General features: G+C 39.7%; 1 long non-coding RNA gene and 1 other non-coding gene across 4 annotated transcripts; both read right to left on the bottom strand.

Annotated features, from left to right (window-relative positions):
• Positions 1–16,940: 16,940 nt before the first annotated feature.
• LOC134761980 (U4 spliceosomal RNA) lies at positions 16,941–17,080 on the bottom strand. The gene has a single exon (XR_010141376.1). It is a non-coding gene; the product is annotated as a U4 spliceosomal RNA (small nuclear RNA).
• Positions 17,081–37,533: 20,453 nt separating this feature from the next.
• On the bottom strand, positions 37,534–52,774 carry LOC129061002 (uncharacterized). Of its 3 annotated transcripts, XR_008527922.2 has the most exons (7): positions 52,661–52,774; positions 50,338–50,497; positions 47,590–47,754; positions 45,032–45,189; positions 43,046–43,201; positions 37,995–38,080; positions 37,534–37,770 (listed from the first exon to the last, which is right to left on the bottom strand). It is a non-coding gene; the product is annotated as an uncharacterized LOC129061002 (long non-coding RNA). The 3 variants fall into 3 exon arrangements; XR_008527923.2 differs by lacking the exon at positions 43,046–43,201 and having other exon boundaries at positions 52,661–52,759; XR_008527924.2 differs by lacking the exons at positions 37,534–37,770; positions 37,995–38,080; positions 43,046–43,201 and adding an exon at positions 44,437–44,921 and having other exon boundaries at positions 52,661–52,753.
• Positions 52,775–72,089: the final 19,315 nt, after the last annotated feature.

Here is a 72,089-nt window from a genome sequence, read left to right as displayed (position 1 = left end):
GTAAGAACCATATGATATCTGATGACTGACACTCATTATTAGTAAGCCTTAAATCCACTTTCTGCATTTGCTATGGAGACATTGAACCAATAGGTTGCTGAATGCAGGTGCTGACATGAATTTGTATTTGGTTGGATTTGAGTCAGCAAAGAGTGACATTTTATTAATATTTTACATTTTTTTCTGATTGGGCAGGAATTTTATAATGTCCCTTGCTTTCCCTTGCTGATTTTCTTTCTTCCTGCTTCCTTCTTTACAATAAGCCCTCTATATGATTTATTTTAGTTACTTAAAAGGGGTGCATAAAGTTATTTTGTATGCATAAACATAACACCAAATTATATTAATGACAAATTATATTAATGACAAAAACTGTCATAGGTGCTAATTTGAGTTAAAAAATAATTTTAAAAAGGTACAAACCATCACAGTGAGTAAAATATTCAGCTGGAAAATATGGGGAAGAGGAAATAAGGGCAGGGGAGTTTTATGATTCTAGGATGTTTATCTAAGGGTCGCTTCTAGTGGTGCACTAGAAATTTGGCTCTGAGCTCCCTTGCAACAAACTAAGATGGCATGACTGTAAAAGTCATGCCATCCATGTATAAATATGCTGGTCACTCAGGGTAAGTAAAGCTTTTCCTGATACTGAAAACAATGAAATGGATACTTCTCATTCTTATATAATGAGGACATGGAATGATATTGGACTATGGTATTAGCAACATCTTTTAATATTTACAATATTGAATTTCATACACATTTCTTATAATGTCCTTCAGTGCCCTGTAGAGCATCATGTCAGTTCTAGGAAGAATCCAACAATATTGTATCTACTATTTTGATACAAATGTCTTTAGATCCATGACAGTCTGGCTGGATCCAAGTATAAATGTATCTTTCAATGAATGGGTCACTTTTTTTTCCCCTAGCAGCAGCAGGGGAAAAAAAGTCACTTTATTGTTAGTAAAATATTTGCATACTTTGAATTTCAACTGATGAAGAGGTGAGACTTCTCTTTGCAGAGTGAGGTGCCCGGAGCAGGTACACGTCAGAATCAACATCCTCTCTGTGCAGATGGCTAAAGGAAGATGCTTTGGGCAGGGCCAAAGTTGTTTTAGAAAACATTTCTGTATTTAATACAAGGATTTGAGGCCTTAATAATGTGGAACATGACCACAAAAGTTTTATTATACTTCGTCATTGAGGTCCTTAGATTTTGTTTAGCACACATACATGTATGCGTACCTGTGTAGAACTACACACATATAGATGCATAAATCTCTGCAAAAATATGTGCTTCATAAAGATATATAATATTTTTATTTTGAAAAGGTTCAAGGATGTGACAAAGTTGACAAAACTTCACAGTAAATATCCATATATTCACACCTGAAATTCTACCATCAACACTTTAGTATACTTGTTTTATCACATGTATCCATCTCTTGTTCCTTCTATCCATCAGAGTAAATTGCAGACATTTGATTAATTATTAACACCCATTAATTAGAGTTCGATATTTGCGTATAATTTTTGTTTTAGACAAGTATTATAATTTATGTAACTACATATCAAATATAACACGTGTTCTCATGTATCTCACAGATCTGGGCTTTAGATGTTCACCTAAACTTAAGAACCTCATGGAACAAATACTGTGTTGTCTGCTTTGCAAATCTTTCTTCCTCTCCAAACTATCTTGAAATAATGTTGTATTTCACATTATATTAGTAATAACACATATTAAATAATATAAAGTATTGCTTGTCTTAGCCTTTTTAGTGTTACTATAAAGGAATACCTGAGGCTCGATAATTTATAAAGAGAAAAGGTTTTGGCTGATGATTCTGATACCTGGAAAAGTTCAAGTTTGGGCATCTGCATCTGGGGAGGGCCTCAGGCTGCTTCTACTCATGGCAGAAGGTGAATGGACCTGTGCAGAGATCACATGAAGGAAGAGGAAGTGAGAGGGAGGGGAACTGCCAGGCTCCTTTTACCAATGAGCTCTCTCGGGAACAAATAGAGTGACAACTTTCTCACCCTCCCACCTCAAGGAAGGGGATTCATATACTCAGAAATCTGCCCCCATGACCCAATACCTCCCATTAGGCCCCACCTCTAAAGGTGAGGACCAAATTTCAACATGAGGTTTGTGGGAATAAATATCCAAACTATATTATAATATACATCATGTTATGTAATAATATTTATATAATTTTAATGTATAATTTACAGATACATTTACAAATCTTAAGTGCACACTAGTTGACTTTTGGAAAATGTACACCTCAATTTAGCTAAAGAAAACACTGTTTTTACCAGAGGAATTTTCTCCTACTTCTTCCCAGTTAATCCCCATATTTAACACTCAGAGGTAATCACTGTGGTGATTCTTTTCTACCATAGAGTAGGCTTGCTGTTCTAGAAATTCATATGAATGGAATCAAACACGTTGTATTCTTTTGCATAGGCTTCTTTTCACTCAGCATTGTTTTTGAGATTCATCCAAATTGGTGTATGTGTCAGCTGTCTTTTATAAAAAAACTGCATAGCATTCTATTGCATGAATTTGCCACCATTTGTTTATTCATTGAGATGTTGAGTATTTCCAGATTTGGGCTATTATGAATAAAACTGCTTTTAGCATGCTTGCTTTCATTTCTTTTGGATATATACCTAAGGGTGAAATTGTTGGATCATAGGATAGGTGTATGTTTAGTTTTATCAGTAACTGCCAGTCCATTTTGCAAGGTGGTTATTCTAGTTAACACTCCCATCATCCATATATAAGAAGTCCAGTTGCTCCTTATCTTCACCAGTATTTGGTGTTATTGATCTTTTTAATTTTAGCAATCCTTGTGGCCATGTAGTGCTATCTTATTTGGTTTTACTTTGGATTTTGCTGACCACTGATGATTTTAGGCACTTTTTCATGAACTTACTGGTTACTTCTACATCTTTTCTGAAGTATCTGTTTTAAATTTGCCCATTTCCATAATTGAAATATTTGTCTTATTCTTTGGTAGTAACAATTCTTGATATATGTCAGATGCAAGCAATTTGTCAGATAAAAGTTTTTTGAATATGTTCTTTATGTCTGTGAATGTCATTCATGTTCTTAGTGGTATCTTTTCAAGAGGGTAAAGTTTTAATTTCGATGAAGTCTAATTCACTAACATTTTTCTTCCATGATTATTTGTTTCTATAACTTTAGAAAACTTTGCATACATACTCCCAAATATGAAAGCTATTATGTATTTTCTTATGGCCTTAGACTTTACATTTAGGTCTATGGTCCATCTTGAATCAATTTTTGTGTATGGTGTGAGGTACTGAATGTCATTTTTTTTCCTCATAAGGCCATCTAGCTACTCCAGTTCCATTTGTCAAAAAGGCTATATCTTTTCTCCAATGGATTACTTTCGTGAGTTTTTCAAAAATCTGATAGTCTTTAAATATATGTGTCTATTGCCAGGCTCTCCATTCTTTTCCTTTGATTTGTTTGTTGATCCTTAAAATTGACACTATCCTGAGATTGGAACTTGGCAGTAATTCCTGAAGTCAGATAGCCGTACATCCTCCAAACTGGATATTCTTTTTCAAGATCACTTGAGGCTGTCTTGGTCCTCTATCCTTTCTGTAAAAACTTTACAATCAGTTTGTCAAAATCTATTTAAAAACCCTGTTGGGATTACAAATATGATTCTTTTGAATCTATAGATAATTTTGGGGAGGAACTGATGTCATAACAATATTGAGTTTTACAATCTCTGAACATGGAACATCTCTTCATTTCTTTAGGTTATTAATTTTTCTCAACAATGTTCTGTAGTTTTAAATCTAGAGATCTTGTTTCCATTTTCTGTTAAATCTGTTCATTGATATTTCATACTTTTCAGTGGTATTGTAATTGGATTTAAAAATTTTTAGTTTTCAATTGTTTTATGTTAGTATATAAAAGACATTATACATACAAATATCAATTAAAGAAAGATGGTTGGTATCTATCTCAACCTTTTATCCTGCAACTTTAATATAACTTATTAGTTCAGTAATTGTTAGAATTTTTTGTACTGATAATTATATTTTATGCAAATAAAAACAATTTTACTTCTTTCTGTCAGTCTTTTTACCTATTTCTTTTTCTTGGCCCTTTAAAATGGCTAGAACCTCCATATGTTGAATAGAAGTAAAAAGACTGGGTATTCTTCCCTCGGTCTTGTAAGGAAGAAAGTGGCAAATATTTTACCATTAAATATAATATCAGCTGTAGGCTTTTCTTAGATGCCCTTTATTAGACTGAGAAAGTTTTCTTCTATTCCTGGTTTTCTGGGTGTTTTCTAAAATCAAAAAATGATTTTTTTTTGTTAAATGCCTTTCTGTCTATTAAAATGATCATGTAGTTTTAATTTTTATTCTATTAATGGGATGGATTACGTTGATTCTCAAATATTAAACCAGCCTTGCAATATTGGGGTTAGCCCTATTTGGTAATAATTGCCAGGTCTAATTTGCTAATTTTGTTAAGTATATTTGCATCCATTTTCATAAAAGGTATTGGTCTGCAATTTCTTTTTTTCTTTTGTAATCTTTGCCAGAGTTTGGAATGACCTTATTGAATGAGTTGGAAAGTGTCCCCTCTTCTCTATTTTCAGAAATAAAGTTTATATAAGATTGGTTTAGAATTTGCCAGTGAAATCATCTGAACCTGGAGTTCTTATAGAAAGCGTTTTGATAACAAATTCATTTTTAAAAATAGTTATAGGGTTGTTCATATTTCCTGTTTCATTGCCTCAATTTTTGAAGGATGGATTTTTCAAGGAAATGTTCTATTTCATCAAAGTTTTCATATTTGGTGGTATAAAGTTGTTTTTGGTAGTATCATTTATTATCTTTTAATGTTTATAGGATCTGTATTGATAACCTCTTTTTCATTATTGATGTTGATATTTTGTGTCTTTTCTCTTGATCAATCTGGTGTATCAATTTTGTTGATCTTTTCATAAAAACATATTTTGCCTTTGTTAATTTTTTTATTTTTTCTATCTTTATAATTATTTCATTAACCTCTGCACTTATTTTCATTATTTCTTTTTTCCTACTTACACTGGATTTACTTTTCTCTTCTTTTTATAATTAATGAAGTGGAAACAGTCATTAATTTTGGAACTCTCTTTTTAATATAGTCATTTAAAGCTATAAATTGCTTTCTAAATATTCCTTTGGCTGCATCTCCCAAGTTTTGTTATGCCATATTTTAATTTTGAATCACAATTTTCTTTGTGGTTTGTTCTTTGATATTTGGATTATTTAGAAGTGTGCTATTTAATTTTCACATATATAAGGATTTCCTGATTATCTGTTTGGTTTCTAATTATATTCTGTTGTGGTCAGAAAATATTCTCTCTGTGACTTCAAACCTTTTAAATCGATTTAGACTTATTTTATGGACCTATAATTTTTTTTTGTTTTAATAAACTGTATGTGCTTGAAAAGAATTTGTATTCTGCAATTGTGCTATAAATATCAATTAAAGAAAGATGGTTGATAATCTTCAGATAATCTGGATGATTATGTTTTGTCTAGTTATTCTATTAATTGGCAGGGGAAGAGTTTTATAATCTTTACTGTTTCTTGTGGAATTGTCTATTTCTTCTTTTACTTCTATTACTTTTTGCTTCATGCATTTTTAACTTTGTGCTAAGCACATACATATTTTTGATTGTGATATCTTGCTAATGAATTAAACTTTTTTCATAATGAAATGTCCCTTTTTATCTCTGTTACTACTTTTTGTCTTGAAGCATATTTTATCTGATGTTAATATAGTTACTCCAGCCTTCATATAACTGTTTTCATAATATATCATTTTTCTATCTGTACTAGAGTTCCTCAGCAAAATAGAACCAATAGGAGATAGTTGGATAGGTAGGTAGGTAGGTAGATAGATAAAAGAGGATTTAGTATGGAAATTAGCTCATGTGATTATGGAGGCTGAGAAGTCCCACTGTCTGATATCTGCAAGCTGGTGATCCAGGAAAGCAGGGGGTGTGGTTCAGTCTGAGTCTGAAGACATGAGCCTGGGGATGGGTTGTGCTGGTGTGGAGTGGAGATGGGGGAAGGTATTCAGGCCCTCACAGATTGGCTGATGCCCACCTACTGTGGGGAGGGCAGATCTTCATTGCTTAATGTACTGATTCAAATGCTAATCTCTCCGGAAACATCCTCACAGACACATCCAGAAATAATGTTTAGCCAGCTATCTGAGTATCCCTTAACCCAGACAAGCTGATACATAAACTGAAGTATCACACTCTCCATTTACATTTAACCTATCTGGATCTTTATTTTTATAGCATGCTTCTTGAGACAGTATATAGTTGGGTCTTGCTTTTGTTGTCTCTCTGCCTTTTAATTGAAGTACTTAATCCAACAACTTGAAAAATAATTATAATTGTGTCATCATTGATATGTATGTATTTATTTATTTTTGAGACAGGGTCTTGCTCTGTCACTCAGGCTTGAGTGCAGTGGCATGATCGTGGCTTATTGCAGCCTTGACTTCCTGGGCTCAAACAATCCTCCCACCTCAGCCTCCTGAGTGACTGAGACTACTGGAATGCACCACCATGCCTGGCTAATTTTTGAATTTTTTGTAGAGACAGGGTTTGACATTTTGCCCAGGCTGATCTTGAAACTCTGGGCTAAAGCGATCTACCAGCCCTGGCTTCCCAAAGTGCCAGGATTACAGGCATGAGCTGCCATGCCCGGCTGATATGTTACTATTTATAGTTTATGATTTTTAATTCCTTTGTTTCTCCTTTCTTACCTTTTTATGAACTTTTGAGTATTTTTTAGAACGCCATTTTAATTTATCTATTAAGCTTTTTGATCTCTGTCTATTGATGTTTTCTTAAAGTGGTTGTTCTAGGGATATATCTTCTTAACTTTTTGCAATCTACTTAGAAATAGGATTGCATACTTTGTGAAATGTAGAAACCTGGTAGCCATGTAGGACTGTTTATCATCCCCATGCCATTATTTATGCTAGAGTTGTCATACACATTTCGTTTACATACATTGTAAATCTCACTAAATGATGTTGTATTTTTTGCTTTAGTCATATGTACTTTTAAAAAATTAAGAATTATAATAGTCTTCCTATATTTACCTAGATTTTTACCATTTCTGATGGTCTTCATTCTTTCCTGAAAATCTGAGTTTCCCTCTAGTGTCATTTTACTTCAGCCCGAATAACTTTTTAAATAGGTTTTTTATAACATGTTTTCTGTCAACAAATGCTTGGCTTTTATATTCTTTGGTAGTGTATTTCCTTTAATCTCATTCTTGAAGGATATTTTCACTGGCTTGACTATTTCTTTTCTCACATTAAAGATGCGATTCCACTTTTATTTTTCTTTGGCTTCATTAGTTTCTGGTGAGATGTCAGTGATCACTCAAATATTGTTCCCTTGTATGTAATGTGTTGTTTTCCCTCTGGCAGTTTTCAAGATTTTCTGTCTTTAGTTTTCAACAGTTTGTCTCTATGTAGCTAGGCATGGTTTTATTTGTTTTTATCCTACCTGGGATACACTGAACTTGAGCCTGTAAATTTATATCTTTCATCAAATTGGGACTTCTTTTGGCCATTATTTCTTCAAATATTGTTCTGTCTCATTCGCTCTCTTCTAAAATGATTTAATATGCAGCTACAGTATATTAAACATTTGAATATTATCCCACTGGTTTTTGAGACTCAGTTATAATTTTTATTTTTTTCCTTTTTTTCAGATTGGATAATTTTCTATGGCTTCATTTTCAAGTTAATTGACTTTTTCCTCTGTCATTTCTGTTCTGCTGTTAGATTTATTCAGTGATGTCTTTTTTTTTAAATTCACAACTGAAAATAGTTTTACAATTTCTATTTCATTTTTTTTTTTTTTTCTGAGTCAGAGTTTCACTCTTGTTGTCCAGGCCGGAGTGCAATGGTGCAATCTCGCCTCACGGCAGCCTCCGCCTCCTGGGTTCAAGTGATTCTCCTGCCTCAGCCTCTCAAGTAGCTGGAATTACAGGCATGTGCCACCACGCCCAGCTAATTTTTGTACTTTTAGTAGAGACAGGGTTTTGCCATGTTGGCCAGGCTGGTCTCGAACTCCTGACCTCAGGTCATCTGCCTGCCTTGGCCTCCCAAAGTGCTGGGATTACAGGCGTGAGCCACCATGCCAGGCCTGATTTTTTAAATATATGTTTTTATCTCACCACTGAGCCTTCCTGTCTTTCCGTCCTACTAGGACGAATAGGCACTGAAGCATCATTTCTTTGTGGAACTGTGGTTTATTATCCTGCTAGTGCCACTGTGCTTGTGGGCACCTTCCTACTCATCCGTTTTCCTGTTCTCTACCGCATACTGTTTATCACAGAGACGCCATTGACATTTATGTTAATGAAAAAATTTTCAACATTCATTAGTGTTATCTGATCCATCAACAGACATTCTCACAGATTCCGATGCTTGTCGTGGGGCTGAGAGGCAGATTATACCTAAAGCATGTGGAGAAGGTGTCAGTGGGGGAGATCAGAGGAGGAAGTCTTGTGCGTATGCAGGCTGCTCATTACAGCTTTATCTCAAAGCGTAGGCATGATCTTGTCCTGTTTTTTACTCTTTAATAACTATCCTTTTAATATTATGTTAATATTATATTTTTTATATTATATAAAACATAATATATCAAATAATATAATTTTTATAATTATATAAATAATATCTTAATATTATGAAATATTTAATATTATGAAATTTCTTTGATTTGTATCTTAATTGACTGGAATATATTTTCAAATATTTTCTTCTCAAGAATATATCAGGGATATATATTTTTAAAGCCCACCTCCCTTTTAAATTGACATATAATTAACATGCCATAAAATTCATTGTTAAAAAGTGTACAATTCTGTGTTTTTGTTATATTCACAAAGTTGTGCAACTATCACAACTATCTAATCCATGTAATTTCAGAACATTTCTAATACCTCCAAAGACATCCTGTACCTACTTGTAGTCACTTTTCATTTTCCCTTCCCCTTATCTCCTGGCAACCTCTAATCTACTTTTGGTCTTTACAGATTTGCCTATTTTGAACATTGCATATAAATGGAATTTTACAATATTTGTCCTTTTATATATCTGTATTTGAGTTATTTCTATTTTGTGGCTATGAACATTCGTGTGCAAGTTTTTGTGTGGACATATGTTTCCATTTCTCTTGTGTATTTACCTAGGAGTATTGTGGATTTACCTAGGACTGAAGTTGCTGGGTTCTAAGCCCTGTCATAGAAATGGATTCTGTTAGTGTCACACATGAGAGATAATACCACTAATGAAAGTATCTTCCTTTAAAAACTAAGTAAATATTTCTTTGTAATCATTTTTCTCTACATAGATGTATACGGAGTTTATTTCACCAATCCAGGTAGCCACAGTAGTGTGGTTTGGGAGGAACAGATCTCACTTTTTTTTTTTTTTTTTGAGACGGAGTTCCACTCTTGTTGCTCAGGATGGAGTGCAATGGCACAATCTCTGCTCACTGTAACCTCTGCCTCCTGGGTTCAAGCATTCTCTTGGCTCAGCCTCCTGAGTAGCTGAGATTACAGGCACTCACCACCATGCCTGGCTAATTTTTGTATTTTAGTAGAGATGGGGTTTCACCACGTTGGTCAGGCTGGTCTCAAACTTCTGACCTTAGGTGATCTACCCATCTCGGCCTCCCAAAGTGCTGGGATTACAGGTGTGAGCAACTGCGCCGGGCTTCATTGTTTTTTTATTGCTCCGTCCAGCAGCCTTTGTTTGTGTTGTGCTGTGTGCATAGCTGTGTATGTGTGTGTGTGTTTTCAGCTCATTTTCATTAACCTTACTTTTAGTGGAAAAGAAATTCTTTAGTGGAAAGTCTTTTTAGTGAATAGAGTTCTAAGATTCTGGCATCAGGCTTTGGAGGTTGTGTGCATTTCATCTTTTCTGTTTTCTTTTTTTCATAGTTGCTTTAGTGGGAAACTGAGAAACACATCTTCGTTGACAGATGTTAACAAAACCAACTGTTGGAGTTCCTTTTTCCTCAGAGGTTAGCCTGTATCTTGGGTCTGACAGTGGATCTATTGTTACAGGGTTAAAAAAGGTCCTAACAAATTGTCAAGAAGCCGAGCCAATACCTTCAGAGTAGAGATGGGACAATGGTGGTGGTATGAAATTTTCACAGGGTATTTTGTTTAGCACTTTTTCAGGGCATTTTACTGGGATTGCTTTCAGGTGTAGTTGACCTTAGTTTTAAAAACGCATCAGAAATAAAGCTCAGCCAGCTGTCTTCCCGGAACAGACGATGACACAAGCCGCGATGTGAATCCAGAAGCGCAGCGAGAGCGCGGAGGCCCCGGGGAGGAAGGAGACAGAGACGGTCATGGTGGCCCCCTGGAAGGAGAGGGCGTTTTACCCTCAGAGCAAGGCCAGGACTGGGTGTGATGTGATCCGTCTTGCGTCTTAAGAAGTAGAACAGTCTGGTTGTAGGGTGGGCATTGGATTGGCGGGGGCAGGAAAGGATGCTGAGTAACCCTTTGCTATTGTTGGTGGTTTAACTCTGGTGAGAGCAGCAGACATGGAGAAAATTGGATGGACAGGTCAAGATTTCGAGACATTCCGGTTAGAAATAGCAGGGTGAAGACAGTTATTTCCTTGAAACTGATAAAAGCAAGAAAAAAAGGTAAAGAAGAAAAACTTACTTTTCATAATCCTAAATCGTGTGATAAAAATACTTGCCAAATACAATACAGTTTGAGCGGAATGAATGGAGAGCGCAGAGAGTGGAAACATATTTCTGAAATTTCATGTTGGGCCACATTTTCCAGTAGTGGGTGGCACAATTCTAATGGGGCCAACCCACGCTCCTTTACATGAACCGGTGTGGTCTGGGGTCACAGGGTACCTGCAGGGTTCCTGACCTCACTGCATCTCACAGAGTGGAAGGGTGCCTAGTGGAGGCAGAAGCTCTAGAGACATCTTTGTAAGGAACAACTGCCAGGTGTCAGTTGCTCTGAGGCTGCTATTCACAAGCACACACATACATACATTTACACACATACAGTCTCAACCACGACACAAGCCCTCATGACATACACGGGGTGTGATGAGCAGTCATACACATCACTATTACTCATCTAGAGAAATGATGAAAATAAATTATCAATTAAAATAACAATAAAACTACAGAGTTTCTAGAAAATTACCTGGCAAAGAATGGATGATATCTTTAGGGTGAAAAATTAGAAACAATTTAAAAACATTTTAGAAACACCAGATAGTGATGAAAATGTAAATTTTTCCCAAATAGTTTATACATTCAATTCAGTTTGAATTAAAATCCTAGCAGATGTTTGTGGGTGCTTGGGGGAACTGATTCTGAAATTTGTATGAAAGAATAAGGCTCCACAAAAAGGTTAGGCAATTTTGAAAAAGCAGGGCAAAGAACTGGCATGCATCCCATTTTACAAGGCCATCCTCAAGGAATGTGTGATTGTCTGTGGGAGCCAACCAAGAACCTAGCAAACAGAGAAGAAAACCCATGTTCATCAAGCTTGATATGTGATAGCAGAAGCAGAGTGAATTAATGGGAAGCACGTATTGTTTGTTGATGAGATTTGAAAAATTCGCCCACTATTGTATTTGGAAGAAAACATTAAACCCTTTTAACTTTGGACATAGAGGTGAGCTCCAGATTAATTTGTACTCTAAATGTGAAAAATAAAATTACAAATTAAATAGAAGAAAATGTAGGAAAATATCCTTGTGACTTTTAAGTGGGAATAATTTATTTAAAATTTGCTAAAGTAAAAACCATAAGTGAAAAATAGATGGATTTTATTATGTCAAAACTAAATATTTCTATTCTGTGAAGGACAACAAAGACAAAATTAATAACTGGTTGATGGACTAGATGAAGATATTTGCAGTGTCCAATGCCAACAAGAATCAATATCTAGACTGCTAGAAGTCAGAAAGGGAAATACAGTAAACCTGATAGAAAATGGACAAAGGGTGTAAATAGACATTTTGCAGAAGAAGAAAACTGAATGTTTAATAAAGCATGTGAAGAGATGTTTAGCTATCTTAGTAAATGAGAAATGAAATTAAAACAACAGTAAGAGATGACTTTGAGTCCATATGGATAGGAAAAATTAGAAAACTGATTCACATTAAGTGCTGGTGAAGATATGAGTAATAGGGAATCTTTGAACACTGTTAGTTGCAGCTTCAACTTGTCACTCAACATCTAAATAATATTAAGAATATATGTTTCTATAACCCAGGAAGCCAATTCCTGGTTACTCCTCCTAAGAAAAATTTTGTACAAGTCCATGAAGAGATATGTACAGAAATGTTTAATAAATCATAGTTTTGTTAAGGAATTGGAGGTAAGCTGGGTGGCCATAGGTAGCGGAATTGAGGAATAAACCCTGAGCCTCATATGTAGGGTATTGGACAGCAACCAGAAATAACAACCTAGGATTTATCTAGAGTCATGGTTAGATATCAGAACGTACAGTGAGTGTAAAATAGGAAAAATAGTTCAGAATATTATTTATGTAGGTTAAAAAATGCACACAGTAAAATACTATATATTTTTACAAATACACACATGTATTAATAAATAAGCATATAGAGAATTTATTAGAAGTATATATAAATTAAATAGAATAGGTGGCTGTGGAGAAAAGTAGTAATAATAAAGGACAAAATATAGAAAATAATAAAATAAAATAAGAGAGACCTTGTATAAATAAAGATTTATGAAGGGAACTAGGAAATATTATTTTCCAGTTAATGCACCTGGGGTCTCAATAGAGACACAAAGTGACATAAAGACAAAGCAGAAACATTTCAAAGACATAAAGAAGAAGAAAACTTTTTTAAAGATAAAGGAGTGTCCAAGTCTTCCAATTAAAATGGCACTCTTTGTCCCAGAAGAAAAGAGACAAAATGATCCTTATGATATTCTGGTAATGTTACAGGCTAGATAGAGGCAGAACACTATGAATCAAAACAAACAAAACACAGAAGGAAATCTGTGTTTTGGTTTCAGACTCAGCAGCACCTTTTAATGTGAGGAGATAGTGGAGAAATGAGAATTTTATATAGCGCTTACTTAGTTCAACTCTAATGGCAACAGATATTTTCAGTTATTCAAAATTCAGGAAATACTGTGAGCCTTTTTGAAGAAACTGATGAAGATATTTAGCCAAACAAGAGATAAAAAGAGAAACAATTGAAAATAGAATCAAGGATAAATGCTACCCACAGGAATTCTAGTTACAGGATTGGATATAAGCTTCTCGATCTCAATGATGTAGAAGTAGTAATAGAATGCAGGAGAGCAGGAGTGGGATGGAAGGGCCAGAACATGGAAGGGCTTTCTTTATGCTGCATTGTGAGCACACGGAAGATTACATAAAGCACATAAATCAAATACATATACAATTTACATATACGATTATTTAAAAACAAGAACATAAGATAATGGTTTATTGAATTAGAAAGGGAGGGGAGGCAGATGAGGTGGGGGAATTGTAATATACAAACATTAATCTTTCATGGATGAGAGCCAATAAAAATAGTCTAACACTGGAAAATCAATAAATGGAGCTGAAACATGTATTAAGGAAAGTTAAGGAGTGGCCACTGGAGAAACTAAAATCCAAGTAGGTGAGTGAGCATTGTAGAAGAAAAGGAAGTTTTGGTTAGATGGCGGAATTTCAGAAACAGTGATCACAGGAGTGGTGCCAACTGTTCTGGTCTGTAGAATGGGGATCATAGGATATTTGACCTCCTCAAAACCTATGTGGAAATGGTGATTCTTTCTTTCTTTTTTTCTTTTTTTGAAATGAAAAGTCTCACATATTTATTACTGAACCCAGCTGACCAACGTGTTCATAACAGATTCAGAGAGAAAAAATATATTCCCAGTAAAATATGTCCAACTCTTCAGATAGTGGTGACATTTTCCGCTTGATATGGTAACGTGATTGTGACCTTCAGACAGCATAAATATGTGTGCCATTTCATGTGCAATTCCTTAGAGACCCAGCTTGGTTCCTCTCCAATGTCTCCAATGGCCGGGCGCAGTGGCTCACGCCAGTAATCCCAGCACTTTGGGAGGCCGAGGTCGGCGGAGTTGTACCTGATTTTATTACCAGTTTTCATCCCAATCCACTGGGGAATGGGATGATTTTGCCTTTGTTTCTTGGCCAGGAATCGTTTAATCCTAAAAGCCTTGTGAGAGGACATGGTGAGAAGCAGAGTCAAGCACACACCATGATGGCAGAGAGAGGAAGAGAAGGGGCTTGACATCTTTTGTTTTTTTGTTTTTTTTTAGACGGAGTTTGACTCTTGTCACCCAGGCTGGAGTGCAGTGTCGTGATCTCGGCTCACTGCAACCTCCACTTCCCGGATTCAAGCGATTCTTCTGCCTCAGCCTCCCAAGCAGCTGGGATTACAGGTGCCCGCCACACCACACCCAGCTAATTTTTGTATTTTAGTAAAGATGGGGTTTCACCATGTTAACCAGGCTATTCTCAAACTCCTGCCTATTGTTTGTGCTGTTAGCTGTCAGTCCTCTTTATTGTGGCATGAACAAGATTAATTTTTTTCTGTAAAACTGACGTGGATAGTCTTCCTGCCACTCCATGCGTCACTTTCAGCATTGTCTTGTCCCAACTCCAAATGAGTTAACCATTTATAAACTGGTGATTTATTTTGGGCATAATTCCCATAACCTTTTCATAAAGCATCAATGATTGCATTATTCCTCTACCCAAACTTTACCATAAGTATTGCTTTTTTGAGACAGTGTCTCGCTCCATCACTCATGCTGAAGTGCAGTGGCATGATAACAGCTCACTGCAGCCTCGACCTCCCAGGCTCAAGACATCCTCCCACTGTAGACTCAACAGTAGCTGAGCCTGCAGGCCATGTGCCACCATGTCCAGATAATTTTTGCATTTTTTGTAAAGAAGGGGGTGTAGAGAAAAAAGTTTCACCATGTTGCCCAGGTCGGTCTTGAATACCTGGGCTCACATGACCCACCTGTCTTGGCCTCCAATAGTGCTGGGATTACAGGCCTGAGCCACTGCGCCTAGGCTCATCATAAATTTGATGTTTCTTCTTGTTTCAATTTTAGCAGAATTTATATTGCTTTGATAGAGTCTCTTGTATTTTCCTTCTGAGTGCCTCAAACTAGAGCCTGTTCAGACATGTTATAACAGACATGATCCAGTGTATTTTGGTGCAAAAAGTGTGAAATTCATGCACAATTTTCTCATAATACGTGTTTTTCCATGAATTTCTTGAAGATACCTTGTACTGGCAACCTGTATTCAAGAGGATATAAAAATGATTGTAGATATCCCAATGCCACGTATTTCTGGGATGCAAGGATGGTTCAACATATTCAAGCAAATCAGTGTGATATACCACTTGAACAGAATGAATGATGAAAACCACATCATCTCAATATATGGAGAAAAAGCATTTCACAAAATTCAACATCTAGTTGAAATCCTAAACAAAATAGAGAAGGAAATTTACCTCAACGATAGAAAGACCATTCATGACATAACCACAGCTGAAATAACCAAGCAGGGAAAATGGAATGCTTTTCCTGTAAGATCTCACATGACGCAAGAATGCTCTCACCCCTTCTATTCAATAAATACTGGCTGTCCCAGCCAGAGCAATTAAATAGCAAAAGAAATAAAACTCATCTAAATCAGAAAGAAAGAAGTAAAATTATATTTTTATGTAGATGACATGATCTTCTGTGTAGAAAATCACAAACAGCCAAAATACTACTGGAACTAATAAACACATTCAGTGTATTTGCAGAATATAGTATCAGCACCAAAAATTAATTGAATTTTCAGACATTAAGAATAAACAATTTTAAAAGAAAATTTAAAAACACTTCCATTTGCTAGAGAACTTAAAGTAAGAAATACTCAGGAATAAATGTTAAAAGGTGAGAAGTTTGTACCTTGAAATCTATAAACATTGATCAAAATGATTAAAAACATATATAGAGATATAATCCATATTGATGGATCGGAAAAATTAATATTGTTATATGATTATATAACCCAATTTGATTTAGAGCCAACACAATACCCACAAAAATTCCTATCAGTTTTTGTTAAAGAAAGAAAAAACAGGCTGGGAAAAGTGGCTCACGTCTGTTGACCATGCTGGTCTCAAACTCCTGACCTTAAGTGATCTACCCATCTTGGCCTCCCAAGATGCTGGGATTACAGGCGTGACCCAGAAGTGGTGATTATTTCTAAGGTGAGTCCTTCTGAGTCTGCCTATAAAATGGAACATCCCTGTTGATACTGGGGCTTTTTGGTGTGTAGCAGACAGAACAGGTCCCAGTCACTAAAGCAGTTTCTACCTCAAAAATCTCAAAACACAGTAATATCGGGAGGCAGGTGTTTTAAGGACCAAAGTAGCTACATTTTCTTTTGGGACACCAGGAGGAGGTAAAAGGAGAGGTCTGTAGGAGATAACAAGAAAGAAAGCTCCTTTGATGCTTCTAGATTTGGCCATTTCTAATTAATTACAGGATTTCTCAGATAAGCTCCTCAGATAGAATGCCAGACTGATGAGGTTTTTCATGGTGCATTCAGTGAGTCAGGGGAATGAAAATCCCTGCACGAGATTCTTTTTTAGTTACTTTGGGATTAAGTTTCCCAGATCAAATACAAGACATCCAGTTAAATTTGAATTTCAGATAAACAAGTAATTTTTAAAGTTTATGTTCTATGTGATATTTGGGATATACTTATACTAAAAATTATTGTTTTTCTGAAATTCAAATTTAACTGATGTCTTGTGTTATTTGTTAAATATACAACATTATTTGTGATAAATGGGAAGTTGCCTGAGGAGACAAAAAGAAAGGAATCCTCTTCTAGAAAAGTTGTCAATTAGCAATAGTCGCACCTCAGATAAACCTCACTGGCTATGACATGACCAGTGTGCAAAACAAATCCTCTTTTAGAAATGTAAGGTAATATTTTCTTAAGTTGATCAAAATCACCAAGTGATTTGGGAACGTATTTTCCTGGAAACAAAAGAGATTTGAACTACATAAACATGAAACCATCCTGTTTGACCTTGGGTACTTTCCGATACCTTCATCTCGTCAGTTGGGTGAGGCTGTCATACACAGTGATGGAGTGAGTGTTTTTCACAGTTTCACAAGTTGACTTTTTCCTCTGCAATGTGAATCCAGTTGCATCTTTAATTTCTGCTCTGCTCTTCGGCCCTTCGGCTGTCTGTGCTCTTTAATCTTTAATCAATGAAACAAGTGGATCAGGCCAGGTTCTTTCTTCTCTTTAACAAACTGAAATCTCGGCTGGGTGTAGTAGCTCATGCCTGTAATCCCAGCACTTTGGGAGGCTGAGGCAGGCGGACCACGAGGTCAGGAGATTGAGATCATTCTGGCTAACATGGTGAAACCCCGTCTCTACTAAAAAAATACAAAAAATTAGCCAGGCGTGGTGGCACGCGCCTGTAGCCTCAGCTACTCGTGAGGCTGAGGCAGGAGAATCGCTTGAACCCAGGAAGTGGAGGTTGCAGTGAGCCGAGATTGCACCACTGCACTCCAGCCTGGGCAACAGAGCAAGACTCCCTCTCAAAAAAAAAAGAAAAAAGAAAAAAAAGAAAGAAAGGAAGTGGAATCTTTCTTTCTTTCTTCCTTCCTTTCTTTCTTTTTTTCTCCCTCTTCCCTCCCTCCTTTCTTTCTTTTTCTTTCTTTCATTCTCTATCTTTCTTTCTTTCTCTCTCTCTCTCTCTCCCCCTCCCTCCCTCCCTCCCTTCCTTCTTTCTTTCCTTCCTTCCTTCTTTTTTTTTTTTTGATGAGTCTCACTCTGTCGCTCAGCCTGGAGTGCAATGGCGTGATCTTGGCTCACTGCAACCTCCACCTCCCTAGTTCAGGTGATACTCCTGCCTCAGCTTCCTGAGTAGCTGGGATTACAGTCACATGCCACCACACCTGGATAATTTTTGTATTTTTAGTAGAGACGGGGTTTCACCATGTTGGCCAGGTTGGTCTTGAACTCCAGACCTCAGGCCATCCTCCCGCCTTGGCCTCTCAAAGTTTTGGGATTACAGGCATGAACATGCCCAGTCTGGAATCTTCATTTTTTCTTATGTCAGGTGGGCATATGTCAGCAGGGGAAAGGAGTCTCTGTTGAAGCTGAATTGATAGTAGAGATAGTCATGAAAATGTTAGTCTGAAATCCTTCAAGGAGAATAAGGTTTACTGTTTTTTTGTGAGAAGGGGAGGTTGCCAGTTTTGGGGGTGATCCTATATATTTCAACAGCTCCCCTCTTCCCTGCGTGGCTTTGCTCCAGCGCCCGGATATGTTGTGGCTCTTGGTGCTTTACATTTCAAGATTCATGAGATATAAATTGTCTTGAGCTCTCTTAGGAAATTAAATCTTTGGGAAAATAGATTAAGTGGAAAATTGCTTCCCCTTCCTCCTGTTGTTACTGAAAAAAAGTAATATCTTCTTCACAAAGTTATTTTGAGGACAAAATAAAATAATATCTATTAAAACGTATTGTGAACATACAGATTTGAATTGAAGGCTGTTCTGTGAATTTAGTGAGGATATTATACGGTTTTTATTAAAATTCTACTACAGACTATTTCAATCATGAATCAACTCTTCTAAGCATAGTGTTTTTGTCACATTTTTATAACCCCAAAATGAATAATTATTCATTTCATTAATTCATTTTCATTATCAGCAATTGAGTTCAAGGTGAATTATAGGGAAATGACTGTATCACTCAGGATTGAAAGGTTTGTTGTCTGTACAAGCTAGTCTGGGATTAAAAATGTAGGTTCTTATTTTTATTTTAAGGACAAAGTTTATCTTGGTACACTTGGTAAAGTGTGCAGCTTTCTCACTAAAGGAAGAGAAAAGAAGACAATTTTTTGGTAGATTCTGTGTATAAACATGTATCTCTAAATAGTAGGATGTAAATCAAATATTGGCAAGTCAAATTTTATTAATTAAAAAGTCCTTCTCCAATCTGAAAGATGCTGATTCCCAGAGGCATAGCTGACCTGCAGTTGAGCAGGGATGGAAACGACTTAGGTGCCTACAGCAGGTGATGGTACAGTAGCTCCCCTGCCAGTTCTACGCAACTTGCCATTGTGTGAAATGGCAGAAAATGCTAAATAGGAAGGAATCTGTATGGGTAGAAAGAGAAATAAAACCAGTACTCTTAAAATGATTTTCTGCAATTTAATCTGAACATATTCACATATGTTAAGAATTTCCTATTATTAGCAGGTAAATATTTGCTATCCATACAGGGCTTTTCCTAGTGTTTTTTTCCATGTTGTCACCAGGGCATTGTGTTAAAATGAAATCCTGGTCATGCCACTCTGCTCACAACCTTCTTCAGGCAGCACCCATGCATGAAGCTGCAGTGGCTGAGCCAGGTCCTGGCCTGCCCATCTCCGCAACCTCAGGCTTCCAGGCTCCTTTCCTTGCACATGGCCATCTGCGTGGACTGGACGAGCACTGGTGTTGTTTCCGGACCTGACAGTTATAGTAGGGTGACAAGCGATATCCTAAAGACAAGTCCAAAACGGAGCTTCTGGTGTCTTGCCTTTACCTTTAAACCCATTTTCTCATTTGGTCTTACTGTGTCAGTACGTGGTAATTTCATTCTCCAGTTTCTCAGGCCCAGAATCTGGGTGTTACTGGTCTCTGTCCTCTGCTCGCAAACCTCAGCATCCAAACCTCCTGGCCCCGACCCCTCGGCCTTCCAATGCACAGGGATCCCAGCACTTCCTGCAGATCCAACTCAGTCTTCTGGGCGGGATCAGCTCTCAGTTCCAGCAGCTTTGGGTAAATGAGAGTCAGATTCCCAGGTGCCTCTGCTCAGGCCTTTCGGAGGTGCTCCATCGCACGCAGAGGACATGCTAGTTCCTTAATGGGTCCTGTGGGATGGACCCCTGTCTTTGCTCTCTGACTTCTCTCCCTACCCCGCTCCCCTGCTTTCTGAATCTTTTGAACACATCCCATGCTCCGGCATCAGGAGGTATCCGCCTGCACCCCTGCCTCCCCTCCTCCAGGGCTTCCTTCCAATGTCACCTTCCTCCTGAGGCCTTCCCGAAAGGCATCTAGGCTGCACACCACACCGCACACCATGAACAAACCAAACACACACACATCCCATACCGTGCACACACATGCCACACACGCACATTACACATACACCACACCATGCACACACACACTACACACCATGCACACACGCCATGCACCACACAAACCACACATTACACACACACCACACACCACGCAAACCACAAACACACACCACACACTGCACACACATTACACGCACACCACACAACATGTACATGTCACACACACCACACCTCATACGCATACATGCCACACACACACTACACATATACTACACACAGACTCCCCACACCACACACACACACCACACACCACACACACATTCCACAGAAACCCCATCCATCACACACACTCTACACACCATGCACACCACATACACATTCCACATATCCCACACACTGCACACACACACCACACCTCCCCCACACATTCCACGCATCACACCAGCCATACCACACATCACAACACATACAACCCCCTACACCCTCCACACACCCCACCCTACACATAACACACACATAATACACACACCTCACACATTACACACACCACATACACCACACACCACACCCCACACACACCATGTGCCACACACATGCATACCACATCCACATACCACATGCACACAACACACATTCACCATACACATCACACACCATACACACACAAACACATATGCCACACACACCACGCACACACCATGCATTCGCATGCCACACACAAAGCCTCCACCACACAGAAACACTCCACACACACCACATGCTCATTCCACATAAACACCCTCATACACAAACATATCCGCTAGCTACATACCACGTACACATGATACAAACATCACACACACCCCTGAAAAACTGTATCCAAAAGGACTCATAGTACGTATCCTGTAGGCCTTTGTTTAAACTAACAGCATCAGACTAGCACCGTGTGGGTAGTCATACGGAACTAATGGCGATCCAGTTATTTTGTGACTCTTACAACCCCCTTCCTCCCCAGAAAAACCCCAACAGGAACACACACAGGGCTTTTATCCTAATGAAATTAGGTAGGCACAAAGAACATCTCCCTACCCCCAAATTCAATGAGTAGCTTTGGAAAATGGTGGTCACCTGTAAGGTGGAAATCCAGTTCTCCTCTTTGGGAGGCACTAGTTGAGGTTTCAGTTTTGAAGTGAGATTCCTTATTATACAAATAGTTACTCTGTTTTACACTTTGTACTTGGAGGAAGTTAATTTTTCCGAATCAGTGTCTAGAATCACTACACAGACCTATTATCTGAGGAACAGTGGGTGGAGGGAGTAGTAGGAGATAACGGAGAGATGTACATTATTTTTAAAAATGGAGTTGAGTTATAATTTACTTAACACTTTTACTCATAAACATCAGGATTATGGAGACTCTTAGGGTCTTATAAACTTGAGTCATAGTAAACTAACAAAACCCTGAAGGATTTTTAAAGAGAAAATTTAAAGCAGAGGCTGCCAGATAATGGCTAGGCTGCTTACCTGCTCTGAATGCTCCTGAAACAAGTTTTGGCGTAAATGAGAGAGTGTCCTTTATTTTACGCTAAAATTTTATCTTCTCCATGGAATTATTTTTTCCCCCAAATATCTCTTTTCTCTTTAGGGAAGAGAAATGGGCAGGGCTATGATTCAGCTGTTTGTTTTGGTATAAATAAAATACATTTTCACCGGACTGTTAAATTATAATTTTAACTGGAAGTAGGTTTACTAGGTCAGTGGCTATGGATTGATTCCGTATACCCAGGGACTGTGTTTCCTTTTTTAAAGTAAGAGGATGAAGAGGTGAGCCTAGGACCAAGCTTCACTAACCCTGCCTCCTCTGTTGTTCTTCCCCCAAAGGCAAAATGACACAGAATGTTTTTGCACCTGGGATTAATTTTTAGTTGAAATCCAATGCTGAAATAAACAAGAGGGGCAGTTTGCTTCCACTCTGGAAAATTTGGTGAAGGTTAAGTTATCAGTGATTCAAGCCAAGCCATATTATACATGGTGATTCAATTGATAGAAATGGTCTCCATTAAAATTTTTTTCTGTGGGCTGCTAATTGCTATTTTCAGCCTACAATTTCTTGCAGATGATTTGTTTGAAACCATGATTGTGGCTTCTGCTAAATCCTTTGAAATTCAGCCTTTTAATCCTATGCTTTACAAATTGTTTTAAAAGTACTGATCTAATTAAGCAAATTGATGCAAATATCACTTGCCAAGACCAAATTCTTCTTGTCTAATGGATACTCTTTGTTCACATCGTAACTTTAATTAAACTCATGGATTCTGACATGCACAGTCAAATGTGCCTCAATCATCTTTAGCATCAATGTCCGTGAAATTGGAGCATGTCTAGGTTTCATGGCACAGCAATGCCCTGGACCTTCCAGCTTAAAAATATCACGAACAATGTGGGGTTTTTTTTCTTCTTTTTTTGCTTGTTGAGTCACCGGAGTGCTTTTGTCTTTATGAACGAAGAAGGTCTGATGACTTATAGTTAATGGTTAGAATAATACATTGAGAAATTATTACAACTGTATCCTTTATATCCATCCAGTTTATTTTCATTTTAGATGTTGCATTTTCACCTCAAGTTCCATGAGTCTTTTTATATCTTCCCTTTTCTCACTAAATTAAGTTCACATTTCCTTCTAGATTCTTGAGCATAATAAACACATTTATAATAGTTATTTTAACATCCTAGATGTTAAATGATGGAGATAATTTTCCTGTTTCCTTTATACTTGGATCATATTTTTCTGTTTCTTTTATACCTGGTAAATTTTGGTTGAATGTTGGCCATTTTTGGCCATTGTGAATGAAGTTGGGTACTGGATTTTGTTGTATTTCTTTAAATAGTGTTGCACTTAGTTCTGGAATGCAGTTACTTATTACCAATGAAATTCTTTCTAGATTTGCTTGTAAGTTTGTTCAAAAGAGTCTAGAAGTCTTTTGTCTAGGGTTAATTTAGTCCTACTCTTAAGGCAATACTTTCTGAGGATTCTGCTCAGATTAAGAAGTCTTTTCCCTCTGGCTGACATGAATACAAACTGTTCCCAGCCTTCTGCTTTCTGGCTGTTTGTTCCCCTGCTTCAGGTAGCAGAAGCAGGGGAACATTGATCTGTGTTCCCCTTTGTACACAGATCAATACTCAGATGAGGACTTGTGGGGAGTATAATTAACATCTGCAAATCTGAGGAGCTTTCTCCATGCATGTTCTTATTTCTGGTGCTGATCTGTGAATTCCAACTACTTTGTCCTCCCAGACTCAGATCTCTTGTCTTCTCAACTAAGCCAAACTGTCAGGCTCCTGCCAGGGGCTCAGGCATTACTTCCCGTTTGTGTTCTTTCTCGCAGAGGTCCTAGCCTTGCACATCTGTTGTCCATTGCCTGCACGTTGTTGCTTCTTGTGTTTTGTGTGGTTTTCTAGTTTAAGGTGGAAGGGAAAATCTGATTCCTGTTACTTAATTATGGCCAGAGGAGGAGGTTACAGTGGCCGTCCATTATCAGTGGGGGATAGTTCCAAGATTTCTCATGGATGCCTGAAACCTCAAATAACACCAACCCCCGCCCCGCCCCTCACACACAGTCTTGTGTTCTTAATGATGGGGATACACTCTGAGGAATGCACCGTTAGGTGATACTGTCATTGTGCAAACAACACAGAGGGCACTTATACAACCTAGCTAGTAATGCATATTACATGCCTAGGCTTTGTAGTATAATCTATTCCTCCTAGGCTACACACTTGCATAGCATGTTACTGTAGTGAACACCGTAGGCAATTGTAACACAATGATAAATACTTGTGTCTAAACATACTGAAACATAGAAGGGTACAGTAAAAGTACAGTACAAAAGATAAAAAATGGTACACCTGTTATTTCCCCTTACCATGAATGGAGGTTGCAAGGCTAAAAGTTGCTCTGGTGAGTCAGTGAGTGAATGTGAAGGCCTAGGACATTACTGTGCACTACTGTAGGCTTTATAAGCACTGGACACCTAGGATACACTAAATTTATTTAAAAATTTATTTCTTCAGTAATAAATCAACCTTAGTGTACAGTAACTTTTTTACTTTGTAAATGTCTAAACTTGTGATAACACTTAGCTTACAACACAAACACATCCAGCTGTACACAAACATTTTCTTTCTTTATATCCTTCTTCTATAAGTTTTTTTCTGTTTTTAATATTTTTAATTTTTATTTTGCTGTTTAAACTTTCTTGTTAAAAACAAAGACACAAACACAACACATTAGCTTAGGCCTATGCAGGGTTAGGATTGCCAAGGTCACTTCTTCCACTTCCAAATCCTGTCCCACTGGAAGGTCTTCCGGGGCAATAACAAACATGGAGCTGCCATCTCCTAGGATACCAATGCCTTCTGGATACCTCCTGAAGGACCTGCCTGTGGCTATTTTACAGTTAATATTAAAGAAATAGAAAATGTACACTCTCAAATAATGATAAAAGTATATAGTTTATTATCATTATCACATATTCTGTACTGTACATAACTCTGTGTGCTATACTTTTATATGACTAGCAGTGCAGTGGGTTTGTGTACACCAGAATCACCACAAACACGTGAGTAATATATTGTACTGTGACATTAGGACAGTATAATCTTATGGCACCACCATAGTATATGTGATCCGTCGTTGACTGAAATGTTGTTGTGTGACATATGACTGTATTGCTTTTTTCCTATGTATAATACCTAAGATAAAGTTTAATTTATAAATTAGGCATAGTAAAAGATTAGCAAGGATAACTAATAGAACAATTGTAACAGTATACTGTAATGAAAGTTATGTGAATGTGGTCTCTCTCAAAATATCTTACGGTCCTGTACTTACCTATTTTCAGACTGCAGTTGACCCCAGGGAATTGAAACTGTGAAAAGCAAAACCTCGGATAAGGAGGGACTACTGTATCTCCTTGGTGTCTGATAATGTGCTTCACATATTAAGGAGATGTGCTAGGAAATAATTCAAAAAATGCTCATTGGGCAGGCACCAAGTTAAGCACTCTGAGGAATTAAAGAAGAACCAAGAGTTGTGCTTACTCCTCTAACCATGCGCTCAAAGAAACAGGAGCAGAATGTGTTGTGTGTCATAAAAGAGATATGAACAGCATATTATAGGGTGAGAGGGTGAAGAAAATAGGCTGGTAGGAATAATAAGAGCAGAGCATGAACAAATAAAGGAATGAAAACTGATGACAAAGAGAAGTATGTTGGGGTCTGGGGAGCCGGCGAGAGGCAGGAAGAGGCCATGGCAGGTGAGGTCAAGCAGGGGTCAGTAAAGCGCCATGGTGGGCAGGGGCTTCACTGGAGCTGAGTTTGGCCTCTTTAATTCATATTATGACATTATATGGTCAAGGGAGGCATTCTGTTTAATTTTAGTGCATAACAACTTATGCATTCTAAAAAATTCTGTTTTGGAATTTCTGGTAAGCTAAATAATGATCCTCCAAATATGTCCATGCCCTAATCTCCAGAACTGTGAATGTTAGTTTCTATGGCTCAAGGCACATTGCAGATGTGAATAAGTTAAGGCTCTTGTGATAGGGGGATTGTCCAGGTGGGCCTGGTGTAATCACGAGGGTTCTTATAGGAGGTGGCAAGAGCCCTCAGAGACAGACTAGAAGGGGATGTGATAATGGAACCAGAGACTGGGGTGATGTGCTTTGAAGATGGAGGAGGGGGTCACAAGCCTAGGAAGGCAGGTGCTGCTACAAGCTGAAAAGGGAAAGAAACCAATTCTCCCCTCAGGGCCTCCAGAAGGAACCAGCCCTGGGACACCTTGACTTTATCTCAGTGAAACTGAATTTGGAGTTCTGACTTTTGAGCTGTCAGAGAATAAAAATGTGTTGCTTTAAACCACTAAATTTGTGGTAATTTGTTACAGCAGAAATAGGAAATGAATACAGAATTGTATATTCAAAATAACAAATCAAAGTGTCTACTGGATAACGTTTTCTTACTATCTAAATGGAAACAGAAGAAAAGAAAATGGGAAAAAAATACTGAGTTGCTTATACTGTGAGTTTCTACACAGGATATATTATTAGGCACACGAAAAGGTAAGGGGGTTACTGGTAAATATTTTTTACTCTAATCTCTGCGAATCTGAGCACTGTTTAAAATCAAGATACAATTTTCTGATTCTTTAAAATCAATAATCACCATTATCTTAGACACGGGCAGGGTAGAAATGACACACTTAAGAAATAATAGTTGTTGACCATTCTGAGTGCATAACAGGGTTATCTTACTGAATCATCACAGCGACACTGTCAGTGGGTACTGTATTGCTATTTTCCTCATTGTTCTGGCATAGATAGAAAAGTGAATACCTTTTCCAGGGTCACACAGATGAAATGTGTTAGAGCTGCTGTTTGCACCTTGGCCTCCAACTCAAGAGGCCCAAAAGGCAGTCAGAAGTTTTATTTACTGGTTATGCAATTTGTTTATAGTCTCACAGGACAAGCTTTATGTGAAGATGAATAATCTTATAATACTGGGTAACCCTGCTGGGACCAGAGGGTTTTTTTTCTTCTCTTTTTTCCCCACATAGAAATAGGCAAATCTTTCTTCTGAAATGATGGGGGCCATTTTTTAAACACTGTGGCTATTCATCATAAGGTTCAGTTGTTTGGACCAAGTTGACTTATTTCTTGAATTAAAAGAATATTCAAGTCAGATGGACGGCTAGTTCTATCAGACATGCTATGTAAATTCAGGTGGAGGGAAAACACCACAAAACCCAATTCCACTGTCTTGTTAGACAACCATACCTATGAGCTTCTCTACTTAGGTGGGTAGACAACCATGTAGATGAGTGTTACCCAATAGAAATATAATGTGAACTACATGTACAAGCGACATACATAATTGAAAATTTTTAGTGGCCACATTAAAAAAAGGAAAAATTAGCTGGCATGGTGGCACACAGCTGTAATCCCAACTACTCAGGAGGCTGAGGTGGGAAGATTGCTGGAGCCTAGGAATTTGAGGCAGCTGTGAGCTATGCTCATTCCACTGCACTCCAGCCTGGGTGATACAGTGAGACCTGGTCAAAAAAAAAAAGGAAAAAGTAGTCTTAAAAATTATTTAACTCAGTATAATCAGAATATTAACATATCAATTGATGAGATATTTTACCTTCTTTATTTGGTGATACCAAATCTTTGAAATCCAGTGTGTATTTTACACTTACAACAGATTTGAATTTGACTGAACCACATTCCAAGTGCTCAGTGGCCAGCTCAGTGTCCTAGGAGCTTCCATATGGGACCCTGCAGATATACTGTCTCTATATGTAGCTCATCCTATATCCTGATATCCACTGACACCCTGGAATTAAGGAGAGCTAAAAATTCTCTTGCATTTTTGGGCTACCAAGGAGGGTCCTGCAGGAAATAATACTGAGATCCCAGTATGTGCTTTGCAGTGCCCCATATCCCACCCAGGGTACTGTGTATTTTGGCCATCAGAAGAAAGAGTTTTTAGTCTCTTTCTTTTTTTTTTTCTTTTTCTAAGATGGAGTTTTGCTCTTGTTACTCAAGCTAGAGTGCAATGGCATGATCTAGGCTCACCACAAACCTCTGCCTCCTGGGTTCAAGCAATTCTCCTGCGTCAGCCTCCCTAGTAGCTGGGATTACAGGCATACGCCACCACGCCTGGTTAATTTTGTAATTTTTGTATTTTTAGTAGAGACGGGGTTTCTTTATGTTAGCCAGGCTGGTCTCAAATTCCCATCCTCAGGTGATCCACCTGCCTCAGCCTCCCAAAGTGCTGGGATTACAGGCATGAGCCACAGCACCCGGCCAAGTCTTTTAGTTTCTAGTGCCCTGGTGCCAGTGGGTAAAATCAACTCCTCTTTCTACACAGGCAGACATACCTACACATGCAGCTCCGATTCCAGCAATACGTTGTCACCTAGTTCAACCTTGGAGAGAAGTGGAGTGGTGGGAGTGGTGTATTTTCCAAGATTTCAAGTTGATTTTTATGTTGAGCATGTCATAGTCATTGAACTTGGCCACTGCAACAGTAGAAATGGTGTGTGTGTGTGTGTGTGTGTGCGTGTGCGCACGTGTGTATGTGCGCACACATGATTCATGCATAACACAAAAGTGAAAAATGCTATTTCTAGCCAGCATTTCTGAGAGAGCATCTTGGAGCAGCTGCAGATCAAGCAGCACTCCAACATGATAGGATAGAATGCCTCCCTGACCTGCACTCCTCTGCAGACTGCTTGGTTCTGTGAGCCCGCTTCATTTATTTCCTGTTGAGGTTAAGTCTCATTCCAGTCAGCTTGTTCATCTAATTTTATGTTAAGAGAATTATGTTTTCATGCCAAGGAAATAATACATCTTTAAATTTACTTTTACAAGTAGCTTTTTGATTTTTCTTTCAGCAGCTTAGCCTGGAGCAGTCTCATAGAGCATGGATCCTATGGAAGAATATGAGAAACAACAAAATACAGTGTTTGCATTTAAGTTTACTATCTATCTAGAGGTGGAAAAGTAAGACTTTTTTTTCTTTTTGAGACGGAGTCTCGCTCTGTCCCCCAGGCTGGAGTGCAGTGGCGCGATCTCAGCTCACTGCAACCTCTGCCCCCCGGATTCAAGCGATTCTCCTGCCTCAGCCTCCTGAGTAGCTGGGATTACAGGCACACACTGCCACACCCGGCTAATTTTTTGTATTTTTAGTAGAGACGGGGTTTCATCATATTGGCCAAGCTGGTCTCAAACTCCTGACCTCATGATCCACCCGCCTCAGCCTCCCAAAGTGCTGGGATTACAGGCATGAGCCACCGTGCCTGGCCACAAGTAAGGATTTTTAAAAGCAACTCTTGCTATAGTTGAAATAAATGAGATTACAAGTGGTTTTCTGGTTAATCCTGATGCAAGGAACATTTCTGATTAAAGATCCTGAGGATCCTAAGTAAGGGGTGGCATCACAGCATCATAGGTTTGAGAGCTGCAGCAATGAAAACATTTCATAGCTTATGCCAAAGGAGGTAAATGATACACAGCACACAATGGAACACCAGAAGTAGACATGGACTCAGAGGGGGAATTGTGAATATATTAAAAAGGGCATTTAAAATTCCTGGTGAAGAGATTGTTTATGCAATGACTATGTAGATACTTGGGGAAAACAAATATTGATATCTACCTTTATATCAAAATAAATTCTTGCTCGACAATATTTTTATTTGATAGGCAAAGAAACAGACATGGGATGATCGCTCCTGATGTGTTCAGGGAATAATATGTAAATTAGTCAGGATGTGCAGCGGGATCAGGTTGGCACAGCAGATAGGGGCCCATTTGTAAAGAATCTTGAATGCAGGGCTTGAGAGCTGAAACTTGGCAGGGTGTGGCAGTGGGGAGATTCGCATGGAATCATCCTGGGTGGAGCTATGGTCTAGGAGGATGCTCATTCTTTTCACATGCTAGCCTGGTGTATTACATTCTTATATGATATTATGAAGCTCCTAAGTACACTGTGATTTTAGAGTCTTTTAGCTCTTCTAGGAGAGCCTTTCATTTGTCTATTTAACATATCGAGTGAATGAAAACTTGCCTAATGGAATGTTATATAAACAAAATGCTTATTGGTGTTGTTTTTAGTTTTCTAAAGATCAGACATGGTGCTTGATTTTTTTCTCAGTAGTCTACTAGTTCCTGAAGAAGTTTCTCCTTTTATTCATCTCTATATTTACACTGCTTGTTACAATGCCTGGCACATCCAACAAACATTTATAATCGCCTTCTGTGCCAAGACACGAGTGCAGGAACTTAGAAAACACTGATTAGCATTTATTTTCCTCCAAGTATTGAAGTCTGATGCATTCCCTGCCCTTAACAGAGCCTGTGGCCCAGCAGGGGAGACCGGCAACTCGGTGAGGATAAGCCCGGGATGGAAAGGCTCGACAGTGCCATGGGAACAAGTGCAGGAGGACTGACTCTGGTCCAGGGTGAGGATCAGGGAAGAGTTCCTAGAGGAAGCGTCCTTTATTCTGTGTGCCAGTCATGTTGTTCCTAATTCTCAACTCCAATGCTGTCCTCAAGGATCTGGGATGCTGGGGAAGGAAATCCGCAAACCTCGTTGGTCCTCAGACAGAGGATCCCTGTTAGCATCTGCCAATAGTGGGGCCTATAGGGAAGGTGGCCAGCAGGACAGGAAGCAGGGTCATAAGCCATCCTGTCAGCGTGCCCTGGTTGGTGGCCGTTAACATCTTTCTTTTCTGGGCATTCCTGAAATCACCCTCCTGCATCCCCTAAGAGGTGAAGCATGCCCCTCTTCAGGTTTTCACTCTGCTCTGTGGGTTCCTCCCTTTTCAAGGAAGCACCCAGCCCCATGCAGGGCCCCATCAGAGCTTCCCACACTGAGGCTTTGTTCCTTCAGCCCTGGGGCAGGGAAGCTGCTTTCCACAGGCCTGATCTCTGGGCTATTGCACCTGTTCACTCTTTCATTCCTCTAAAGCCTGTGAAACTAGTTCCCTGTATTAAATTCCTTCTGCTAAAACACCTAGCATGTTTCTTTTTTTTTTTTTTTGAGATGGAGTCTTGCTGTGACCCGGGCTGGAGTGCAGTGGCGCATCTCGGCTCACTGCAAGCTCCACCTCCTGGGTTCACACCACTCTCCTGCCTCAGCCTCCCGAGTAGCTGGGACTACAGGCGCCTGCCACCATGGCTGGCTGCTTTTTTTGTGTTTCTTTTAGTAGAGACGGGGTTTCACCATGTTAGCCAGGATGGTCTCGATCTCCTGACCTCATGATCCCCCTGTCTTGGCCTCCCAAAGCGCTGGGATTATAGGCTTGAGCCACCGCGCCCGGCCTAGCATGTTTTTGATTTGGGGATTGGAGCTACAATCTTTCAGGATGAAGAGTTAGCTGTGTTAATAGTGGGGTTTCTGGAAAGGGAGAAAAATTATTTTAACATGAGTTAGTGCTTGATCCATTTGTATTTTAGTAGAATGCTTCCGGCATGACAGGTGAGTGAAGTGGAGAGAGGAGGTTGGAAAGCAGTTATAGTTGATCACCAGCCTCTGCCCAGCTGCCTAAGGGAAAGGCCTCAGGTTGCTCCTAAATACTTACCCTTTCTCCACTGCTCAAATCTATTAGCTCCTCTCCCCAGAAATCTCTTTTTCAACAATTCTGACTTAGTCAGTTTGAGGTCCACCACAGCACCAGTGTTTTTAATGCGTTCCAAGCCCTGGCCGTGGGCCAGAGATCCTCACACTTATGCTGCATCAGAGTCACCTGAAAGGCTTGCTGCATCATGGACGGCTGGGCTGACTCAGGGATACTGACTCTGCTGTTCCGAGGTGAGGCCTCAAAACTTGCATTTCTGGAGGGTTTCAGGTGCTGCTGATGCACCTGGTCTGGAGGTCATACTCTGAGAGCCACTGACCTAGGCAGGCATCACCCTGTGGGCAACAGTAGCCTTCTGCCTGGTCCCCTTCCTTCCACTTTTATCTTCCCATGCCCTATTGTCCACACACTTGACAGGGAGATTTACAAAAAAGCAAATTGGATCATATGAACCTCTTTATCCCTTACATTCCCTTGCTTCAAACTCTCCAGTACCCTCCAATGCAGTTAGAGTAAGATCCAAAGCCCTTAACCCACCTATAGAAGTCCTCTACTATCCGGCCCCCACAACCCACTGATCTCCCGCCCCAGTGGCCTGCCTTCCAGTCTGCCTGCCACAGGCTTTCCCCTGGCTTCTGCCGTGTCCGCTTTGCCTGTGATGTCCTTCCCCTGCTATCCACATGGCTGGCTTCTTCTTATCATCCAGGGCTCAGCTCAAATGCTGCCTCTGAGCCTCCCCACCCCCAGAAGTGACTCTGTCTCATGAGCTGAATTTTATTATCTTTATAACACTTCCCTCTTTTTGGCGTGTGGTTGCTTGGTTACCTGTGCCTCCCTCACGGGATGTAAGCTGTATAAAAACAGGGACACAGTCTGCAGCACCTACCAGGAGGCCTGGAATGTTGGAGCCTTGGAAAAAATATTAGCAAAATGAACAAACTAATACACTATTGTAAGGAAAAAAAATATCCAGGGAAAAGAGACAAGCAAACATACACGTATTTTGAGGGTGACCAACCTTTCCGATTTGCCTGGGACTGAGGGAAGTTCCCAGGCTGTGAGGCTTTCAGTGCTGAAACCAGGACAGTCCTGCGCAATAGGGATGAGGTGGACACCCTGGCACTCACCTGTGTGCACTGGAGACCTTCCAGCACTCTTGTGCTGAGTATTCATTCCTTGTTCTCTTTGTCATATCCTAGCACTGCCTTATTTAGTTCCTTCAGCTTCTTTAACTTTAAAGACAATTAAGCATTCTATAGCCAGGAAGCACCTTCGCAAATCATCCTTTTGATACTGCTTTCAGGTTAGACCAAGGATTCAGTCTAGATTTCTTTAGTTATTTCATCCTATTTGATATTGTTACTTTAAAAAAAAAAAAGCTTAGGTTGAAATTTAAACCCTTGTGCTCTAGCTCGAGGACATTTCAGGTTAGACTTTTCACAGGGTAAGATAAAAATAAACAACATAATTCTAAGGAAGAGAAACATCCAATGGGTGTTGAATGACAGAAAACGATCTGGGGAGCAAAGTGGACCAGTAGGCCAGTTTAGTAGGCCCAACCCAATCCAAAACACAATGATTGAATAAATTGTGTAGCGATACTCATAACTGTGATGGGGAAAGGTAATGTGTTCCCATTTGGGTAATGGTACATCTGCTGGTCCATCGGTATATTTGATTTTGACGAGATGCTCTTTCCTGACCTCCTGTCTCAAGGGCCAGCACTCTCCCATCAGCCAGCACTGCCATCACTGAGTTCTTGTCTTTTTCTCTTTAGACTGTAGGCAGAGGATAAGAATATGGGCTTAGTCCAGGGTTTGTCCCTGCACTTCATTACAGATGAATAGTGTGCTTTATTCAGTTAAATAAGTGCAGAGCCATTTTTCTATTGATAATCCTAATAAGAAAAATATAGCTTGACACTTCCTGTGAACCAGATGTAGTGCCAGGTTCCTTACACACATGAACTCATTTGAAACAGGTGCATTATGACTCTGTTTTATATATGAGAGAACAGCATAGCAAGGATAAGTACCATGTTCAAAATCACCTCGCAGGGATTGCAGCCTCTGTCAGCTGGATTCCAGAACTAGATCCCAGATTTTTGTTGTTTATGTAAAATAGCATTACTGAGATAAATGACCTGGGGTCTTGTCTTCCAGAAACCTTGAATTAAAAATGCTTTCAGCTGGGCGCGGTGGCGCAAGCCTGTTATCCCAGCACTTTGGGAGGCCGAGGTGGGTGGATCACCTGAGGTCAGGAGTTCAAGACCAGCCGAGCCAACATGGTGAAACCCTGTATCTACTAAAAATACAAAAAATTAGCCAGATGAGGTGGTGCGCACCAAAATTGCGCCACTGCACTCCAGCCCAGGCGACAGAGTGAGACTCTGTGTCAAAAAAAGAAAAAAAAAAAGAAAAAAATATGTATTTTCTGTGCTTTAGTTCAAAGCAATTCCTGCAGTGTTCAAATGCTCTGTGTTAATATCAAGTGGTAATTCTTCACATTTTGAGTAATTTTATCATTTCTGAAATAAATACAGTTATCACTCTATTTTGATGTAACCAGGGCACTCAGGTGCCATTAGAGAGTACACTGCATTTTGGATGAACTGTCCGTCATGTGCCTAATCTCCACCTTATCATTAAAACATTTTATATATATATAGATAAATAGATAGTTTTTTTTACAAGGATGAGTTAAGGGAAGTGCTTTTAAAAAATCGTTCTCAATAAACCAAGGGATTTAAAAAATAATTCAGTCAACTTCAGAGAGGTCCAGCATATCAAATACAAAACTGATAATTAATGCCCATTGTTCAAATAGTCCTGAAATGATCAGAGGCTCCCGTGAGGGAGAAATTGGAAGTGGCCACACTTGGCATCAGGTGTTTGAGTAAAGGGTGTTATTTTTCTTGGGATATAATTGGGGTCAGCTACACAATAAAGAGGTTTAAACTTTATGCCTGGGCTATTATTACTGGCCAGTCCCTGCCACCTTCATTAAACTCTGGCTCCATTACTATCACTAACAATTGTTCTTTCATTGGGAGTTATCAATAAGATTACAACTGTTGTCAGAATCTGTTAGCCAAAAATTACTGACTCGGCATTTGAAGTTCAACAGCTGCAGGGTTTGTGTCATGTGGCAGGACTCTTCTTGATACAATGAGTGTGTCCTGTGTGTGAAAGGGAGTTAAAGTATTATGTAAATGTATGTATGTTAAATTATGTACATACACACTTTTTTATGGGTTTCTAAGGAATTGTTTGCCATATTTAGAGGTACAAATTACTTTATCAATGGAAATTATGTGAATTGCTACCATCTTCTTTTAAAAATGTGCAATGTAAAGCAAGGAAATAGATAATTTAAAGCCTAGAAGCCATAAATAACATTATTATATTAAAATGTATTACTTTTCTTTCCACGAATATAAGACATATACAAATTATATAAATATGGGGACTAATGATTGGAGGTTTAAAACTGAAAAATTATAAAATCTGATTGTACTCTTGAAGAAAACAATGTGTAGTTTTATCTTTTTTCAGTTACTCTTTTTTTTGACATTTCACCATTTTTAGTACTCTAACATAATATGGAAATCCTGAATGTACTTATTACATATCAGTTTAGTGTATGAAATATAATTGAAATGATATAGTCTCTTATTGTATGAGCCATTTAAAAAATTTGCTTAAACTCTTATGGTTCATGAATTCCTGTTATGGAAAACTCTCTTTCTGGCTAAGATTATTTTAATGGCTCTCACTTTAAACTACATCTACACCATCTGTTCTTCCTTTTATTCTAAATACTTAAAGAAATGAATTTAAATGCATATAAAAGAGCTATTTTATGTTTTTTAAATTCCCGTGTCTTGACTCTCCATCTAAATGTACGTTGGCGATCTCCAAAAACATCTGGAGTAAAACAGCTGTCCTTTGACATCTGACTTGGAATATTTCCCAGGGAAGACAAGAAACCATTCTAAAATGGATGTAATTACAGACTCAAGTGTACGTCCCCTCTTCCCTTGCCCTGGCTAAAGTGTACCATTGCTACTCAGCTAATAAAGGACTGGCAGTTCTAATACAGTGCTGCCGTGGTTTTATAAGTAAACTGAATTTTTATACTCAGGTAAAGTTTTCTTCCTCTCAGTATTTTATAAAATATTAGCACTTAAACATTTTAATGATTGGTTGCATTTTCTCTTTAGCCAAACCTTAGGAAACATCGTTTCTCAAGTGTAGGGAATAGTGCTGACAGAGGCTGGTTACGGTCACAGTCACAGCAGCGTTGCAAATGCCTGAGAAGTAACAAGGGAAGGGACCCAGGAACCCGTGCAACTTCACATCTTAGTACTTGGCAGTGTTAGGAAGCAGTCAGCAGTGGCTCATTGTGAAAACTGAAAGATGTTTCCAAGGAGAGGACAGCTAGAACTCAGCTTGTGCCGTAATTCCTGCCAAGTGTACTTTCTGTTTTTTTCTTTCCATGCATGTAATCACAAACTAAGATAGGTTGCAAATGACATAAAATATGATGTCATTATCCTTGCACAAATGACACTGTGGCAAATTTGGCTGTCTCATGACAGCTTTTGGGAAAATTAGCAGCCTGTTCTTGATGCTGTGGTGATCCTGACAATTGCAGCATCGGTGTTGGGAAGCATCAAGGGGAATGGTGTTCTCTGTCCCAGTGAGGACACCTCATACCACTCACCACACCAGGAGCTGCTCCCGTGGAGGACTTAACTATATGGTACTAACAGTGCCTGCACTCTCTTTACTTCAAAAGCTCCAGTTACGGATGGCATTTCTTTGGGGCTGGCTTCTGGGCAGCAGGACTTTGCTTCAGTTGTTTCCTATGGAATCCCAAAGATCTCAGTGACATTCATGGAAAAGATTCGCTGTGGCTGTGGGTTTACTTGTGCCACCACCTATTCTTATATGTTTGCATTTCTGTGTGTGATCTCCCTGGAAATAGGGTGGCCTAAGAAAAAGTGAGTGCTGCAAACAGCAGGCAGCTGAATGTCAGTCATGATGACAGGAGTTTGGAAGAGAAAGGATGGGGCAGGGGAATGATTTTCATTGCAGATCATTGAATCATTGGAAGAAAAAGAATCAATTGATAAGACATCCATAGAAGGAAAGAACTTTAGTTTTTAAAAGAGACATAGTAAATCTCTAACCAATATTTAAAAATGAACAACAGGGAAACTGATGTTTCATTCAATAAGTAGAACAAATACCAGGATTAAAGAAAATGTATTTCAGTAAATACAGAAGGGGCAGTGAAGAACAGAAAGATCTGGAGAAAGAGGACAGAATTAGTGTAGAACAGTAGAAAGATACATAAAAAGTGGTGAGAAAGGGACAGGAGTCACTGGTGAGGAAAGAGCAAGGGAGGCCATTCTAAGCGAGTGTTGGATTATTATTATTACTATTTTTTAGAATATTATAACTGGTTTTTCACCTGGGTGTGGACTTCTGTCATCACTTTTTAACTAAAACTTTTTGCCTTTTGTGGGTAAAGCTCCCTTACAGCTGCCAAGATGCTTCAAAACCTAAACTTTTTTTAGGATAGGCATTAAAAATTCAAATGTCCAGTCCGTCTTCGTCCCTTTGGCTTCCATAGAGGCCATTCTGCTCTTGGATCCTCAATAAAGAGATTTACTTAGTATTCCTGTTTTTTTTCCCAACTGTGCTCTGCAGTTTCCAAAAGGTCTATGAGGTTCCTTAGAAAAAATTGCTTATAGAAAAGAGTGGTAAGGCTGTGCGTGGTGGCTCATACCTCTAATCCCAGCACTTTGGGAGGCCGAGGCAGGAGGATCATGAGGTCAGGAGTTCAAGACCAGCCTGACCAACATGGTAAACCCCGTCTGTACTAAGAAAATACAAAAATTAGCCGGGCATGATGGTGCACACCTGTAATCCCAGCTACTCAGGAGGCTTAGGTAGGAGAATCTCTTTAACCCAGGAGGCAGAGGTTGCAGTAACCTGAGATGGTGCCACTGCACTCCACCCTGGGCGACAAAACGAGACTCCGTTCAAAAAAAAAAAAGAAAGAAAACAGAAAATAGTGGTATGTTGAATTGCATTGACACTGCTAAATCACAGAAGATCATGAAGCTAGAAACAAGCTATCTTCTAAATTTTATTTCGCTGGGCCCCATCTTAGGGAAGAACGCTGCCGCTTCTCTTAAAACTTTGTAGTCTTCTCCTTCCATTTCCTGGGTTTCTAGCACAATCTTCATGACTACCTTGTTGGATAACAAGACTGTGAAACAAGTAACTAAAGATCTGGGCTTGGAACATCATCCTTCTTTTGTGTCTATGAGAAATTACTTCAAATAGCTCTGCCTTAATTTTCTTCCTATAAAATGAGAATAATAATAACAATTTCAAATGTCTTCAGAGGCCAGGTAGGAAATGTAAATGTAAATTAGTAAAAAACAAAACAAGCCCATCTGCTAGAAACATAATCACATTTTAGTTTCACTGAACTGTGGTTTAAACACAAGTACATGCACTACACATACACCAAAAAAAAAAAAAGCATGATATTTGTTTTTCTTTAATTAAGAAGTGGAAACTGACATTTTACTGTTATACCGAGGTCTCAAAGTCAGGTCTTCCATTCTGTGTTGTGACGTAAGTATGGAATTCAACTCTGACTTCTTTACCTGGGAGAGAGATTTAGATGAATTCATTTTTATGTTAGAAAAGCAGCTGTTCACAGAGGCAGACACTTAAGCACATAGATACAATCTTTGTGTACTGATCTTTATTGTCTTGAGATAGTTGAAAAATTCTGGTATTTCAACATCATTGTGTTTGAATTTTAGTGTTTCACTAAAGTTTGACAATGTCCATTTCTACCTTTTGATTCACAGTTTCAATATTATTTCAGAAGCGAAAAATTAACCTATTGTTTCAATAATTCTAGTTTTGAACTTGTTAAATTCACAGTGATATGAATATGGGAAACAATACATAGTAGCTTTATTTCTTGTTGTTTTAGTCTTAACACTGGAAAGTTTTCAGTTCTGCCTGGTAATAGCTTTTTGGCAAACTGTGTCTCCCTCTAGTGATACAAATCATTATTCTCTTAAAACTATGGTAAAGGTTGGACCCTCTGAAAGAAATACATACTCCAATCCAGACAAAAGCATATTATTTTAAAAATAAAGTTAACACATTGATACCTGGAGTTTACTTGACTGCTTTAGCAAGGGATTTGGAAACTTATTTTTTCTTGTGGTTTTCAGGTAGGCATTTATTCTATATGATTATGTTTACTTTAGACAAGTTTTTATAAAGCACAGCTCTCCTAATATATCATTTTATTAAATAAATGGACAGGCAATTTACATATTAATGGCCATGGTGAAAATTGGGAAATCCTGCAGCTCCCTAGACTTAAAGGATACAAACAAAAGCTCAATTTACTCCTGGATCTTTATGGTGTGTTGTAATTATAGAGGTAAATCCCATTCATTCCTTCATTCATTCCACATCCCTCAAACCTCTCCTGAGTATCCACTTACGACAAGCTAGATGCTGAGGAGATTTAGATGAATAAGCCACAGTCATTGTTTGCAATGTATAGTCACAACAAAATTGTCTCAAGAAGCATTTCAAAAATTTTCATATACTATTTCAGCATTCAATTATTTTTGTCTACAGTGTTTATTTTGGGGACCTGGGACATCTTCCCTAGCTCAGGCTGGGCAAGCTCCAAAGTAAAGCACATCTGTACAGAGGAGAACTTCTAGGGCTGGAGAGACCTCCCTAAACAAACCAGGAGCAGAGGTGCAGGCTCAATGTGCTTCTAAATCAAACAGGTTGCAGACAACCTGGGTCTGCTGCCTTCAAAATGAAAGAAGACTTTTTGTTTATTTGTTTTTGAGATAGAGTCTTGCTCTGTTGCCCAGGCTGGAGTGTAGTTATGCAATCTTGGCTCACTGTAACCTCCACCTCCTGGGCTTAAGAGACCCTCCCACCTCAGCCTCCTGAGTAGCTAGGACCACAGGCGTGCACCACCGCAACTGCCTAATTTTTCTATCTTTTGCAGAGAAAGGTTTTCACTATGTTGCCTCGGCTGGTCTTGAACTCCTGTCCTCAAGTCATCCATCTGCCTCAGCCTTCCAAAGTGCTGGGATTACAGGCGTGAGCCACCACTCCCGGTCAAGAAGGTGGTTTTGATAGTAAAAATAACAGTGCCCCAAGTCTTGACAACTGGCTTTCATGGCTTGGTGGGCCTGCGGGGTGAGAGTAGTTAGGAGGGAGGAGCGGAAGACCTCAAGATCCAAGTCCAGGATGATGCCCCATACAGGTCAGCTCTACCCAGATAAATCTCGAAAAGCAGAACCCACATCAGCACCCTCAGAGGACTCACTTGCAGTGGGTCCTACATGTAAACAGACTCGGAGGGCTGAGGAACACTGAGCAGAACTAGTGATTGGGAGTTGGGTGGGATCTGGGTGCAGGGGGAAAAGAAGGGCAGCCCACTGCGTAGTACACCCTCTGGGACTCTCAGCTGCTCTGACCCTCTCCACCCTTTCAGAGGCCTAATGCAGTGTAGTTACTTTTGGAAAGAATGAGAAGTATCCAAGAAGCATCATTTTTATTATCTTCAGAGGCTGTATTAGGGTTCTCTAGAGAAACAGAACCAATAGGCTGTATCTCTGTATCTCTGTATGTATCATCTACCATTCATCTCTCTAGATTTATTTTAAGGGTTGGCTCATGGGATTGTGATGGTTGGCAAGGCTGATATCTGTAGGGCAGGCTGGCAGGCTGGAGACCCAGGAAGAGTTGATATTGTGCAGAATTCCCTCTGTGTATTTCTGTCTGTGTCCAAATTTTCTCATCTTGTAAGGACACCAGTCACATTAGATTAGGGTTAACCCCAATGACCTCAGTTTTTCTTAATCACTCCTGTAAAGATCCCTATCTCCAAATATGGTCATGCTCTGAGATACTAGAGGTAGGACTTCAACTTATGAAATTTTGGGGAACATGATTCAGCCCAGGCATATTTTGTGTTTAAGAAATGATGTACAAGTAAACTGACTCCTCATATCAGTTTTAGGATGGCTTAAGGCCTATATCTGTACTGTACCTAACACTGTATGGTTTTAGCTACTTTAATAATCAATTAGTAGACAGTGCCATCCTTATGTCCAAATTTGCAGATATGGAAACTGAAGCACCCAGAGATGAAGTCTTTGCCCAGCGGTATGAAATCAAGAGGTGGTAGCCCTGGGCGCTGAGCCTCGGCAGCACAGCCCCAGGCAGGCACTTTCTTTTTTTTATTTTTTTCTTTTGGAGATGGAGTCTTACTCTGTGGCCCAGGCTGGAGTGCAGTGGCACAATCTCAGCTCATTGCAACCTCCACCTCATGGGTTCAAGCGATTCGCCTGCCTCAGCCTCCCAAGTTGCTGGGATTGTAGGCACTGGCCACCACACCTGGCTAATTTTTTTATTTTTAGTAGAGACAGGTTTTCTGCCACGTTGGTCAGGCTGGTCTCAAACTCCTGACCTTAGGGTGATCCGTCCGCCTCAGCCTCCCAAAGTGCTGGGATTACAGACGTGAGCCACCGCACCCGGCCAAGACACTTTCATCAGTAGACCACGCTTGGAATTGTTGAACATCCCACTAAAGTGACGCTCCTCAACTTATGGTGGGAATCCTAGGGGCCTAGTTAAAATGCAGAGTCCTGGGTTTGTCACCAGACTTACTGAATCAAGATCTACTATGAGTGGCAGGTGATAGGGAGTTATCTGTATCTTTAACAGAAACCCTCTAGGAACATTTACACCCATAGAAACTGGAGGATTACTAGAATTATCTTGTCAGTTTTTTCTAACTCGGCTTATTACAGTTCCTGATTCCATGGTTTAATGGCCTTCACTATCGTGTGTGTGTGTGGGGGCTTTTTGTTTTGTGGTTTATTCATTTATTTAACCAATATTCAGCAAGAAATGTTGCTAGGTTCCAGGGGTTTTCAAGGATACATCAGATGTAAAACTTCTCTTCAAAGACCATGTGACATTATACTGATATTATTAGGTTTTAAAATGTTCTCTCAAACGAGAAATATCTGTACCTTATTCACTTTTGCAGGCTCTATTTTAATAAATGTGAATGCTTCTTTTATTTTCTATTCAGGAATGGCCCTATAAATCATGTATTTTTGTTAACTCTCTTAATTTTCTGGTAGAAAGGTGAATAACATGCATTATTATCTACAAATAATCAGGACTATGTTTTGAGAGAAGAATGGCAAAAAAATGTATGCCAGCTGCTGCTATTATTCAAGGCTTTGTATTGCTCTTGGGTTTTTATGAATGTATTGAAGTGTGCAGGTGCATGAATGCTTATAATTCAGATAAAAATGTTAAACCTATCATTAAAACAGTTCTTTAAAAAGCACATAATTCTTTTTATGATAAGCCAAAATAATTTTACTAGTTCCTAATGTCCTTCCTCCAAAAATTTGGTGGGAGAAATGTGGTCGCTTTCTGCCCTTCAACACTGATTCCTTTCCACTGGAGGTAGTCCCAGGATACAAGCAGGTGCCTGAATGCCGGGTCCATGCAGGGGGATTAGTGCAGGCTGGTCATTGCGGATGCCATTCCCAAGAGTCCCGGGGCTTAGCTTCCCTGTGGTTCCAGAGTGTGTTCCTGAATCCAGCAGCTCCATGAAGACTCACTCTCCTGTTTCCCTTTTCGCTCTTTCCCCAACTCCCCTCTTTCCCTTGGCAGTTATGATGAAGGTAAACACATGAGTAGGCACAAGCCAAACACCAGCTCCTATAGCAGAAGGGGCAAGGCTTACAAATTGACTGCTCTTAATGCATACATTCTTTTCTCTGTACAGAATTTAAAGTGTTGATGGGAGTGGGCATGGGAACGTAGAAGTGAGTAGGTTTTCTTCCTTTCCTAAGATCAGAAACTTTCAAGAGAGTTGGGGTGAGTCCTGCTCCAGGAAGACAGTGGCCTTTTTAAAGGATGCAGTACAGTTGTGGGCACAGGGCACGGAGCCAGTGAGTAATTTTTGTATTGAATCCAGGTTAATTGCTAGGGTTTTGGTTTGTGGGTTTTTTTTTAATTTCTACTTTAATTGAGAGTGGATCTCTTAAAGTCATACATATCATCCAACTCACTCCAATCACCTAGCTAGTTGGTGGTAAAGGCCCTGGAACTCTCCCTCTGAGCAGAGAGTGAGGCTCCTCCCACCAGACCCCAAGGCAGGTACTGGACTTCCACTGGACTTCCACTGCCTAGTTTTAAAGGCAAAATAAATGATTTGGGCATAGAACAACTAAGCAAAATAAAGGAAGAACAGAAGTATAAAATCTTTTCTATAAAGGCTATTTTATTAGTTCAGTCTATGGACTGACTATAACTCAAAATGTAACATATTTGCTTTATATATGTTTGTCACATTTTCAAGATCTTGAATGAAAACATTAATTCATTACCCAGGATGACTGAATTAGTCTTAAAAAAAAACTTTATTTACAAGAGAGGTTACAAAAAAGAAAAAACCAACAGTTTTGGAAAATTTTAATGCTTTTTTTTAAATGAAATGATGATTGGAGGATGCTTTTTTTGGGAGCAACCTGTAGGAATTCACTTACCTATGAAAGAATGCCACGAAGCATGTAGTAGAAGGACAATCCAGGTTTGTTAATATGCTATACACAGATTTAAAGGTTTGTGATCTTGTGTTACTTATGAATCACATCTGTTTTTAATTTTTCCTGGAAATATTCCATGAGGCTCATTTTTCTATCCTTGAAGGAAATGTTGATAAGAACATCGTTGTTAAGGTATCTCCTTTCCTAAAACGCATCCCAATGTTTTCTTTGCTCTGTATCTGTCTTGGCCACTGGACCACAAGCTCCCAGAGTAGAGGAACTGGTCTTTATGCAATTTTGAACAAGCCAATTGCTGACCTTGTGTCTCAGTTTCCCCAAGTGAGAGCAATCCTACTTTGCACTTAGCGTTGTCATGGGGATAAAATTCATTTGTGTAAAGTGGTGAGAGTGGGGCCTGTTATGCAGCAAATGATGTCTACGTGCTTGTTAGTGTTATTACTACTAAGGCTAAGGTGTGCAGAGACTCAGAGCTCACTGCACTCAACTTCTTTCTCACCCTTCAGTCGCCCTAAATCGCATCCAAACAACCCTCGAGCTATAGAACACAGCTTTCAGACCTCTGCTCTATAAAGACAAGGAATGTGCTTGTAATCTGAATCTTCCTAGAACAGCCCAGAATCAATGATCAATTTCAGGCCTAGCATTAAAAACAGGATAAATTTGAACTAATGGATCACCTAGGGCTGTTCACAAACAGCGTTGAGTCAGAGGCAGCCTGGCCACTAAGGGTTTTGTGGGACAGCCGTCAATAATTAAGCCAATATTTGTGTAGTATCTGCTATGGTTCAGGCAATGCCCTGGTAAAACACTGACAAAAAAGACCAGTCGCATAAATAGTAAATGCAGAGCTGGGTTTGAAGCTAATAATCAGGTGTCAGAGTCACACTCTTCTTTCTTTCTTTTTTCTTTTGGAGACGGGGATGGGCGTCGGGGAGACTCGCTCTGTCTCCCAGGCTGGAGTGCAGAGGTGCAATCACGGCTCACTGCAGCCTCAAGATCCTGGGCTTTAGCAATCCTCCCACTTCAGCCTCCTAAGTAGTGGTGAGTACAGGCGCATGCCACCATGCCTGGCTAAGTTTTTAAATATTTTACATTTTTAAGTTTTTTTAGAGACAGAGGTCTTGCTATGTTCCCTGGGCTGGTCTCCACCTCCTGGGCTCAAGCAACCCTCCTGCATCTGCCTCCCGAGTAGCTTAGATGACAGGCTGGAGTCACGATCTTAATAGCTGCAGCCTAATGCCTCTCTCTCATCATGGCGATTTGGTTCTTGTATGTTTTGGGTTCAGCATTTGAGGAAAGGCTCTGCTACCAAAAAAACTTAAAACTGTTTCGCTACAGCATGCCTGGATACCAAGGTCTTTTCAGACTTTCAGTGGATGTGTGTTTTTATTTTCCCAGTGCTGGTACTAAGGCATGGGTTTGCCTACAATATTCGTTTTGGGCTGCGTGGATGTACAGAGCAACACTAACGTGGGGCAGGTTTGGCTGGATGAAGAAGGGAGAGGTGGGAGCTGAGCCTCCAGGAGCATCCACGTGTTGGCCCTGGGCCCCGTCTTCACGGAGGGTAGCCCCTCAGTCCTCCCACCCAGCCCACCGTGAGTTTGTTCTCCCCATCTCACAAAACCGGAGGGAAGCCTGGGTCTGGAAGAGGGCCCTAACAACCGCAAGCTGCAAGGTAGCCTGAGAAATGGCTCTGGAGGGTTGCCACAGAGCACGTTTCTGCAGCTGCCTTGTGCTAATAATTTAATTATCGTCTAAACTTCCTCCTCCTCCTCATCAGTTTGTCTTCTTCCAAAGAGCAAAAAGCGCAGATTACTGTCACGGGCCACTACGCTGCTCTCTGATGCAGGCTCACCTACGTGTAGAGGATAAGTGCGTCAATGTGCACCGCCCCCCTTCCCCCAGCTTTGGGAACACCCAGCTCCGAGCCTGGCCCACCCGCTTTCCTCTCGCCTCATTGCCTACCTGGCACGTGTGCTGCACGCAGAGTCTCCAAACTCCACGCTGCGCTAATGTTTCCTAAGTTGACTGCCTTTGCTGGGACTTCATTAGGAAAGGGCTGCTTTTATGTCTTCTGGATGCGTAGAGGGGATCCCCTTCCCTAAGCCGAGTTTCGGGCTCACCTGAAAGTGGGAAGTAAAGAGGCTTCTTAAATTAATGGCATCAAATTGAACATATACAACAATGATAAAGCGACAAGCCTTTTATAACACTGGAGAGCAGCATCAACTCTTTTTTTTTTTTTTAATCCGATGCTGCTTTTTAAAAATGTTTGTTGTGTGCATGGAACAACTGGTTGCATGCTGAGCGGCAGCCCGTGGGCTTATTGTTGTAAACGGACAGGCCTGGGATGGCTGCTCTCGGCCTCGGTTCCTCGGCGTTGGCAGCCTATAGGGGGCGCGGCGGAGGCAGCAGGGCCCGGGAGCGGAGCGCAGGGGCCGCGCCATCTGGGTCCGCGAGGACGCGCTTGCAGAGGCGCGCCTGGCTCTGCGCTCCACTCTAATACCATCTTCTTCCCTTTTGCAGCTTCCCACTTCCCATCTGTGCCCACCCACGGGTTTCTCAAAGAATTAAAAAAAAATTGGCATGGTTCACGGGAAAAGAATCAGGAATATGTGGGCTCCCTCGTCCTAGGTTCACAGTGCTGGAGACACGTGGCCACTGCGGCCCGGCCAACTTCTCACACCTATTCTGTAGCTCTGATCCGGCGTGACCTGCCGAGGCTGTGCATTTTGCCGCGCGGTGGAGATGGGAGTGCTAGTTGTACTTTGTAAGTTGCCAGCAAAACGTTTTCTTTTTCTTTTCATCTTTGCCAGTGCTGCCTGCAGACTCCAAAAGGCATCTTCAGAAAGCTGATAATTAAAGCTATGGAATCCGAGCATGAGTAATCATTACCTATTTTGCTTGGGTGCAGTTTTTTAGAGAAAATGATGTCCTTTCCAATAGTTATTAGGTTATCATCTTGTCATATTAACTCCTCCAGGAGCCACAATTTGAGGATAAATGTTAGGTCAACCTTTGGTGTTCGTTCTCTGATTCCAATAAATTTAGTATTCCAGGGGAAAAAAGCCCAAAACAAAATAAACAACAAACCCCAAATCCTAGGCAGCAGTCATTTCTGAATAGAAGACAACTATATGACTGTTTTAATGATATTTAAAAAAATGAGTACTTAATAAAATGGCCGTTTTAGCAAGTGATAAACACTTTGAAGCAGCCAGAAATTCAGTATCTCACAGCACATTTTGTGGAACGCTGTCTAGATTCTGCCATCTTCCTGGAATGTTCCGCCATTGCTCGTAGTAATAGCTTCTTATTGACTGATGAGTATTTGTGTATAGACGGATTACTGCAAATTCAACTTCTCCAAAGGCTATAGCCCTAAACAATAGGTACCTGTAGATAAAATGCTTTGTTGACGTGCTTTGGGAGGTCCAGAGATAATTGATGGACAAATAAGTAGGATTTGTATTTGGGCAGACCAAAGGATCTCTATTTTGGCTTTTTTTTTTCTAAATGAGGAGAGAGATGGGGAAGTAGAAAGAATGAGCTGAGTCAAGAGGCTTTCCTCAGGAGGAAGACCCCGTAGTTGTGCCTCCCAAGGCAGTGCCCCTGGCATGGCCCCAGTGGAAATTCCTGGCTTTCTTTGTCAACCTTACCGGGTCCTGGGCCTCAACATCAGCTCTCAGGAGAAAAGACTACATTACAGCCCCAGGAGGCAGGTGGTGTGAATGGGCCTCCTTGATGAATGGATGAAAGGTTTTCAGTAACAAAAGGCAGCAATAGTTTGTATTTCATTAGCTGAACCAAATCGCGTGCCCCAAAGGTCTGTGTTTTAATGTCAGCATCTTTGACAACACCTATTCTTTCTCCACACATACCCATTCTCATCTTGAGGAAGGGACTCTGCTTAGCTATTCTGGAATTTTCTTAACCTACAATTGTTTTGTTCTTGATTCATATTTTATCAGGTAAGAACCTCATCTTTTCAAATGTGTCCCCCGGTTACTTCATGTTCACTTAGCAAGTGAAAAAAATAATTCAAAATTATATATAAGAAAAATTCTCCCATCTGAAAATTTGGAGCACTAGAAGTTGAATTTTGCAAGTTTGTTTTGGGTAATCAGCAAGCATATTTCCCTTGGTTGGTTCAGCAACAACATTTCTGTCCCGTCGTCTAGTTAGGGATGAATGGCATATTGTGGTTTCCAAAACTGAGACTACATATGCTGCACCCAAACTTGCTCAGTTTGGGAAGCTCACAAGTAGGCTTGCCTTTAATTTTTTTCATTCCCCTGAGTTTCTCTTTTGGCCAAAGAGAAATCGCTTCTGTGCCATTCAAAATACTTGAACTTATCTGCAACCCAGAGTAGAGAAGTAGCTAGTGAAGCCCTTCTTGGAAATTCTTTGGCATGTGGGACGGGGTAGGGTGTAAAAGGAATGGGAAGGTTGCAAAAGGTCCTGGTGTCTTTTTTTCTTTTTCTGGAAAAAAGATCAGTGTTGATCCACAAAGGGAAACTCACAAGAAAAAATGCTGATGAATTTTGCGGTGTGCCTTGAGCTTCTCCAGTAAGCTTGCTAAGGTGCTCTTTGATTAGTCTTCTTTTGATTACCAATCATTAAACCTTGCATAAGACTCAGCTTGTGCCTTCTGTATGAGGTATAATGTTATAGATATATAAGGTTCTCTGAAAGACATAAGGGCAGAGAGAGATTGCCTTTGGAGAAGTACATAAAGAAAAACTAATGTAGTATTAAGCATGTTTTAGAGGCAATCAAGAAGTTAGAGAGAAACTATACTGATCTAGATTTCTCTAGAAAGACAGGCATGGCTTAAAATAAAACAATCAAATAAGAACAGGCAGGACAGCTAGCTGGCTACCATGGGCCAGGTGCTTGACTCTAGGGAAACCTCAAGGAACGTAAATTGTAGGGTCTCTCTTTTCCTGCAGCTTCTAGTCTAGCAGAAGAGTTTATCATGTGTAGCTCAAGTAATTGATACGTTAAAAAAACACAACACAACAGAGCCAAAATACAACATAATTTTGTTCCTGTTGTTCTTGTAAACTTTATTCAGTGGGACCAATGTCCATGACCCCTGGATGAAAACTCTGGCAGGCCCCATGGCTCTTCTGCTCATTCTCACATAATTCAAAAAGTCTTCTGGTCAACTGGAATCATATACACAGTTTCATTTCAGCACTTACAGTGTCTCGTTCCATGCAATAATCAAAAACTGACCTTGGCCTAGCTACACCCCCTCCGCATGGCCTGCCTGTGTGTCTGCAGTAGGGAGGGGAGGCTGAGGAGGCTTGCTCTCTCCCGGCTCCTGCTCCCAGGCCATCTCACCGCAACTGCTACGGTTGTAGCAGGGCGAGTGTTGGGTGCATGCAGGAAGGAGAGGTAGGAACTCCAGCCCCTTCTAACCTGGCTGGCTGGTGTCCTATTTTCTGGTCTGGCAGATGGTTTGGGTCAACTCTCTGTGATGGACTCTCCGGAGCAGTGAGGCTTTGGAAGCCCCCGGTAGCTCCCTTATTCTTGCAGCTCCCTCATTCCTAGTGGGTGCATCTCCCTTCCTTCAGTGGACCCTACCTTCCTCAGCCCTGGCTGTCCAGTGGATAACCTCCATCCCCTTCTTGCCCTGGTCTCCTCCCACCTCTAAGGATCCCTGTTGCACATGTTGGACAGGATTTCTCCTGCTGACCCAGGACATACAACTGGTCCTCAGAACTCTTGCTCCCCCACGTCCTCCATCCCCACCTGCGCTCGGCAGGTGCAGTCTGTGCTGCATGCATCCGTCCATACTCTCTGGCTCTGCCCCCAGAGCTGTTTACCAACTCCTCTGCCATCTTAGGCAGATTCTGGGACAGACTCTGCTGCATGGTCTGCTTGTGTTTGTGTGGCTGGCTGCCATCTCCCAACTGCGGGAACAAGCCTTGAAGGTCCCATTCCATAGGGCTTGAGGACGTGGGCCAGGAGGCCAAGGAGGTCCCTTCACGACCTGTTTCTAATCTAAGCTTTTTCCTTATCCGTGATCTGGCTGAGGGATCCAGGGTCGTTAAAGAAGTCCTTGGGCTGTTTCCTCTGCACTCCGTGGCGCAGGGGGAGGGTAAGTTTCCTACTGGGATCTGAGTAGGACGGAGAGAGAAAGAGTCTGTCCTAAAATCTGATTACTCCTCAAATCCAGTGAGCCAGGTACAATCACCATAACACAAAGAGAAACTGATTTCCAGGTGGTTTAAGTAACCTACCCACCCACAGCAACCCAGTGATTAGCTCGGGCCTCGAATCCAGGCCCACTGAGAAGATTCTGTATTTGTCACTGCAGGGGCATCATGCATGTTCAGGATGAAGGGGCCTTGAGGGGAGAGGGCTGCTTCTTGACAGATATTCGGGGCAAGCAAGCAAAGAAACTCGGGGTGAGAAAGTGGAAGATCCCCTGCCCCTCCCCCTTTCTTGACTCCCACCGGCCTGCACGGTCCACGCGGCGTGGACAACAGACCCTTGTGGGCCACTGTGGAGGCCGTGCCACTCGGCGCCAGCCCCACGGCCATCACCGGACCGCTGGAGATGTGACTGGGCTCGGGACATGAGCCCGCTTGTTCGCTCACTCTCAGTGAAAAGAGTTTTGAAATGAGTTCTGAATAGACAGCATTTTCTTTGTGCGGTTGGTAAATAACACAGAGCAAAGTTAGCAAGTTGCAGCGCCTCTGCGTTCTGATTCTATGGAACCTTTTTGTAGGGAGAAGGGCAGGATGTTTTTAACTGAATGTGACCTCACGGGAATACTAGAGGTAAGGAGAGAAAAATGATTGAGGTAACTGTGGGTGTTTTACATCTCGGAAACCATGGCTTTTAATAAAGCCACATGAAGAGAGAAGCTGGCATCATCCCACACAAAAACCAGTGCCTGGCAGAGTTGTGGAAGGTGCTATTCACATTGCCTTGGCATTTGTATAGCTTTGATTGAAAATCAATGGTTTTCTTATGATAATTTTCACATCATATTTTTTTTCTTCTTTAGAAAATAATAAAATTTCTGAATGGGGCAGCGTGGAGAAATCCTAAGAGAAATAGCATAAGAGCATTTTGGAACACATCCAGGAAAAGATAACTTTCGACACACCTGTAGACGTTCGCCAGGTAAAGGTAAGAAAAAATATTGTAAAATGTACATTTAGGTTATTTTGTTACGTCGCACTGGGTTGAACTTTGAGAGAAAACACATATCACTGGCGCAAGATGCGCAAGGAGAAGTTAGGAGGACTCACCTTTTGCCCCTCCCTCTCGTGGGCATGGGCATGGCAGCCCTGTGTCCACCATGACCATCAGTGGCCACCTGAGTTGTTTCTAATGCCGGCTGTGGAGCAGTCGAAGACGTGTTCACCAGGTTGAGGGGATCTGACTGAGTATGATACTCGGCAGACAGTTCTGCAAAAAAGTCAATGTATTTAATACTGCAAATGTTACTTGTACAGTATGGAATTTCTTTTAGATTTATATTTGCACTGGGACTGACTCACTTTCTATTTAGGATTTTTAAAAACATCACTTTTTCTGTGCTCAGATGAGAAGTACATCTGTTGCTTTCACATAATAAGCATCAAATATGAAGACACGTTGAATGTTTGAACCATTTGTTTGTCGCTATAGGAGACCTGCAACATATTCATGCTATATGTCTGTTTACTGGAATACAGGCACTGAGGAATCAAACTTCGTGGTTCTTTCTTTGAGCCATAAGATTTTTAAAAATCTCTAGCTAATTTAGGTCACTGAAAATGAACATTATTTTGGACTTTTGAATGGGTATTTTGAAGGAGGCTCAGAAGGACAAATACTGCATTGGTCACTACGCAGTACTTGGGATTGTAGATGAGTTTCTTGAGCAAAGCATAATAACCACTTTTATTTGTTGGTACAATATATACACATAACGTTAGCACTATGACAAGATTGTTCTTCCAGTTCACATAGAAATTAGCTGTTGATTCTCAGGGCTGTGCAGTTTTCTGTCTCCTGACTGTGGGTTAAGGAAAGCACTTGTAACTGGAGGAGAGCAGACAGCGAGGCTCACAGTGGTGTTCCAGTCAGGAAGAGCTTCTGATTTTCCGGCAATTGGTGAATACATTTATTGCACACAACTTGGAGCCTTGATCTTTCTAACTATTTAAGATAAATTGCTGTCAAATTAGCAGGAATGGTCCCTTCAGATCAACCTAAATAATTTATGCCAAAGTAGTGATTCTCTTGTAAGCCATGTTCATGTGGTCAAGATAAAAATGACATTCCTAGCAACATGGTCCTACATTAAATTATTCATAGTCCTACATTAAATTATTTTGATGTTATTCAAAAATAACATCATTTTTCTTACTGACTTTGTAACCAAACTTTTTAGGTGAGACAGCGTCCTTAGTTTGCGACTTTGCAAGTTATCTGGGAAAACCTTTATTTCCAACATGAAATAAAAATAAAAATAAAAAATTCCAAATTAAAAAAAAACTTTGCTTTGATGATACCTTTAAACTATTTGAATTATAATTCAGCTCTGTACATCACCACATAGGAAATCCAGGCCCTTGAGCAATGTATTGATGAATTGGGGTGGAAATGTAGGAGGATGGAAACGATGGCGGCACTGGACTGTTTTCCAGAAACCATTTACACAGGCTTACCAGAAGAGGGCAGCGCAGAGCAATGAACTCTCCGAGGAGTTTCCAAACAGATGTCTCTTGAAACCCAAAGTGAAAATCTCTGCCTGAAAGTAGCCGTTTTTGGACAGCGTCCTCCACCAAAACCATAGATCTCTAAAATAATAATAAAACTCCCCAAAAATGCTAATCTCGAAATGGGTCCCTCAACATGGAAGGATTGAGTTGCAAGGGACAAAATTTTACTTCCCTGTCAGAGATGTTTTCACTTCGATTTTCCTTTTGATTTATTTTATTATAAAAGACTATGTGAAGTCTAGTATTAGTCATGTGCACAAATTTTCATTATGCAGCTTTTTGGGGTGTTTTTTTGATAAAAATATTGAAAAAAATCACAAATTCAGATTCGTGGAAGATTCCCTACGCAACACAGCGTTTGAAGCAAAATGCAGCTTAAGGAAGTTTCCCATTAAATCCATATTTCCTTGATGCAAAATGATATCATATTGTTTTACTTGTTAAATTTTTTCTTCTCAGAATTACCACAGAAAATATTTTTTGTTTTGTAATAAAACACGTGATACTCTACATTGGACATACATTTTACACTTGAAATCTGGAAAGAAAAACCTACTAGACTGGAACAGAATTCCAAAGAACGTGAGGGGATAAATCTATGGAGACATGTTATATTTTGTTTTAGGGTTATTATAAAACTCTAGTTTCATCATCTATGCATAAATGTTTAGGGGATCTAAATGTCTTTTCACTAAATTTTATTCTGTAATCTGAAAGTTAGCATTTAAGATGATCATTCTTATAGGCTAATTAGGTTGATAAAATCCTTTCCTCTTTTCAAAAGTTCACGAACGCATAACAAATTGGAACTACTTTTACAAGCCAAGTGTCCCTCTTATGCCATTAGCTTTCTTGGATTTACCTTCTAGATGACTTTGGCTCCTGTTAACTTCAGATCTTTGACATATCAAGTATGGTTGTTTTCAAAGGTTTCCCAGGCAACTGCAACAATTCATCTGGTTCTAGTCAAAAGTGCCCTTGAACTCTCAGCTCACTTCCCTTCCCTGTATGAGTAATGTGTGTAGCAAAAGGAAAAACACCAAAGACTTCATGTAACGGCTAATGTGAATGATTTGGTGAAGAGAGGAATGGATTTCACAAAAGGATCCACTTGGATGTTAAGACCTCAACTGGCTGCCTGCGGGTTCCCTTTGTCAAGCTCTCATTTGTATTTAGGGGGAAGGCCACAACCCACATCATGTGTTCTGGGTTCTGTTTAACTCTTCCTCACAGTTCCTAGGGCCCCAAACTCTTACCCTAGGTGGCCCCAAGGACTCCTTCAATGCCAGACCGCTGGCCCGCCAGGGAGTGACTGCCCCCAAATCTCTGAGAGATGCCTCAGGACTACAGCTGACTCACACACATGCTGACCTGTGAGAATCATTCTGTGCTTCTTGTTTCTCACATAACCCACTGGGAAGCAATGGTTACAGTCTTGTTGCATTTTACTTAGAGGAAGAGTTTTATAATTACCTCCCAAGAAGTTCCTGAAGAACAGAGGAGGGAGTAATTGGAATCTCTGGTCCTGTTGTTTGTGAAAGTTTCCTCTGCTTAACATTAATTACATTCTGTGTTGCGTTTAAAAGAAAAGATTTCACCTCATCTAGGCAGACAGTGCAGTTAGACCATCACCCTTTTTCCCCTTTATTTTGACTCTTGTCTTCACAGCTAATTGACTAGTGACTAAAATGATGGCAAATAAGGCAATATAATATGGACAGCCTGCAAATCCCACTCATGGAGCTCTGTAAGTGGGAGCAGATTGCTGTCTGAGTACAGGGCTTCTGCAGAAGTCTCCCTATCAACTCCACGTCAAACTCAAAGTCTAGAGAGCTTCAACAATTAATGATGTGTCATCTGGATCCAGTCATAAAAGCATGATGACCACCCCTTCTGCCACCCCTCACCATTCCTTTCTCCTTGGATTTGTTATATTTCATTCTGTTCAATATAATTACTGACATGTAAACATTCCATTGAAATGCGTCTAAGTAGGCAGATTTTTAAGAATCTACTTTTGTGGGTCTATAACAAATTTTAGGAAGGCTATTTCCATTGATATGTGAAAGTATATAATAGTTGCTTTAGCTACTAGCCCTTCCAACAGCTACTTTTACCACTGTGATTGTCACTTTGAATAATCCTTGGGTTATTAAAATTAATATAGATAAATATAATTTTATAGTAGGAAATGTAGTTGTCAGGATGTGAAACAATAGTAATCAATTTGAATAAATACTTGCTATTTGTTTTCATAAAAGTTTTAATCCTCAAAAGAGAACTCTGACCAAAATAGGAATATAGCAGGATCAATGAAACAGGTGGCATGAGTCATCTCACTGGCTTTTAATTAAAAGGGATGCTGTGGTTGTTGGCGTGGACTGGACTGCGCATAGGCAGTTTTAGAATTTCTTAAGCTGAAATCCAGCTGGAGAGTTCTTAATCAGAATGGACTTATTTTGATAATTTATAATCTGTGTATTCAGAGCATTGATGTTATAGTTTTGATACCTAAATCACCGTTTTAAAAATTCAAAGAGATATATGAATCCCAAGTCTCGGAGAGTTATTCCTGAGCCAAAGGATTTCTGTGCAATGCTAATATGTATAATAGAGAATCAGTCTTTCACTGTACAGTTTTGTCATCACGTTTCAATAACTGAATGAATATTCTGAACTAATAAGCATAACGTTTGTATAAGCTAAAGACTAGTCTAAGCTCTGCATTCATTGATGGGAACCTTAAGCAAATGTTTCTTTTCATCAGCTTGTTCAAAAGGCATAAACATAATTACAGTTCTGAGGCGATAACATATCGACTGGTTAAAATAGTAAGTGGGTCTGGACAAGGTAACTTAAAGTTATGGGCTGCACGTTGTTTTGAGTACTTGGAAGAATCTGGAAAAAACAATTTTTTTAAAAAAGATATTTTTACTGTTTATCTTATAGAAAAACAGTCAGCATTAAACCCCCACTAGAATTTTGGAGGTTTTGTTTTTCTAAAGCGTAGGTTAAAATTCAGGTAAGTTGATACTTACAGCTTGAGAGAAAAGATGGGGAAGTGGTAGAAATATCAAATGATGAGTTAGTTTTAAATTTCTCAGAATGCTCAGGGGGCAGTGAGGGAAAGAGGGACTTGCTGGCCATGTCCCCACACCTCCGCTTTGCACCTTCTGCTGAGGTTAGTTCCTGAAAACAGTGCTGGGTCTTTGCGTTACATCTGGTTTGGCCTTCTTTTCCTCCTTCTTTCTTTATCCGTCACATGGCCTGCCCTCTATCTCTTAAATCTTAGGTCTGTTGTGAGACTGGGGAAGGAGTGATGTGAACATGTGCTCCTGGGCCTGGAAACGCCCCTCTGCCCGAAATCCTTCTGTCTCGGCAGTGCTTGTCATTCATTCTCCCAACAAATACCTGAGCACTTCTCTGTGCAGGATGGGTCTCAGTGCTTTGAATGTGCTGTCTCACTTAATTCTCTCAAAAGCCCTTAGAGGTTGTTCCTGTTACCTTCATTCTACAGATGATGGAACTGAGATTTTCAGAGAAGTAAGGACAAAAATTTAAGATCATAAGACCCCTAAGTGTTGACATTAGGATTTAAATCCTGGACCACAGCTTTCCTCATTGCTGCTTCAGAAACAGAGCTGTCTCAAAGGCGTTTATGCCTCAGTACTGATATTTCAAACTTTTTTATTTTGAAACAATTTCAAACTTAGAAAAAGCTGTAAGTACAAAAGTTGTAGCATAAATAATTCCTGAATCACCCAGATTTCCCAGTTGTTCACCTTTGAGGACATTTGCTTCCTATCATCTATCTCTATTTCTGTGTGTATGTATGTGTATACGTGAATACATATGTATGTTTATATTTTTCATGATGAAATATCTGTGATAAGTTGTACATGTGATTCCCCTTTACTGCGACACATCTCAGTATATATTCCTAAATACGTGAACATAATCTTGCATACCCGCCAGACAAGTTCAAGGTCATGAAATTAACAGTAATATAACCTATATACTTTATTCAAATTTTACCAATTAACACAGTAATATTCATCACAGTAAAGACAAACAAAGCAAAACAACTGTGGTCCAGGATTCAATCCAGGCCCATGCATTGTATTTAATTGTCATGCCTCTTTAGTCTCTTTTAATCAGGAATATTTTCTAAGTCTTTATCTCTCATGATCCTGACATTTGTAGACAGAGAGGCCAGCTACCTTGTAAATTTTTCCTGTTTGGGTTTTTCTGATGTTTCCTCATGATTTGATTCAAGTTATTCATTTTGGCAGGAATTCCATAGAAGTAATATTATGTTCTTTGTAGTCTGTGGTGCGTGATGTCAGGAAGCACACAGATTGATTTTCCACATTACCAGTTAATTTGGTAAGGTGATATCTGCTGGACTTCATCATAGCAAAGCTACTATTTTTCCTTTTGTAAGTATCAATCATAGCAAAGTTACTCTTTTTCCTTTTGTAAGTATTTTACCTTGTAAAAAGATATTTTGGGGATATGTAAATATTTTGGTTTTTATCTCATTGGTTTTAATATCTGCTGTTGATCCTTTCCTGAATCAGTTATTATTATGATGGTTGTCAAATGGTATTACCTATCTTTGTTGGCTTCTTTATTGAGTGATTTACTTATTAGTCTAGAGAGACACAGTATCTCTAGTTTCTAGCCTGTAGTCTTGTGTGGTTTTATTATTAATCTAGGACATACAAAATGCCTCACAATACTTATTTCATTGGATTTTCACAACATATCCACTAGGTAGACATTATTATATCCACATTTTGTATGTGAGGAAACTGAAGAAATAAGTTGGCAACATTTTCAGAAAGAAAATGTTAAAAATTAATCCTTAAATAGCATTGGTGATGTCCAAAGTAAGATAATAGAGTGAAGTTTTAAAAGTGCAAAACAGAATTTTTAAAAAATCAGAAAAAATCATTGTAATATTGTGCCATGATTTGTAAACTATGAAAGTAGAGACTAAGGAAAGAGACAAGACTTTACCTCACCCTGACATTTGAGCGAGGTGAGGTGAGTGGATGAAAACTTGAAAAGCTTTACCACCATGGTCCAGCTTGGAGAGAAGACTGGAAGGATACACAAATTTCAAAGGAAAGAAGGAGAAGATCCCTGAACACGGAACTTGGGTGTTTTTCCTGGGCTGAAAAAATGGAGAACAAGAGGAGGTAGGAAGGTTAGAATCATCAAAGCTAATTTTTATCTTAGCAAATAGCAGAGATTTAGCAGGATGGAAAATGAAAGAGAAAGCAAGACACAATTCTTTAGGTGGCAGAGGCCCAAGAGATGAAGGCGGGGAAGACCCCAGGGGAAGTTCTTCTACCTTGCTGTAGAGCAGCTCAGGACCTCAACCGGTTGGTTTTCCTGTCTTTTCCCCACCCATGATGAAGGGAACTATATGATCCCTGGGGAGAAAACCCAAAACAGGGTAAGGGAAAGCCTGGAGCAGATTGTGTGTCTGTGGCTCCACTGAATTGTGGTAAGGATCCAATGTGCCTCTAGGTATGTAGCCAGAGCACTGATGCAGGATCTTAAAGTGAAGAATCCTAGTCCACCAACCATAAGTATCCAAACCCAAGGGGAAGCGCCTTCTGACTCCTTCCCATATAGTCAAGTAGAACAAGAGTAGGGGAAGAGAAAATAACCAACTCCCCAACCTGAGTTCCAAGGAGCAGATAAATGGGTGTCAGAAATGGTGGGGCACGTGGTAAATAAAGGAGAATTTATCCAAACTATCTCAAAAAGACAAAAGAAGTTGAAAAGCAGTACAGTTTAAATAAGCACACAAGAAAGGAAATGTCATGGAGACCAAAGAAAGCATTACCAAAACAAGAACAGAAAAGAAAGAATAACATACGATGGGAAGGAAACGCAAGAGAAGCAAAATGGAATGAAACATGTAAGAGATGTTATATCTCTGAAATCCATCTGGAGGATCTCTGGGCAAAGATGGTAGATTGAATATATATATCTACTTTTGCTTTTTCCCAAATCCCCACAGAAATAATAAAGATAATTTTAAAAATTTTGGAAGCCAGGATATAGATGAATGAGAAGTAAATGACCTAGCAGGCCCCTCAAAATCTAAAGACAATAGATGTAAAGTTGACAGCCAACCTAATTTATAGGGCAAAATCCCCCAGTGGCTAAGAAATTGGGAGTACTTGGTAATTTTAGAAGTGGAAAGTGAAGTCACACAGTTGACATAAAGGAGCCTGATTTGAGCTCCATAGAAATAGAGGGATATCGCCAATACTCCCTCACTCACATAGTGAAGGAGACCAGCCACCCTCACTGAGGCTGATGACACAGGTTTATTTTTTGAAATTGGTAATACAAGAAGGTTTCTCCCACACCTGAGTGTACACACCCAGAAATTAAGTGGACTGAGTGAATATTTGCATTCTGGAGGTTGAGATTCCAATCCTCATTCTCTCCCCCTACCAGCCTCCTGCAATAATAGCAGCCAGGTCTTTACCATCCAAAAGTTCCCCTCCCGGGATTTGGACCCAAGAAGAAAGCTCCTGAAGATGTTGACAGTGGAAGACCACCTGCCAGTCCAGCTCCCAGTCAACAAGCCCACTCCCATACCCAGAACCCCATCAGCCCACCAATGTGTCACCCTTAAATGTTAGAGGCCAACTAAGGAGTACCAGAGAAATGAGGAGCAAGCAAAACTGGCAAACAGAGCAAAGCAGCTTGGAGGAAATGGAAATGATAAAGACAAAGAAAAAACCCACAACTCATATTAATGTCCCCAAAGTGATGTAATCGCGAAACAGGGTACTTGGAGAACAACAACAAAAAACTCTTGGAAATAAAAATAATTTTAAAAAGTTTATAAAATGATGGCAAAATACAAATTCCATAGAAGCATTAGGAGGTGAAGTTGAGGAAACTTCTTTCCAAATGGAGGAAATGTATAAAGTTGAAATATAGGAGGAAAAAAGTAGGAAAATTTGACACTAAGGGGAAGAAATAATCAACAAAGCAATTCAAGGTAGTTCCAGGAAAGTGAGATCCTCAAGTTTCTATTCTTATAGGGTTTGTCTGCAAGAAGAATGAAAGCACATACAGTTAGCACACCTGTAGTTCTGAAACTGTAGAACTTTGAGGACAAAAAAAGGAATCTTTAAGCTTAGAGAAAGAGAGAGTTAAAGAGAAAAATCACAAAATATGATGATTTTGGACTATGTCACAGAAACAGTGGAACTTAGTTCTAACCTGGATTTTTACACACAGCCAAACTATCAATCAAGTGTGAAGGCTGAATAAAGATGATTGAAAATATGCAAGAGTCAAAAACATCTTAAATATTTTAACTTCCAGGTTTCCTATCTCCAGAGCTACTGGAGGATATGCTCCACAAAATTGAGGGATTAAACTAAGAAGGAGGAAAGTGTGGGATCCAGGAAACAGGAGTCTATTACCAGACAGAGGTGAGGGATCCCAGAATGTGGGTGAGTGAGTTTTGAGGGTGATAGTTCTGTAGAGCTAGAAGCCAACTCGTGCAGAATGGAACAGGCAGGATGTTCTGAGACATTCTCCAGGAAGATGAATTTATAATGTACCTGAGGCATCTGAATGTCCTGAGAGGAAATTTCTGAGACTGCAGAACCGTGTGAGGTCAAATTCATAGTAATGACTTGGAAAACACTGCAAACAATTATCGGGGTGCAGAGCCGTATTTGGGGAGCCTGAAGCTTATAAAATTGTGGGGGCCCTTTTTGAGATAAGAATACAAAATAATAAATACAAATTTAGGTTCCAGAACAAATGTTTATTTAGAATGAGTAAATATAATGGTAAGAAATTACACATTTAAACATACAGACATATATTGAAAGCAAAACAAGTTAAAGATACTGTTTTCATTTTTAATTGTTTTTATTGATCAACAGTCTTTATATTCCTATATTATTATTATTATTTGTATTTTAATAGAGATGGGGTTTCTCCATGTTGGCCAGGCTGGTCTCAAACTCCTGACTTCAAGTGATCTGCCCACCTCGGCCCCCTAAAGTGTTGGGATTACAGACGTGAGCCACCGTGCCCGGCCTATTCCTATATTATTTTTAATACTTTTTTGAGTACCTCTTTATTGACAATGCTCTTATAATATTTTATATAGAAAGAATGGAAAGCTAATCCAATCTTTTTCTAATATGGTTAATCAAATTTATTTATTTTTAATTAATGGTGGCTTAGAAAACTTTCTTTCAGCATTACTATTCTTTATGAGATTGTCATAAATGTTTACTATTTCTTCATTGTTCATGGCAAGGTGACAATAGATCTTATTCAGAACTGATAATCAGTGTGATTTATCTGGTAGCCAAACCAAAAATCAAACTATTATACTGTTTAGATATAATGGTAGTAGCCACTAGAAGATTTACATCAAATGTTAGACCAGAAGCCCTTTCCATCAGTGACCAGGTTTGGCATCTGCTAGGAGGTAAAAGCCTGGTATCTGATCACCAGTGTTTCCATTCTTTTTACTTTATAGTTTGTAATTTACTGAGGCATGATTAATTTTGTTGATGTTTAAGTTACTTACAATCATATTAAGAGTTAGAGAGGAGTGATATCAGCAAGATGGCTGACTAAAAGTGCCCAACACCCATTTCCTGGACTACCCCCACAAAAAATGAATAAACAATGAATAAACAACTACATTTTGACCACAGTGGCTGAAGAAGAGTGCAGGAGTACAGCAGGAGTGGCAGAAATCCAGTGGAGCACAAACACTAAGTATGGGCTCACACAAAAGGGGAGGAATCATGCTACACCCTTGCCACCCCACCTGTGCCACCCCATTCTCTTATTCAGCTCAGAAGCAGGAAGGACTCCTTCCTGGCAGGAAAAGGTAAGCAGGAGGTACCCAGCAGCCCCTATTACCATTGTGGACACCAGCAGTCTTCACCACTGGAGAATCCTACAGTCCTCAAGGTCCCTGAGCTCAGCTTTGGGAGCTGCCTGGAGTTCACATAGCTGCACTGCTCCAAAGAAGAAGCCCACATTGTGCCTCACCTCTTGTAGGCCAAGCTGCTACTGCACTGTGCCATCTGGAAACCAGAGCCACTGCTAGAGTGTATCCTGCTTGGGGGTCCAGTAGCCACTGTGTCCATTTATCCCTGAGTCCCAGCCACCATTGCACCATGCTCTCAAACACGGTAGTGCAACATTCCCCAACTGAGCCACGGCAACTCCTTATTCCCTGGGAACAAGCTACCTAGAAGCCACTCCATTTCCCCTGTCCAGGTTGCTACTGTGCCCCAGCCCCAGCTACTTGGACCCAAGGCCCAGTGGAGCAGCCATGCACTTCAATGCCTGAACTAGCCCAATGTGCCACCCTCAGGAAGTTGGAACTTTTGTCCAGGGGAGCAGTTACACCCCTGGTATCCAAGCCCTTATGGCAGTCGGCTCTTCAGGTTTCTGGATCCCAGCCCAGCAGAGCAGCCACACCCCATAGTGCTGAGCTGATGTGGTATACTGGCCCCCAGAGAAACAGCCTTGGCTGAGCTGTGCTGCCCCACCCCTGGGCTGAACAGCTGCCGTGCCCCACCTTCCTGGGTCTGGGCCAGCCCTCTGGAGTCTGAATTGATGAGACACACGTCTCCCTCAGAAGTGGCACCTGCTTCCCAGAGCCCAAGCAGTAACTGTGCTCCACTATTCTTGGGTCCTTGCTGGCACTGCACCTGGCGTCACAGAGACTGACCTACTGCTGTACCCCACTGCTCTGGGACCATAGTCATCACTATGCAGTACCCTCACTTCTGGTGCCTGAGTTGCCACTGTGCCCTATTGGTTCTAAGACCTGAATTGCAGCTGTCGCCTGCTCTCTGGGGACTGAGCCTCTGGAACACCCCTTCTTCCCTGGAGCCATGTCAATGCTGTGCCCTGATCTCCAGGATTAGAATCACAGCTACATCACTGAACCCTGGGCCCAAGCTACTGAGAAATGCCTCAGAGTCACAGTCCTTGGCTTGGTGGGAGACCTGCATCCACCTGTGCCTCAGAGAATGAACCTGTGCCCACATCACAGGTGCCACAGTAGTTCAGCAAGACACTGATCCCAGGACCCCAGTTCTACAGCCATTCAAATCACATGTGCTCTTGAACACGGTGATGCTATGGCTGCCTGTGGCCCATGTCACACCTGATAATAACAGGGATCCCCTCAGCTAAGTGTGCCTACTGTGGGGAAAATGACAACAGGAGAACCCCTAATGCCCTTGCTGCCAAGAACCCTAACAAACTACCATGCCACCACCACTGCCACAAACTCCTACAGCCTAAGACACTGAGGTACTTGCAGTCATTGCTGATGTTAATCACAGCCGAAGAAGCTGCACAGAGACTACATTACTGCACCCACTCAGAACCAGAGCCAAGTACTCTGCTGACCTGACACCCTAGGACTCATCTACAGGCGAAAGTCTTTCCCTTTGAAAGCCCTCTATAAAATTAGAAGAGGCAACTGTTCCACTGGATGCACAGGCATCAACATAGGGACATAAGAAATATGAAAAAGCAAGGAAACATGACACCACAGAAGGAAGACCATAATTCCCTAGTGACTGGCCACAAATAAATTTAAATTGCTTAAAAAGGAATTAAACCTAGTAATTTTAAGGAAACAAGACAATACAGATAGACAGTTCAACAAAATTAGGAAAATAATTCATGATCTGAGTGAGAAAGTCCACAAAGAGATAGCTATCATAAAAAATAACCAAACAGAAATCTTGTAGCTGAATAACTCAATGAATAAAATTTTAAAATTGACAGCTTCAACAGCAGACTAGATCAAGCAGAAGAAAGAATCTCTGAACTTGAAAAGAAGTCTTTTGAAATAACCTAGTCAGGGGGAAAAAGAGTGAGGAAAGCCTATGGGATTTATAAGACACTCATTAAGTGACAAAATATTTCAATATGGGGTTGTTAGAGGGAGAAGAAGGGAAAAGGCATGGAAAACTTATTTAACAAATGAGTTGCTGAAAAATTCTCAAGTCTTGGGAGAAAATGGACATGCAGATTTATGAAGCTTAATGATCTCCCAACAGGTTCAACCCAAAGAGGGCCTCACCTAGTCATATTACAATAAAAATGTCAGAAATCAAAGACACAGAGAGAATTTAAAAAGCAGCAAGAGAAAAATGTCAAATGACGTATCAGGAAATCTCCATTAGACTATCGGCAGATTTATTAGCAGAAACCTTGCAAGCCAGAAGAGAAGGGAGCAGTATACTTAAAGTGCTGAAAGAAAAAAAACCTGTCAGCCAAGAGTATTACACTTCGTAGTGCTGACTTTCAAAAATAAAGGAGAAATAAAGTCTTTGCCAGAGAAGCAAAAGCTAAGGAAATTTATCACTACTAGACCTGCCTTACAAGAAATATTTAGGGGAATTGTTTAACCAGAAACAAAAGGATGATGATTACCATCATGAAAACATATGACAATATAAAACTCGCCAGTAGAGGTACATTTATTGTCAAATTCAGAATATGTAATTACTATAGTGGTGGTGTGTAAATCTTTCAACTCTCTAGTATGAAGGTTAAACATCAAAATGGTCAAAAATAACTATGGCTACATTAAGTTGCTAAGAAATATGCGATATAAAAATATGTAAATTGTGACAACAAAAACATAATTTGTGGATGACACGGGAGAGGTTAAAAGTCTAGAGTATTTTTATGTGATCAAAGTTAAGTAGTTATCATCTTATAATAATCAATTATAACTATAAGATGTTTCATGTAAGCCCCATGCTACACAAAGCAAAAAACTATAACAAATACACAAATAAGGAAGAAAAGGGAATCAAAGCTTAGCACTACAGAAAATCATCCAATCACAAAGGCAGACAACAAAAGAGGAAGAAAGGAAAAAGAATCTACAAAACAACCAGAAAACAATTAACGAAATGGCAAGAGTTAAGTCAATACCTATCAATAATAACTATTATCAATAATAACTGAATGTAAATGGATTAAACTTTCCAATCAAAAGGCAGAGGGTGTCTAAATGAATAAAAACCCAACATCCAACTTTATGCTGCCTACAAGAGACCCATTGTAGCTTTAGGGACACACACAGCCTGAAAGTGAAGGGAATGAAAGAAGATATTCCATGCAAATAGTAACTGAAAGAGCAGAGATGGTTATGTTTATAGCAGATAAATAGACTTCAAGTTAAAAACTGTTGCAAGAGCAAAGAAGGTCATTATTTAATGGTAAAAGGGCTAACCTATTAAGAAGACAAAACAATTGGAAATATATATGCACCCAGCATTGGAATACCTAAGTATATAAAGCAAATATTAATGGACATGAATGAAGAACTAGATAGCAACACAATAATAGCTGGGGACTTCAACACCCCCCTTTCATCAATGGATAGATCAATTAGACATAAAATTAATAAGGAAACACTGGATTTGAGCTTCACTTTAGGCCAAATGGACCTAACAGACATATATGGAACTTTCAATAGCAGCAGAATAAACATTCTTCTCTAGTGCACATAGAACATTCCTCAGGAAAGCCCTTATGTCAGTCCACAAAACAAGTGTTAACAAATTCAAGAAGATTGAAATTATATGTAGCATTTTTTTCTAACCACAACAGTATGAAACTAGAAATCAATAACAAGAGGAATCTTGAAAAATTCGCAAATATGTGGAGATTAAACATGTTTCTGAGCAACAAATGGGTTAAAGAAGAAGTCAAAAGGAAATTTTAAAATATCTGGAGAAAAATGACAATGGAAACATAACCTACCAAAACCTATGAACTGCAACAACAATAGTACTAAGAGGCAAGTTTATAGCAATACATGCCTACATTAAAAAAGAAGAAAGATCCCAAATAAATAGCCTAACAATATGCCTCAAGGAGCTAAAAAAAGAGTAACAACTGAAACCTAAAGTTAGCAGGAGAGAAATAATAAAGATCAGAACAGAAATAAATAAAAAAACAGAAAAACTATAGATAAAATTCATAAAACCAAGAATTGGCTCCTTGAAAAAAATAAACAGAATCAGTAATCCTCTAGCTAGACTAAGAAATAAAAGAGACAAGACTCAAACAAATAAAATCACTAATGAAAGTGGAGACACTACAACAGACTCATCAGAAATAAAAAGGATAATAAGGAACTATTCTGAACAATTGTATGCCAATAAATGGGATAACCTAGAGGAGATGAATAAATTTATAGAAAAAATATAACCTACCAAGATTGAATCAGGAAGAAATAGCTTGAATTTACCAATAACAACAAGAGAATAAAGAAGTATTTAAAAACCTTCCAACCAAAAAAAGCCCAGGACCAATTGGCTTTAGAGCTGAATTCAAGGAAGAATTATTACCAATACTTCTTCTATTCTTCCAAAAATAGAGATACAGACAATACTTCCTAACACATTTTATGAGGGCAGTATTACCTTGATACCTAAGCCAGACAAAGATACCACAGAAAAAGAAAACTACAGGCCAATCTCTCTGATGAATGTTGATACCAAAATCCTCAATAAAATATTAGCAAACCCAATTCAACAATGCATCAAAAAGATTATACATCATGACCAAGTTTATTGCTGGCATGCATGTTTTGTTAACATACACAAATCAATGTGATACATCACATTAGCAGAATGAAGGAAAATAACTCCATGATTATTCTCAATTAACATCTCAATTCTGTGTCTCAGTTGATGTAGACAAAACATTTGACAAAGTTCAGGATTTTTTCAGATCTTTCAGGATCAAAACTCTTAACAGTTTAAGCACAGAAGAAAAGTTCCTCAACATAATAAAGGCCATTTATGAAAAACCCACAGCTAACGTCATGATCAATGGTGAGCAACTGAAAGCTCTTCCACTATGATCTGATACAAGGCAGGAATGCCCATTCTCACCACTTCATTCAGCCTAGTACTGACTACTAGCAAAAGCAGTCAGACAAGAAAAGAAATAGAAGGTATCCAATGACAAAAGAGAAGGAAAATTATCTCTATTTGCAGATGACATGATTTTATATACAGAAAGCCCCGTAGATTCCACAGAAACTCTTAAAACTAATAAATGAATTCAGTAAATTTGTAGGATATAAAATCAACATAGAAAATCAGTTACATTTCAATACACAAATAACATCCAAGCTGGAAGAAAATCAAGAAAATGATCCCATTTCAATTGTTTAGAGATGCTTAGGAATAAATTTATCCAATACAGTGAAAGATTTGTATGTGGAAAACTGTAAAACATCAAAAAGAGAAATTGAAGAAGGTACAAATAAATGTGTCCATGTATAGGAAGAACTAATATTGTTAAGATGACCATGCTACTTAAAGCAGTTTACAGATTTAATGCAATCTTTGTCAAAATTCCAATATTATTATTCACAGAAATTGAAAAAAATTTGTGTGAAACCACAGAAATGCCTGACTAGCCACAGCAATACTAAGAAAAATAAAATTAGAGCCATCACACGTCCTGATTTAAAATTATATTACAAAGCTACAGTAATCAAAACAGTATGGTACTGGTGTTAAAACAGAACTATAGACCAGTGGAACAGAATAGAGTACCCAGAAATAGATTCAAGCATATACACTTAACTGATTTTTGACAAGGGTATAAAGAGGACATAATGGTTAAAGGATAGTCTCTTCAGTAAATAGTGCTGGAAAAATTGTATTTCCACATGCAAATGAATAAAATTGGATTTTTATACCATACACAAAAATCTCAAAATTGATAAAAGGCCTAAGTGTAAGACCTGAAACCATAAAACTCCTAGGTGAGAAGATAGGGGAAAAGCTGCTTGACATTGGTCTTGGCTGTGATTTTTTTGGATATCACTCCAAAAACCTCAGGCCACAAAAGCAAAAATAAATAAATAGGACTAGATCAAACTGAAAGTTGCTGCACAGCAAAGAAAGCAATCAACAGGAAAAATATTTGCAAACCACATATCTGAAAAGGAGTTAATTTCCAAAATTTATGAAGAACTCTCATAGCTCAATAGCAGAAAAACATAACCCAATGTAAAAAAAAAATGAGTGAAGGACCTGAACAGACATTTCTCCAAAGACATAAAAATGGCCAACATATATATGAAGAGGTGTGCAACATTACTAGTCATCAGGAAATGCAAACTAAAACCACAATTCTATTAGTTATCACTTCATACATGTTAGGATGATTATTATCAAAAAGACAGAGATAAACGTTGGTAAGGGTGTGGAGAAAAGGGAACCATAGTACACTGTTGGTGAAAATGTAGATTGATACAGCCATTATGAAAAACAGTAGGGAGGTTTCCAAAGAAATTCAAAATAGAACTACTTTATGATCCAGAAATCCTCTTTCTGGGTATCTACCCAAAGGAGATGAACTTAAAATCTTGTAAATATTTGAATGATGCAAATATTCATTGCAGCATTATTCACAATAGCCACGATATGGAAACAACATAAGTGTTCATTAATGGACAAATAGATAAAGAAAATGTGTTATGTATTTACCAGTTGATATGGTCTGGCTCTGTGTCCCCATCCAAATCTCATCTTGAATTGTAATCTGAATTGTAATCTCCATGTGATGGGGGAGGGACCTTGTTGGAGGTAATTAGATCACGGGGGTGGTTCCCCCATGCTGTTCTCATGAGTGAGTGAATTCTCACGAGATCTGATGGTTTTCTTATGGGGCTTTTCCCCCTTTGCTTGGCACTTTTCTCTCCTGCTGCCTTGTGAAAAAGGATGTGTTTGCTTCCCCTTCTACCATGATTGCAAATTTCCTGAGGCCTCCCCCAGCCATGTGGAACTGTGAGTCAATTAAACTTCTTTTCTTTATAAATTATCCAGTCTTGGGTATTTCTTCATAGCAGTGTGAGAACGGACTAATACACCAATGGAATATTATTCAGTCTTACAAAGGATCCTGCCATTTGCCACAACACGGATAAAGCTGGAGGACATTATGCTAAGTGAAGTAAGCCAGACACAGAAAGAAAAATATTTATATAATCTCACTTATATATAAGATACATACAGAAAGAATAAACTAGTGGTTACTAGGGGTGAGGGTGGGGGAGGAAATGGGGAGACGTAGGTCAAAAAAATAAAGTAGTCATATGTAGAATGAAAAAGTCTAGAGATTTAATATAACATGAAGACTATAATAAATACAATTGTATTAGGGATTTTTGTAAATAAGTAGTTTCTAACTGCTCCTGTCACAAAAAGTAACTACATGAGATGAAGGTACATTAATCTGCTTCACTATGGTGACTATTTTACTACCTGTATGTTTCCTATAATATCACATTGTAAACCTGAAATATATACAATAAAATTCATTTAAAAAAAGAGAAATTTTGTCTACCATTTATTTTTGTGCCTGTTTTTTGTATGTTTAAATATATGGGCATACAGATTCTGTGTGTTTGCATGCTTTTCAATTTCCATAAACATATCATTTTTAGTAATTCTGTAAAAGTTTTCATAAGTTCAGTTTCTAGGTTTAGATAAATTATGTTTTGGCCTATCCCACCAAGTTTGCTTGAATCCTAAAATTAGATATTTAGGTTGGAGAGCACTTTCAGTTTTGTGGAGGATACTGCTTTTCCAGGCATGCTCATCCCCAAGGACAGGTTTGGCCAGTGGCCAGGCAGGATATGAAGTCACCAGTACCCTCAACAGTTTTCTGTATTTGGATCCCAGTAAGCACGTCAGTTTCCTCCCTTCCTCATGTTAAGTTCTTTCTCATGGACCACGAGAAAGTCAGTGTCTGTAATTTGGCCTCTCTCTAACCATGGAAGCTTTATATTCACCAGAGAGGGTTCTAGCACCTAAGCTACAATCCAGCTCTCCCCATGAGATTCCTGGGCTCTTACCTAGATATCTTCATGGTTCCCTTAGGCCCTCACTTCCTGACTGAAATGCTAACTTCTCAGTAATGTCTTTCTGGATCACGCTGTTAAGCTGTCAAGTCCCACTCCGCTCCTGACAGCTCTCCCTACTTGCAGTTTTGTTTCTTTGCTTTCTGAAGCACTTATCAATCTCCAGTGTAATATGTTTGATTTCTCTTCTTTATTTATATGCTCAATGAACAAAGCAGAGGATTGTGTGTCTTTTGCTCACACATCTGTCTCTGCCCTTAGAACAGTACTTGGCACATAGTAGATGCTCAGTGAAGTGCTGTTGTACGGGACAGATGGTGGTGGTCTCTATGTTGAAAGAAGTCAAAGTCATACTCCAGCCCAGCCAGGATACTCTGTGATATCCATAATTATAAACTTTCTCTGATAGAATTTTTCCAGTGAGAGACCTCCCCCATGACTGACGTTAATAGACTTTCCGGCCTCCTTGCCATATGGTTCTGGAAATGTTCCCTTCTTGGTGCGTATCCACTTTCGTGTCTTGAATCATTGCGTCTGCTGTGTTTCTGTAGTTTCTTTCCCCTTCACTTGATCAGCATGTTCATTTTCAAAAGCCAACAGTTAATACCAAGCACAGAAGACTGGTTTTGAAAAAGGTAAAATTTTCATTCATTTAGCAAGTGTTCTAAGGTTCTTTGCTTAAGGAATTTGTACTCCAGTTGGAGAAACAAACAAAACTCTGTGGGTGATGATATAGTAAAGGACCCAGGCAGAATATCAGGTGCTAGGTTGTCCTCAGTGTTCATTTTGTGACAATAATTAAAATATGAAATACAAATGCAGTTTTATAACTTCCCTTCCCACACCATTTAAAGAAAGGGAGCTTTGAGGAATATTTTCTTGTCTTACAGACAGCACAGGAATTACTAGGATAAAAAAATCTTTCTTGAGCTGGGACTCAGGAAAGAGCCTGCTCAGGCATGGATTGGAAAACAGAGGACGGGAAGTCTGAGCAGCTCTCATGGGATGCACTTTTGGGGAGAAGGAGGACTAAGGAAGAGTTTGAAGACTTTTTTTTGTATGTTTTGAGGCTTACAGCCTACCCCAGTTCCACTTCCCTCAAGAGTATATTAGGGAAATCGTGAAATTTTTCTGAAGATATATATATTTTTAATTTTAAGAAAGATTGGAGTAGGGAAGGGCAATTTACAGCAAGACCAAAAACTCAAACACCCACAAAGGAAAAACATGGCAGGTGGAATTGGCAGAAATTACTGAGGGAATGGCTATAGGGTTCACGTGTGACAACTTGGGATGGCTCCTCTGCATCAGGAGAGACTGGGATGCCCTTCATTAAGACAGGGGGATGGGAATGGTGCCTGTGGGACATTCTGGTAGAGAACACACCACACATTAATGGGTGTTGCTGTAGATATGTGAGTATGAAGACATGATGAGAATTTTACTTAGATGATCTTGGCAGTAGCCTTTGACTTGTGTTTTGGAGCGGAGACAGAGATGCATGTGCACATGTGTGTGGTGTTTGGAGGTGTGCCTTAGATAAAGAACATTATTAATGGTTTCATAGTCTTTTTTGTTTGTTTGTTTTGTTTTTTGAGATGGAGTTCTGCTCTTGTCGCCCAGGCGGAGTACAATGGCACAGTCTCAGCTCACTGCAACCTCTGCCTCCTGGGTTCAAACAATTCTCCTGCCTCAGCCTCCCGAGTGGCTGGGATTACAAGTGCCTGCCACCACGACCAGCTAATTTTGTACTTTTAGTAGAGATAGGGTTTCACCATGTTGGCCAGGCTGGCCTCAAAATCCTGACCTCAGGTGATTCACCTGCCTCAGCCTCTCAAAGTGCTGGGATTACAAGGCTTGAACCACTGTGTCCAGCCTCCTGCATTTTTTTTTTTCATTTCCCATAAATGTGCAAAATTACTGCCTCTTGAGTGTGACTTTATTTTGTCTTGTAGTAACAGTTTTTTAGAGAGGAGCGTATCTGCAGTTTTACATGGTCAGTGAACAGAAAATGATTGACTATGTTAAAGTGGTCAGTGCAGTTTGAGGACATGTTGCAATGCATTTTGAGGACACTAGTTCAGGACTGAGTCTATATCATGTTGCTGGCTGCACATGCGTTATTCTCTGCTCTACATTTCTCTCCCGTGTTGTGGACTCTAAAGGGTCTGTGCCACAGGTCTGGGCATCACTGGCTATGTTTTCCAAAAATGACAGAGAAGGATACATCGTTCATAACACTTTCCTATTTTGAGTTGATTAAATTAATTTTAATAGATGTGTGGATTGTACCACAGAGCCAGCCTTGGAGTAAACAGAAAGTGGGGTTTCAGCGTTCTCAGGAGGGCCTAATGCCTGCTCAGAACTTTGTCCACCCAAAGTGAATTCCATATTGAAGCAGGCGAATAGGGTCTGGAGGCAGGGAACCTAAGGCCCATTTGTGCTGACTTCCCAGAACTGAATCAAAAGGAAAACCCCACCTCTCCACATCCAAGTAACAAAGGATCAGAGGTTACTCCCTTTACACAGCATCACAGATGAAAAATAGAAAGTACCTCTGATTGGTCCCCTCCCACAACCAATCAGACCAGTCAGACTGGTCATGGGCCAAGTCTTCATGTGTAACTTTGTAATTTCCCTTCAGCCTTTGATTGGTCGCCTTGTGCAACCAGTCAGACTGGTCATGAGCTACTCCTTCATTTACATAGTGTGTAACCAAGTAACCAATGAGAAACCTCTAGAGGGTGTTTTAACCCCAGAAAATTCTGTAACCAGTGCTCTTCAGCTGTCTGCTCTAGGCTGCTACCACTCTGTGGAGTGTACTTTCAATAAAACTGTTTCAGTAAATCTGTGCTTTCATTGCTTTATTCTTTCATTGCTTTATTCTTTCATTGCTTTGTTTGTTTCTGGACTTGTGGTCAAGACCCTGCATCAGTAACAATATTGGAATTTTATCTGTTATATTAAGGCCATTAATTCCACATGGGTATAATTTCTGCCCTGTTAAGGCAATGTCTTCCCTATTCTTAAGTTCTTGGTAGGCATCTCTTTTGCTAACCTCATGCCTCATGTTCTACTTTCCCAGTATAGTGAACCACTCATCTCCACCAGCATCTCCACCTGCACCATCACCACCTGTTTTATCACCATCCTCACCACCACTACTACTGCCACCACCACCGCCACTCCCCACTTACCACCACCCTCACCATCACCATGCTCATCAATAGCATCAACAACTATTTGTCAAAACTACTCCTTGCTAGGAAACTGTGCTAAGTTCATGTAGGTGTTCTCCTTCAATTCCGACATAAATCCTCTCAGGTAGATACTCTTAATT

Source organism: Pongo abelii, chromosome 7, assembly GCF_028885655.2.
Source record: "Pongo abelii isolate AG06213 chromosome 7, NHGRI_mPonAbe1-v2.0_pri, whole genome shotgun sequence".
NCBI lineage: Eukaryota > Metazoa > Chordata > Mammalia > Primates > Hominidae > Pongo > Pongo abelii.
Note: the sequence above shows the minus strand (reverse complement) of the source record. Positions and strands in the feature narration are given on the sequence as shown.